Below are 67,406 nucleotides of genomic sequence, written 5' to 3' on the forward strand. Positions count from 1 at the left end.
GAGGAATGTAGTGTCTGCCTCTGTCTCTGTCCTTTCTGTGTCTATCCTTCTCTTGTGTCTTCTTCTCTTTCTGCTTCCGTTGGAGGAATGTAGTGTCTGCCTCTGTCTCTATCCTTCTCTTGGGTCTGCTTCTCGTTCTTCTTCCCCAGGAGGAATGTAGTATCTGCCTGTGTCTCTGTCTTTTTTGTCTCTCTCCTTCTCTCGTATCTGCTTCTCTTTCTGCTTCCCTAGGAGGAATGTAGTGTCTGCCTCTGTCTCTGCCTTTTCTGTCTGTATTCTTCTCTTGCGTCTGCTTCTCGTTCTTCTTCCCCAGGAGGAATGTAGTGTCTGCCCTCTGTCTCTGTCATTTCTGTCTCTATCCTTCTCTCACGTCTGCTTCTCTTTCTGCTTCCCCAGGACGAATGTAGTATCTGCCTCAGTCTCTGTCTTTTCTGTCTCTATCCTTTTCTCGCGTCTGCTTCTTGTTCTTCTTCCCCAGGAGGAATGTAGTATCTGCCTGTGTCTCTGTCTTTTTTGTCTCTGTCCTTCTCTCGTATCTGCTTCTCTTTCTGCTTCCCCAGGAGGAATGTAGTGTCTGCCTCTGTCTCTGTCGTATCTGTCTCTATCCTTCTCTCATGTCTGCTTCTCTTTCTGCTTCCCTAGGAGGAATGTAGTCTCTGCCTCAGTCTCTGTCTTTTCTGTCTCTGTAATTTTCTCGCCTTTGCTTCTCTTTCGGCTTAGCCAGGAGGAATGTAGTATCTGCCTCTGTCTCTGTCTTATCTGTCTCTGTGCTTCTCTCACATCTGCTTCTCTTTCTGCTTCCCCAGTAGGAATGTAGTGTCTGCCTTTTTCTCTGTCTTTTCTGTCTCTATCCTTCTTCTGCGTCTACTTCTCTTTCTGTTTCCCCAGGAGGAATGTAGTGTCTGCCCCTGTCTCTGTCTTTTTTATCTCTATCCTTCTCTTGTGTCTGCTACTCTTCCTGCTTCCTCAGGACGAATGTAGTGTCTGCCTCTGTCTCTGCCTTTTCTGTCTCTATCCGTCTCTCACGGCTGCTTCTCTTTCTGCTTCCCCAGGAGAAATGTAGTATCTGCCTCTTTCTCTGTATTTTCTGTCTCTTTCCTTCTCTCTCATCTTATTCTCTTTCTGCTTCCCCAAGAGGAATGTAGTGTCTGCCTCTGTCTTTTCTGTCTCCATCCTTCTCTCGCATTTGCTTCTCTTTCTGCTTCTCCAAGAGGAATGTAGTGTCTGTCTCTGTCTTTTCTGACTCCATCCTTCTCTGGCATCTGATTTTCTTTCTGCTTCCCCAGGAGGAATGTAGTGTCTGACTCTGTCTCTGTCTCTTCTGTCTCTATCCTTCTCTCACATCTGCTTCTCTTTCTGTTTCCCTAGGAGGAATGTAGTGTCTGACTCTGTCTCTGTCTTTTCTGTCTCTGTCCTTTTCTCCTGCTTTTGCTTCTGTTTCTGCTTAGCCAGGAGGAATGTAGTATCTGCCTCTGTCTCTGTCTTTTCTGTCTCTATCCTTTTCTCGCGTCTGCTTCTTGTTCTTCTTCCCCAGGAGGAATGTAGTATCTGCCTGTGTCTCTGTCTTTTTTGTCTCTGTCCTTCTCTCGTATCTGCTTCTCTTTCTGCTTCCCCAGGAGGAATGTAGTGTCTGCCTCTGTCTCGGTTTTATCTGTCTCTATCCTTCTCTCACGTCTGCTTTTATTTCTGCTTCCCTAGGAGGAATGTAGTCTCTGCCTCAGTCTCTGTCTTTTCTGTCTCTATCCTTCTCTCACATCTGCTTCTCTTTCTGCTTCCCTAGGAGGAATGTAGTGTCTGACTCTGTTTCTGTCTTTTCTGTCTGTATCCTTCTCTCACGCCTGCTTCTCTTTCTGCTTCCCCAGGAGGAATGTAGCATCTGTCTCTGTCTCTTCTGCCTCTATCCTTCTCTTGCATCTGCTTCTCATTCTGCTTCCCAGGAGGAACGTAGTGTCTGCCTCTGTACCTGTCTTTTCTATCTCTATTCTTCTCTCGCATCTGCTGCTCTTTCTGCTTCCCCAGGAGGAATGTAGTATCTGCCTCTTTCTCTGTCTTTTCTGTCTCTATCCTTCTCTCGCATCTTTTTATCGTTCTGCTTCCCTAGGAGGAATGTAGTGTCTGCCTCTGCCTTTTCTATCTCTATCCTTCTTCTGCGTCTGCTTCTCGTTCTTCTTCTCCAGGAGGAATGTAGTATCTGCCTGTGTCTCTGTCTTTTTTGTCTCTGTCCTTCTCTCGTATCTGCTTCTCTTTCTGCTTCCCTAGGAGGAATGTAGTGTCTGCCTCTGTCTCTGTCCTTTCTGTGTCTATCCTTCTCTTGTGTCTTCTTCTCTTTCTGCTTCCGTTGGAGGAATGTAGTGTCTGCCTCTGTCTCTATCCTTCTCTTGGGTCTGCTTCTCGTTCTTCTTCCCCAGGAGGAATGTAGTATCTGCCTGTGTCTCTGTCTTTTTTGTCTCTCTCCTTCTCTCGTATCTGCTTCTCTTTCTGCTTCCCTAGGAGGAATGTAGTGTCTGCCTCTGTCTCTGCCTTTTCTGTCTCTATTCTTCTCTTGCGTCTGCTTCTCGTTCTTCTTCCCCAGGAGGAATGTAGTGTCTGCCCTCTGTCTCTGTCATTTCTGTCTCTATCCTTCTCTCACGTCTGCTTCTCTTTCTGCTTCCCCAGGAGGAATGTAGTATCTGCCTCAGTCTCTGTCTTTTCTGTCTCTGTCCTTTTCTCCTGCCTTTGCTTCTGTTTCTGCTTAGCCAGGAGGAATGTAGTATCTGCCTCTGTCTCTGTCTTTTCTGTCTCTATCCTTTTCTCGCGTCTGCTTCTTGTTCTTCTTCCCCAGGAGGAATGTAGTATCTGCCTGTGTCTCTGTCTTTTTTGTCTCTGTCCTTCTCTCGTATCTGCTTCTCTTTCTGCTTCCCCAGGAGGAATGTAGTGTCTGCCTCTGTCTCTGTTTTATCTGTCTCTATCCTTCTCTCACGTCTGCTTTTCTTTCTGCTTCCCTAGGAGGAATGTAGTCTCTGCCTCAGTCTCTGTCTTTTCTGTCTCTGTAATTTTCTCGCCTCTGCTTCTCTTTCGGCTTAGCCAGGAGGAATGTAGTATCTGCCTCTGTCTCTGTCTTATCTGTCTCTGTGCTTCTCTCACATCTGCTTCTCTTTCTGCTTCCCCAGTAGGAATGTAGTGTCTGCCTTTTTCTCTGTCTTTTCTGTCTCTATCCTTCTTCTGCGTCTACTTCTCTTTCTGTTTCCCCAGGAGGAATGTAGTGTCTGCCCCTGTCTCTGTCTTTTTTTATCTCTATCCTTCTCTTGTGTCTGCTACTCTTCCTGCTTCCTCAGGACGAATGTAGTCTCTGCCTCAGTCTCTGTCTTTTCTGTCTCTGTAATTTTCTCGCCTCTGCTTCTCTTTCGGCTTAGCCAGGAGGAATGTAGTATCTGCCTCTGTCTCTGCCTTTTCTGTCTCTATCCGTCTCTCACGGCTGCTTCTCTTTCTGTTTTTCCAGGAGAAATGTAGTATCTGCCTCTTTCTCTGAATTTTCTGTCTCTTTCCTTCTCTCTCATCTTATTCTCTTTCTGCTTCCCCAAGAGGAATGTAGTGTCTGCCTCTGTCTTTTCTGTCTACATCCTTCTCTCGCATTTGCTTCTCTTTCTGCTTCTCCAGGAGGAATGTAGTGTCTGTCTCTGTCTTTTCTGACTCCATCCTTCTCTGGCATCTGATTTTCTTTCTGCTTCCCCAGGAGGAATGTAGTGTCTGCCTCTGTCTCTGTCTCTTCTGTCTCTATCCTTCTCTCACATCTGCTTCTCTTTCTGCTTCCCTAGGAGGAATGTAGTGTCTGACTCTGTCTCTGTCTTTTCTGTCTGTATCCTTCTCTCGTGCCTGCTTCTCTTTCTGCTTCCCAGGAGGAATGTAGCATCTGTCTCTGTCTCTGTCTCTTCTGCCTCTATCCTTCTCTTGCATCTGCTTCTCATTCTGTTTCCCAGGAGGAACGTAGTGTCTGCCTCTGTACCTGTCTTTTCTATCTCTATTCTTCTCTCGCATCTGCTGCTCTTTCTGCTTCCCCAGGAGGAATGTAGTATCTGCCCCTTTCTCTGATTTTTCTGTCTCTATCCTTCTCTCGCATCTTTTTATCGTTCTGCTTCCCTAGGAGGAATGTAGTGTCTGCCTCTGCCTTTTCTATCTATATCCTTCTTCTGCGTCTGCTTCTCGTTCTTCTTCTCCAGGAGGAATGTAGTATCTGCCTGTGTCTCTGTCTTTTTTGTCTCTGTCCTTCTCTCGTATCTGCTTCTCTTAATGCTTCCCTAGGAGGAATGTAGTGTCTGCCTCTGTCTCTGTCCTTTCTGTGTCTATCCTTCTCTTGTGTCTTCTTCTCTTTCTGCTTCCGTTGGAGGAATGTAGTGTCTGCCTCTGTCTCTATCCTTCTCTTGGGTCTGCTTCTCGTTCTTCTTCCCCAGGAGGAATGTAGTATCTGCCTGTGTCTCTGTCTTTTTTGTCTCTCTCCTTCTCTCGTATCTGCTTCTCTTTCTGCTTCCCTAGGAGGAATGTAGTGTCTGCCTCTGTCTCTGCATTTTCTGTCTGTATTCTTCTCTTGCGTCTGCTTCTCGTTCTTCTTCCCCAGGAGGAATGTAGTGTCTGCCCTCTGTCTCTGTCATTTCTGTCTCTATCCTTCTCTCACGTCTGCTTCTCTTTCTGCTTCCCCAGGAGGAATGTAGTATCTGCCTCAGTCTCTGTCTTTTCTGTCTCTGTCCTTTTCTCCTGCCTTTGCTTCTGTTTCTGCTTAGCCAGGAGGAATGTAGTATCTGCCTCTGTCTCTGTCTTTTCTGTCTCTATCCTTTTCTCGCGTCTGCTTCTTGTTCTTCTTCCCCAGGAGGAATGTAGTATCTGCCTGTGTCTCTGTCTTTTTTGTCTCTATCCTTCTCTCGTATCTGCTTCTCTTTCTGCTTCCCCAGGAGGAATGTAGTGTCTGCCTCTGTCTCTGTCTTATCTGTCTCTATCCTTCTCTCATGTCTGCTTCTCTTTCTGCTTCCCTAGGAGGAATGAAGTCTCTGCCTCAGTCTCTGTCTTTTCTGTCTCTGTAATTTTCTCGCCTTTGCTTCTCTTTCGGCTTAGCCAGGAGGAATGTAGTATCTGCCTCTGTCTCTGTCTTATCTGTCTCTGTGCTTCTCTCACATCTGCTTCTCTTTCTGCTTCCCCAGTAGGAATGTAGTGTCTGCCTTTTTCTCTGTCTTTTCTGTCTCTATCCTTCTTCTGCGTCTACTTCTCTTTCTGTTTCCCCAGGAGGAATGTAGTGTCTGCCCCTGTCTCTGTCTTTTTTATCTCTATCCTTCTCTTGTGTCTGCTACTCTTCCTGCTTCCTCAGGACGAATGTAGTGTCTGCCTCTGTCTCTGCCTTTTCTGTCTCTATCCGTCTCTCACGGCTGCTTCTCTTTCTGCTTCCCCAGGAGAAATGTAGTATCTGCCTCTTTCTCTGTATTTTCTGTCTCTTTCCTTCTCTCTCATCTTATTCTCTTTCTGCTTCCCCAAGAGGAATGTAGTGTCTGCCTCTGTCTTTTCTGTCTCCATCCTTCTCTGGCATTTGCTTCTCTTTCTGCTTCTCCAAGAGGAATGTAGTGTCTGTCTCTGTCTTTTCTGACTCCATCCTTCTATGGCATCTGATTTTCTTTCTGCTTCCCCAGGAGGAATGTAGTGTCTGCCTCTGTCTCTGTCTCTTCTGTCTCTATCCTTCTCTCACATCTGCTTCTCTTTCTGCTTCCCTAGGAGGAATGTAGTGTCTGACTCTGTCTCTGTCTTTTCTGTCTGTATCCTTCTCTCGCGCTTGCTTCTCTTTCTGCTTCCCCAGGAGGAATGTAGCATCTGTCTCTGTCTCTGTCTCTTCTGCCTCTATCCTTCTCTTGCATCTGCTTCTCATTCTGCTTCCCAGGAGGAACGTAGTGTCTGCCTCTGTACCTGTCTTTTCTATCTCTATTCTTCTCTCGCATCTGCAGCTCTTTCTGCTTCCCCAGGAGGAATGTAGTATCTGCCTCTTTCTCTGTCTTTTCTGTCTCTATCCTTCTCTCGCATCTTTTTATCGTTCTGCTTCCCTAGGAGGAATGTAGTGTCTGCCTCTGCCTTTTCTATCTCTATCCTTCTTCTGCGTCTGCTTTTCGTTCTTATTCTCCAGGAGGAATGTAGTATCTGCCTGTGTCTCTGTCTTTTTTGTCTCTGTCCTTCTCTCGTATCTGCTTCTCTTTCTGCTTCCCTAGGAGGAATGTAGTGTCTGCCTCTGTCTCTGTCCTTTCTGTGTCTATCCTTCTCTTGTGTCTTCTTCTCTTTCTGCTTCCGTTGGAGGAATGTAGTGTCTGCCTCTGTCTCTATCCTTCTCTTGGGTCTGCTTCTCGTTCTTCTTCCCCAGGAGGAATGTAGTATCTGCCTGTGTCTCTGTCTTTTTTGTCTCTCTCCTTCTCTCGTATCTGCTTCTCTTTCTGCTTCCCTAGGAGGAATGTAGTGTCTGCCTCTGTCTCTGCCTTTTCTGTCTGTATTCTTCTCTTGCGTCTGCTTCTCGTTCTTCTTCCCCAGGAGGAATGTAGTGTCTGCCCTCTGTCTCTGTCATTTCTGTCTCTATCCTTCTCTCACGTCTGCTTCTCTTTCTGCTTCCCCAGGACGAATGTAGTATCTGCCTCAGTCTCTGTCTTTTCTGTCTCTATGCTTTTCTCGCGTCTGCTTCTTGTTCTTCTTCCCCAGGAGGAATGTAGTATCTGCCTGTGTCTCTGTCTTTTTTGTCTCTGTCCTTCTCTCGTATCTGCTTCTCTTTCTGCTTCCCCAGGAGGAATGTAGTGTCTGCCTCTGTCTCTGTCGTATCTGTCTCTATCCTTCTCTCATGTCTGCTTCTCTTTCTGCTTCCCTAGGAGGAATGTAGTCTCTGCCTCAGTCTCTGTCTTTTCTGTCTCTGTAATTTTCTCGCCTTTGCTTCTCTTTCGGCTTAGCCAGGAGGAATGTAGTATCTGCCTCTGTCTCTGTCTTATCTGTCTCTGTGCTTCTCTCACATCTGCTTCTCTTTCTGCTTCCCCAGTAGGAATGTAGTGTCTGCCTTTTTCTCTGTCTTTTCTGTCTCTATCCTTCTTCTGCGTCTACTTCTCTTTCTGTTTCCCCAGGAGGAATGTAGTGTCTGCCCCTGTCTCTGTCTTTTTTATCTCTATCCTTCTCTTGTGTCTGCTACTCTTCCTGCTTCCTCAGGACGAATGTAGTGTCTGCCTCTGTCTCTGCCTTTTCTGTCTCTATCCGTCTCTCACGGCTGCTTCTCTTTCTGCTTCCCCAGGAGAAATGTAGTATCTGCCTCTTTCTCTGTATTTTCTGTCTCTTTCCTTCTCTCTCATCTTATTCTCTTTCTGCTTCCCCAAGAGGAATGTAGTGTCTGCCTCTGTCTTTTCTGTCTCCATCCTTCTCTCGCATTTGCTTCTCTTTCTGCTTCTCCAAGAGGAATGTAGTGTCTGTCTCTGTCTTTTCTGACTCCATCCTTCTCTGGCATCTGATTTTCTTTCTGCTTCCCCAGGAGGAATGTAGTGTCTGACTCTGTCTCTGTCTCTTCTGTCTCTATCCTTCTCTCACATCTGCTTCTCTTTCTGTTTCCCTAGGAGGAATGTAGTGTCTGACTCTGTCTCTGTCTTTTCTGTCTCTGTCCTTTTCTCCTGCTTTTGCTTCTGTTTCTGCTTAGCCAGGAGGAATGTAGTATCTGCCTCTGTCTCTGTCTTTTCTGTCTCTATCCTTTTCTCGCGTCTGCTTCTTGTTCTTCTTCCCCAGGAGGAATGTAGTATCTGCCTGTGTCTCTGTCTTTTTTGTCTCTGTCCTTCTCTCGTATCTGCTTCTCTTTCTGCTTCCCCAGGAGGAATGTAGTGTCTGCCTCTGTCTCGGTTTTATCTGTCTCTATCCTTCTCTCACGTCTGCTTTTATTTCTGCTTCCCTAGGAGGAATGTAGTCTCTGCCTCAGTCTCTGTCTTTTCTGTCTCTATCCTTCTCTCACATCTGCTTCTCTTTCTGCTTCCCTAGGAGGAATGTAGTGTCTGACTCTGTTTCTGTCTTTTCTGTCTGTATCCTTCTCTCACGCCTGCTTCTCTTTCTGCTTCCCCAGGAGGAATGTAGCATCTGTCTCTGTCTCTTCTGCCTCTATCCTTCTCTTGCATCTGCTTCTCATTCTGCTTCCCAGGAGGAACGTAGTGTCTGCCTCTGTACCTGTCTTTTCTATCTCTATTCTTCTCTCGCATCTGCTGCTCTTTCTGCTTCCCCAGGAGGAATGTAGTATCTGCCTCTTTCTCTGTCTTTTCTGTCTCTATCCTTCTCTCGCATCTTTTTATCGTTCTGCTTCCCTAGGAGGAATGTAGTGTCTGCCTCTGCCTTTTCTATCTCTATCCTTCTTCTGCGTCTGCTTCTCGTTCTTCTTCTCCAGGAGGAATGTAGTATCTGCCTGTGTCTCTGTCTTTTTTGTCTCTGTCCTTCTCTCGTATCTGCTTCTCTTTCTGCTTCCCTAGGAGGAATGTAGTGTCTGCCTCTGTCTCTGTCCTTTCTGTGTCTATCCTTCTCTTGTGTCTTCTTCTCTTTCTGCTTCCGTTGGAGGAATGTAGTGTCTGCCTCTGTCTCTATCCTTCTCTTGGGTCTGCTTCTCGTTCTTCTTCCCCAGGAGGAATGTAGTATCTGCCTGTGTCTCTGTCTTTTTTGTCTCTCTCGTTCTCTCGTATCTGCTTCTCTTTCTGCTTCCCTAGGAGGAATGTAGTGTCTGCCTCTGTCTCTGCCTTTTCTGTCTCTATTCTTCTCTTGCGTCTGCTTCTCGTTCTTCTTCCCCAGGAGGAATGTAGTGTCTGCCCTCTGTCTCTGTCATTTCTGTCTCTATCCATCTCTCATGTCTGCTTCTCTTTCTGCTTCCCCAGGAGGAATGTAGTATCTGCCTCAGTCTCTGTCTTTTCTGTCTCTGTCCTTCTATCGCCTCGGCTTTTCTTTCTACTTAGCCAGGAGGAATGTAGTATCTGCCCCTGTCTCTGTCTTTTCTCTCTCTATCCTTTTCTTGCGTCTTATTCTCTTTCTGCTTCCCTAGGAGGAATGTAGTGTCTGCCTTTGTCTCTGTCTTTTCTATCTCTATCCTTCTCTTGCATCTGCTTCTCATTCTTCTTCCCCAGGAGGAATGTAATATCTGCCTGTGTCTCTGTCTTTTTTGTCTCTGTCCTTCTCTCGTATCTGCTTCTCTTTCTTCTTCCCCAGGAGGAATGTAGGATCTGCCTCTGTCTCTGTCTTTTCTGTCTCTATCCTTCTCTTGCGTCTGCTTCTCCTTCTGCTTCCCCAGGAGGAATGTAGTGTCTGCCTCTGTGTCTGTCATTTCTGTCTCTGTGCTTCTCTGCATCTGCTTCCCTTTCTGCTTCCCCAGGAGGAATGTAGCATCTGCCTCTGTCTCTGTCTTTTCTGTCTCTATCCTTCTCTCACGTCTGCTTCTCTTTCTGCTTCCCCTGGAGGAATGAAGTGTCTGCCCTCTGCCTCTGTCTTTTCTGTCTGTATCCTTCTCTCATGTCTGCTTCTCTTTCTGCTTCCCCAGGAGGAATGTAGTATCTGCCTCAATCTCTGTCTTTTCTGTCTCTGTCCTTTTCTCCTGCCTTTGCTTCTGTTTCTGCTTAGCCAGGAGGTATGTAGTATCTGCCTCTGTCTCTGTCTTTTCTGTTTCTATCCTTTTCTCACGTCTGCTTCTTGTTCTTCTTCCCCAGGAGGAATGTAGTATCTGCCTGTGTCTCTGCCTTTTTTGTCTCTGTCCTTCTGTCGTATCTGCTTCTCTTTCTGCTTCCCCAGGCGGAATGTAGTGTCTGCCTGTCTCTGTCTTATCTGTCTCTATCCTTCTCTCACGTCTGCCTCTCTTTCTTCTTCCCCAGGAGGAATGTAGTCTCTGCCTCAGTCTCTGTCTTTTCTGTCTCTGTAATTTTCTCGCCTCTGCTTCTCTTTCTGCTTAGCCAGGAGGAATGTAGTATCTGCCTCTGTCTCTGTCTTATCTGTCTCTGTGCTTCTCTCACATCTGCTTCTCTTTCTGCTTCCCCAGTAGGAATGTAGTGTCTGCCTTTTTCTCTGTCTTTTCTGTCTCTATCCTTCTTCTGTGTCTACTTCTCTTTCTGTTTCCCCAGGAGGAATATAGTGTCTGCCCCTGTCTCTGTCTATTTTATCTCTATCCTTCTCTTGTGTCTGCTACTCTTCCTGCTTCCTCAGGACGAATGTAGTGTCTGCCTCTGTCTCTGCCTTTTCTGTCTCTATCCGTCTCTCACGGCTGCTTCTCTTTCTGCTTCCCCAGGAGAAATGTAGTATCTGCCTCTTTCTCTGTCTTTTCTGTCTCTGTCCTTTTCTCCTGCCTTTGCTTCTGTTTCTGCTTAGCCAGGAGGAATGTAGTATCTGCCTCTGTCTCTGTCTTTTCTGTCTCTATCCTTTTCTCGCGTCTGCTTCTTGTTCTTCTTCCCCAGGAGGAATGTAGTATCTGCCTGTGTCTCTGTCTTTTTTGTCTCTGTCCTTCTCTCGTATCTGCTTCTCTTTCTGCTTCCCCAGGAGGAATGTAGTGTCTGCCTCTGTCTCGGTTTTATCTGTCTCTATCCTTCTCTCACGTCTGCTTTTATTTCTGCTTCCCTAGGAGGAATGTAGTCTCTGCCTCAGTCTCTGTCTTTTCTGTCTCTATCCTTCTCTCACATCTGCTTCTCTTTCTGCTTCCCTAGGAGGAATGTAGTGTCTGACTCTGTTTCTGTCTTTTCTGTCTGTATCCTTCTCTCGCGCCTGCTTCTCTTTCTGCTTCCCCAGGAGGAATGTAGCATCTGTCTCTGTCTCTGTCTCTTCTGCCTCTATCCTTCTCTTGCATCTGCTTCTCATTCTGCTTCCCAGGAGGAACGTAGTGTCTGCCTCTGTACCTGTCTTTTCTATCTCTATTCTTCTCTCGCATCTGCTGCTCTTTCTGCTTCCCCAGGAGGAATGTAGTATCTGCCTCTTTCTCTGTCTTTTCTGTCTCTATCCTTCTCTCGCATCTTTTTATCGTTCTGCTTCCCTAGGAGGAATGTAGTGTCTGCCTCTGCCTTTTCTATCTCTATCCTTCTTCTGCGTCTGCTTCTCGTTCTTCTTCTCCAGGAGGAATGTAGTATCTGCCTGTGTCTCTGTCTTTTTTGTCTCTGTCCTTCTCTCGTATCTGCTTCTCTTTCTGCTTCCCTAGGAGGAATGTAGTGTCTCCCTCTGTCTCTGTCTCTTCTGTCTCTATCCTTCTCTCACATCTGCTTCTCTTTCTGCTTCCCTAGGAGGAATGTAGTGTCTGACTCTGTCTCTGTCTTTTCTGTCTGTATCCTTCTCTCGCGCTTGCTTCTCTTTCTGCTTCCCCAGGAGGAATGTAGCATCTGTCTCTGTCTCTGTCTCTTCTGCCTCTATCCTTCTCTTGCATCTGCTTCTCATTCTGCTTCCCAGGAGGAACGTAGTGTCTGCCTCTGTACCTGTCTTTTCTATCTCTATTCTTCTCTCGCATCTGCTGCTCTTTCTGCTTCCCCAGGAGGAATGTAGTATCTGCCTCTTTCTCTGTCTTTTCTGTCTCTATCCTTCTCTCGCATCTTTTTATCGTTCTGCTTCCCTAGGAGGAATGTAGTGTCTGCCTCTGCCTTTTCTATCTCTATCCTTCTTCTGCGTCTGCTTTTCGTTCTTATTCTCCAGGAGGAATGTAGTATCTGCCTGTGTCTCTGTCTTTTTTGTCTCTGTCCTTCTCTCGTATCTGCTTCTCTTTCTGCTTCCCTAGGAGGAATGTAGTGTCTGCCTCTGTCTCTGTCCTTTCTGTGTCTATCCTTCTCTTGTGTCTTCTTCTCTTTCTGCTTCCGTTGGAGGAATGTAGTGTCTGCCTCTGTCTCTATCCTTCTCTTGGGTCTGCTTCTCGTTCTTCTTCCCCAGGAGGAATGTAGTATCTGCCTGTGTCTCTGTCTTTTTTGTCTCTCTCCTTCTCTCGTATCTGCTTCTCTTTCTGCTTCCCTAGGAGGAATGTAGTGTCTGCCTCTGTCTCTGCCTTTTCTGTCTGTATTCTTCTCTTGCGTCTGCTTCTCGTTCTTCTTCCCCAGGAGGAATGTAGTGTCTGCCCTCTGTCTCTGTCATTTCTGTCTCTATCCTTCTCTCACGTCTGCTTCTCTTTCTGCTTCCCCAGGACGAATGTAGTATCTGCCTCAGTCTCTGTCTTTTCTGTCTCTATCCTTTTCTCGCGTCTGCTTCTTGTTCTTCTTCCCCAGGAGGAATGTAGTATCTGCCTGTGTCTCTGTCTTTTTTGTCTCTGTCCTTCTCTCGTATCTGCTTCTCTTTCTGCTTCCCCAGGAGGAATGTAGTGTCTGCCTCTGTCTCTGTCGTATCTGTCTCTATCCTTCTCTCATGTCTGCTTCTCTTTCTGCTTCCCTAGGAGGAATGTAGTCTCTGCCTCAGTCTCTGTCTTTTCTGTCTCTGTAATTTTCTCGCCTTTGCTTCTCTTTCGGCTTAGCCAGGAGGAATGTAGTATCTGCCTCTGTCTCTGTCTTATCTGTCTCTGTGCTTCTCTCACATCTGCTTCTCTTTCTGCTTCCCCAGTAGGAATGTAGTGTCTGCCTTTTTCTCTGTCTTTTCTGTCTCTATCCTTCTTCTGCGTCTACTTCTCTTTCTGTTTCCCCAGGAGGAATGTAGTGTCTGCCCCTGTCTCTGTCTTTTTTATCTCTATCCTTCTCTTGTGTCTGCTACTCTTCCTGCTTCCTCAGGACGAATGTAGTGTCTGCCTCTGTCTCTGCCTTTTCTGTCTCTATCCGTCTCTCACGGCTGCTTCTCTTTCTGCTTCCCCAGGAGAAATGTAGTATCTGCCTCTTTCTCTGTATTTTCTGTCTCTTTCCTTCTCTCTCATCTTATTCTCTTTCTGCTTCCCCAAGAGGAATGTAGTGTCTGCCTCTGTCTTTTCTGTCTCCATCCTTCTCTCGCATTTGCTTCTCTTTCTGCTTCTCCAAGAGGAATGTAGTGTCTGTCTCTGTCTTTTCTGACTCCATCCTTCTCTGGCATCTGATTTTCTTTCTGCTTCCCCAGGAGGAATGTAGTGTCTGACTCTGTCTCTGTCTCTTCTGTCTCTATCCTTCTCTCACATCTGCTTCTCTTTCTGTTTCCCTAGGAGGAATGTAGTGTCTGACTCTGTCTCTGTCTTTTCTGTCTCTGTCCTTTTCTCCTGCTTTTGCTTCTGTTTCTGCTTAGCCAGGAGGAATGTAGTATCTGCCTCTGTCTCTGTCTTTTCTGTCTCTATCCTTTTCTCGCGTCTGCTTCTTGTTCTTCTTCCCCAGGAGGAATGTAGTATCTGCCTGTGTCTCTGTCTTTTTTGTCTCTGTCCTTCTCTCGTATCTGCTTCTCTTTCTGCTTCCCCAGGAGGAATGTAGTGTCTGCCTCTGTCTCGGTTTTATCTGTCTCTATCCTTCTCTCACGTCTGCTTTTATTTCTGCTTCCCTAGGAGGAATGTAGTCTCTGCCTCAGTCTCTGTCTTTTCTGTCTCTATCCTTCTCTCACATCTGCTTCTCTTTCTGCTTCCCTAGGAGGAATGTAGTGTCTGACTCTGTTTCTGTCTTTTCTGTCTGTATCCTTCTCTCGCGCCTGCTTCTCTTTCTGCTTCCCCAGGAGGAATGTAGCATCTGTCTCTGTCTCTGTCTCTTCTGCCTCTATCCTTCTCTTGCATCTGCTTCTCATTCTGCTTCCCAGGAGGAACGTAGTGTCTGCCTCTGTACCTGTCTTTTCTATCTCTATTCTTCTCTCGCATCTGCTGCTCTTTCTGCTTCCCCAGGAGGAATGTAGTATCTGCCTCTTTCTCTGTCTTTTCTGTCTCTATCCTTCTCTCGCATCTTTTTATCGTTCTGCTTCCCTAGGAGGAATGTAGTGTCTGCCTCTGCCTTTTCTATCTCTATCCTTCTTCTGCGTCTGCTTCTCGTTCTTCTTCTCCAGGAGGAATGTAGTATCTGCCTGTGTCTCTGTCTTTTTTGTCTCTGTCCTTCTCTCGTATCTGCTTCTCTTTCTGCTTCCCTAGGAGGAATGTAGTGTCTGCCTCTGTCTCTGTCCTTTCTGTGTCTATCCTTCTCTTGTGTCTTCTTCTCTTTCTGCTTCCGTTGGAGGAATGTAGTGTCTGCCTCTGTCTCTATCCTTCTCTTGGGTCTGCTTCTCGCTCTTCTTCCCCAGGAGGAATGTAGTATCTGCCTGTGTCTCTGTCTTTTTTGTCTCTCTCCTTCTCTCGTATCTGCTTCTCTTTCTACTTCCCTAGGAGGAATGTAGTGTCTGCCTCTGTCTCTGCCTTTTCTGTCTCTATTCTTCTCTTGTGTCTGCTTCTCGTTCTTCTTCCCCAGGAGGAATGTAGTGTCTGCCCTCTGTCTCTGTCATTTCTGTCTCTATCCATCTCTCATGTCTGCTTCTCTTTCTGCTTCCCCAGGAGGAATGTAGTATCTGCCTCAGTCTCTGTCTTTTCTGTCTCTGTCCTTCTATCGCCTCGGCTTTTCTTTCTACTTAGCCAGGAGGAATGTAGTATCTGCCCCTGTCTCTGTCTTTTCTCTCTCTATCCTTTTCTTGCGTCTTATTCTCTTTCTGCTTCCCTAGGAGGAATGTAGTGTCTGCCTTTGTCTCTGTCTTTTCTATCTCTATCCTTCTCTTGCATCTGCTTCTCATTCTTCTTCCCCAGGAGGAATGTAATATCTGCCTGTGTCTCTGTCTTTTTTGTCTCTGTCCTTCTCTCGTATCTGCTTCTCTTTCTTCTTCCCCAGGAGGAATGTAGGATCTGCCTCTGTCTCTGTCTTTTCTGTCTCTATCCTTCTCTTGCGTCTGCTTCTCCTTCTGCTTCCCCAGGAGGAATGTAGTGTCTGCCTCTGTGTCTGTCATTTCTGTCTCTGTGCTTCTCTGCATCTGCTTCCCTTTCTGCTTCCCCAGGAGGAATGTAGCATCTGCCTCTGTCTCTGTCTTTTCTGTCTCTATCCTTCTCTCACGTCTGCTTCTCTTTCTGCTTCCCCTGGAGGAATGAAGTGTCTGCCCTCTGCCTCTGTCTTTTCTGTCTGTATCCTTCTCTCATGTCTGCTTCTCTTTCTGCTTCCCCAGGAGGAATGTAGTATCTGCCTCAGTCTCTGTCTTTTCTGTCTCTGTCCTTTTCTCCTGCCTTTGCTTCTGTTTCTGCTTAGCCAGGAGGTATGTAGTATCTGCCTCTGTCTCTGTCTTTTCTGTTTCTATCCTTTTCTCACGTCTGCTTCTTGTTCTTCTTCCCCAGGAGGAATGTAGTATCTGCCTGTGTCTCTGTCTTTTTTGTCTCTGTCCTTCTGTCGTATCTGCTTCTCTTTCTGCTTCCCCAGGCGGAATGTAGTGTCTGCCTGTCTCTGTCTTATCTGTCTCTATCCTTCTCTCACGTCTGCTTCTCTTTCTTCTTCCCCAGGAGGAATGTAGTCTCTGCCTCAGTCTCTGTCTTTTCTGTCTCTGTAATTTTCTCGCCTCTGCTTCTCTTTCTGCTTAGCCAGGAGGAATGTAGTATCTGCCTCTGTCTCTGTCTTATCTGTCTCTGTGCTTCTCTCACATCTGCTTCTCTTTCTGCTTCCCCAGTAGGAATGTAGTGTCTGCCTTTTTCTCTGTCTTTTCTGTCTCTATCCGTCTCTCACGGCTGCTTCTCTTTCTGCTTCCCCAGGAGAAATGTAGTATCTGCCTCTTTCTCTGTCTTTTCTGTCTCTGTCCTTTTCTCCTGCCTTTGCTTCTGTTTCTGCTTAGCCAGGAGGAATGTAGTATCTGCCTCTGTCTCTGTCTTTTCTGTCTCTATCCTTTTCTCGCGTCTGCTTCTTGTTCTTCTTCCCCAGGAGGAATGTAGTATCTGCCTGTGTCTCTGTCTTTTTTGTCTCTGTCCTTCTCTCGTATCTGCTTCTCTTTCTGCTTCCCCAGGAGGAATGTAGTGTCTGCCTCTGTCTCTGTCTTATCTGTCTCTATCCTTCTCTCATGTCTGCTTCTCTTTCTGCTTCCCTAGGAGGAATGTAGTCTCTGCCTCAGTCTCTGTCTTTTCTGTCTCTGTAATTTTCTCGCCTTTGCTTCTCTTTCGGCTTAGCCAGGAGGAATGTAGTATCTGCCTCTGTCTCTGTCTTATCTGTCTCTGTGCTTCTCTCACATCTGCTTCTCTTTCTGCTTCCCCAGTAGGAATGTAGTGTCTGCCTTTTTCTCTGTCTTTTCTGTCTCTATCCGTCTTCTGCGTCTACTTCTCTTTCTGTTTCCCCAGGAGGAATGTAGTGTCTGCCCCTGTCTCTGTCTTTTTTTATCTCTATCCTTCTCTTGTGTCTGCTACTCTTCCTGCTTCCTCAGGACGAATGTAGTGTCTGCCTCTGTCTCTGCCTTTTCTGTCTCTATCCGTCTCTCACGGCTGCTTCTCTTTCTGCTTCCCCAGGAGAAATGTAGTATCTGCCTCTTTCTCTGTATTTTCTGTCTCTTTCCTTCTCTCTCATCTTATTCTCTTTCTGCTTCCCCAAGAGGAATGTAGTGTCTGCCTCTGTCTTTTCTGTCTCCATCCTTCTCTCGCATTTGCTTCTCTTTCTGCTTCTCCAAGAGGAATGTAGTGTCTGTCTCTGTCTTTTCTGATTCCATCCTTCTCTGGCATCTGATTTTCTTTCTGCTTCCCCAGGAGGAATGTAGTGTCTGCCTCTGTCTCTGTCTCTTCTGTCTCTATCCTTCTCTCACATCTGCTTCTCTTTCTGCTTCCCTAGGAGGAATGTAGTGTCTGACTCTGTCTCTGTCTTTTCTGTCTGTATCCTTCTCTCGCGCCTGCTTCTCTTTCTGCTTCCCCAGGAGGAATGTAGCATCTGTCTCTGTCTCTGTCTATTCTGCCTCTATCCTTCTCTTGCATCTGCTTCTCATTCTGCTTCCCAGGAGGAACGTAGTGTCTGCCTCTGTACCTGTCTTTTCTATCTCTTTTCTTCTCTCGCATCTGCTGCTCTTTCTGCTTCCCCAGGAGGAATGTAGTATCTGCCTCTTTCTCTGTCTTTTCTGTCTCTATCCTTCTCTCACATCTTTTTATCGTTCTGCTTCCCTAGGAGGAATGTAGTGTCTGCCTCTGCCTTTTCTATCTCTATCCTTCTTCTGCGTCTGCTTCTCGTTCTTCTTCTCCAGGAGGAATGTAGTATCTGCCTGTGTCTCTGTCTTTTTTGTCTCTGTCCTTCTCTCGTATCTGCTTCTCTTTCTGCTTCCCTAGGAGGAATGTAGTGTCTGCCTCTGTCTCTGTCCTTTCTGTGTCTATCCTTCTCTTGTGTCTTCTTCTCTTTCTGCTTCCGTTGGAGGAATGTAGTGTCTGCCTCTGTCTCTCTCCTTCTCTCGTATCTGCTTCTCTTTCTGCTTCCCTAGGAGGAATGTAGTGTCTGCCTCTGTCTCTGCCTTTTCTGTCTGTATTCTTCTCTTGCGTCTGCTTCTCTTTCTTCTTCCGCAGGAGGAATGTAGTGTCTGCCCTCTGTCTCTGTCATTTCTGTCTCTATCCTTCTCTCACGTCTGCTTCTCTTTCTGCTTCCCCAGGAGGAATGTAGTATCTGCCTCAGTCTCTGTCTTTTCTGTCTCTGTCCTTTTCTCCTGCCTTTGCTTCTGTTTCTGCTTAGCCAGGAGGAATGTAGTATCTGCCTCTGTCTCTGTCTTTTCTGTCTCTATCCTTTTCTCGCATCTGCTTCTTGTTCTTCTTCCCCAGGAGGAATGTAGTATCTGCCTGTGTCTCTGTCTTTTTTGTCTCTGTCCTTCTCTCGTATCTGCTTCTCTTTCTGCTTCCCCAGGAGGAATGTAGTGTCTGCCTCTGTCTCTGTCTTATCTGTCTCTATCCTTCTCTCATGTCTGCTTCTCTTTCTGCTTCCCTAGGAGGAATGTAGTCTCTGCCTCAGTCTCTGTCTTTTCTGTCTCTGTAATTTTCTCGGCTTTGCTTCTCTTTCGGCTTAGCCAGGAGGAATGTAGTATCTGCCTCTGTCTCTGTCTTATCTGTCTCTGTGCTTCTCTCACATCTGCTTCTCTTTCTGCTTCCCCAGTAGGAATGTAGTGTCTGCCTTTTTCTCTGTCTTTTCTGTCTCTATCCTTCTTCTGCGTCTACTTCTCTTTCTGTTTCCCCAGGATGAATGTAGTGTCTGCCCCTGTCTCTGTCTTTTTTATCTCTATCCTTCTCTTGTGTCTGCTACTCTTCCTGCTTCCTCAGGACGAATGTAGTGTCTGCCTCTGTCTCTGCCCTTTCTGTCTCTATCCGTCTCTCGCGGCTGCTTCTCTTTCTGCTTCCTCAGGAGAAATGTAGTATCTGCCTCTTTCTCTGTATTTTCTGTCTCTTTCATTCTCTCTCATCTTATTCTCTTTCTGCTTCCCCAAGAGGAATGTAGTGTCTGCCTCTGTCTTTTCTGTCTCCATCCTTCTCTCGCATTTGCTTCTCTTTCTGCTTCTCCAAGAGGAATGTAGTGTCTGTCTCTGTCTTTTCTGACTCCATCCTTCTCTGGCATCTGATTTTCTTTCTGCTTCCCCAGGAGGAATGTAGTGTCTGCCTCTGTCTCTTCTGTCTCTATCCTTCTCTCACATCTGCTTCTCTTTCTGCTTCCCTAGGAGGAATGTAGTGTCTGACTCTGTCTCTGTCTTTTCTGTCTGTATCCTTCTCTCGCGCCTGCTTCTCTTTCTGCTTCCCCAGGAGGAATGTAGCATCTGTCTCTGTCTCTGTCTCTTCTGCCTCTATCCTTCTCTTGCATCTGCTTCTCATTCTGCTTCCCAGGAGGAACGTAGTGTCTGCCCCTGTACCTGTCTTTTCTATCTCTATTCTTCTCTCGCATCTGCTGCTCTTTCTGCTTCCCCAGGAGGAATGTAGTATCTGCCTCTTTCTCTGTCTTTTCTGTCTCTATCCTTCTCTCGCATCTTTTTATCGTTCTGCTTCCCTAGGAGGAATGTAGTGTCTGCCTCTGCCTTTTCTATCTCTATCCTTCTTCTGCGTCTGCTTCTCGTTCTTCTTCTCCAGGAGGAATGTAGTATCTGCCTGTGTCTCTGTCTTTTTTGTCTCTGTCCTTCTCTCGTATCTGCTTCTCTTTCTGCTTCCCTAGGAGGAATGTAGTGTCTGCCTCTGTCTCTGTCCTTTCTGTGTCTATCCTTCTCTTGTGTCTTCTTCTCTTTCTGCTTCCGTTGGAGGAATGTAGTGTCTGCCTCTGTCTCTCTCCTTCTCTCGTATCTGCTTCTCTTTCTGCTTCCCTAGGAGGAATGTAGTGTCTGCCTCTGTCTCTGCCTTTTCTGTCTGTATTCTTCTCTTGCGTCTGCTTCTCTTTCTTCTTCCGCAGGAGGAATGTAGTGTCTGCCCTCTGTCTCTGTCATTTCTGTTTCTATCCTTCTCTCACGTCTGCTTCTCTTTCTGCTTCCCCAGGAGGAATGTAGTATCTGCCTCAGTCTCTGTCTTTTCTGTCTCTGTCCTTTTCTCCTGCCTTTGCTTCTGTTTCTGCTTAGCCAGGAGGAATGTAGTATCTGCCTCTGTCTCTGTCTTTTCTGTCTCTATCCTTTTCTCGCGTCTGCTTCTTGTTCTTCTTCCCCAGGAGGAATGTAGTATCTGCCTGTGTCTCTGTCTTTTTTGTCTCTGTCCTTCTCTCGTATCTGCTTCTCTTTCTGCTTCCCCAGGAGGAATGTAGTGTCTGCCTCTGTCTCTGTCTTATCTGTCTCTATCCTTCTCTCATGTCTGCTTCTCTTTCTGCTTCCCTAGGAGGAATGTAGTCTCTGCCTCAGTCTCTGTCTTTTCTGTCTCTGTAATTTTCTCGCCTTTGCTTCTCTTTCGGCTTAGCCAGGAGGAATGTAGTATCTGCCTCTGTCTCTGTCTTATCTGTCTCTGTGCTTCTCTCACATCTGCTTCTCTTTCTGCTTCCCCAGTAGGAATGTAGTGTCTGCCTTTTTCTCTGTCTTTTCTGTCTCTATCCTTCTTCTGCGTCTACTTCTCTTTCTGTTTCCCCAGGATGAATGTAGTGTCTGCCCCTGTCTCTGTCTTTTTTATCTCTATCCTTCTCTTGTGTCTGCTACTCTTCCTGCTTCCTCAGGACGAATGTAGTGTCTGCCTCTGTCTCTGCCTTTTCTGTCTCTATCCGTCTCTCACGGCTGCTTCTCTTTCTGCTTCCTCAGGAGAAATGTAGTATCTGCCTCTTTCTCTGTATTTTCTGTCTCTTTCCTTCTCTCTCATCTTATTCTCTTTCTGCTTCCCCAAGAGGAATGTAGTGTCTGCCTCTGTCTTTTCTGTCTCCATCCTTCTCTCGCATTTGCTTCTCTTTCTGCTTCTCCAAGAGGAATGTAGTGTCTGTCTCTGTCTTTTCTGACTCCATCCTTCTCTGGCATCTGATTTTCTTTCTGCTTCCCCAGGAGGAATGTAGTGTCTGCCTCTGTCTCTGTCTCTTCTGTCTCTATCCTTCTCTCACATCTGCTTCTCTTTCTGCTTCCCTAGGAGGAATGTAGTGTCTGACTCTGTCTCTGTCTTTTCTGTCTGTATCCTTCTCTCGCGCCTGCTTCTCTTTCTGCTTCCCCAGGAGGAATGTAGCATCTGTCTCTGTCTCTGTCTCTTCTGCCTCTATCCTTCTCTTGCATCTGCTTCTCATTCTGCTTCCCAGGAGGAACGTAGTGTCTGCCCCTGTACCTGTCTTTTCTATCTCTATTCTTCTCTCGCATCTGCTGCTCTTTCTGCTTCCCCAGGAGGAATGTAGTATCTGCCTCTTTCTCTGTCTTTTTTGTCTCTGTCCTCTCGTATCTGCTTCTCTTTCTGCTTCCCTAGGAGGAATGTAGTGTCTGCCTCTGTCTCTGTCCTTTCTGTGTCTATCCTTCTCTTGTGTCTTCTTCTCTTTCTGCTTCCGTTGGAGGAATGTAGTGTCTGCCTCTGTCTCTATCCTTCTCTTGGGTCTGCTTCTCGTTCTTCTTCCCCAGGAGGAATGTAGTATCTGCCTGTGTCTCTGTCTTTTTTGTCTCTCTCCTTCTCTCGTATCTGCTTCTCTTTCTGCTTCCCTAGGAGGAATGTAGTGTCTGCCTCTGTCTCTGCCTTTTCTGTCTCTTTTCTTCTCTTGCGTCTGCTTCTCGTTCTTCTTCCCCAGGAGGAATGTAGTGTCTGCCCTCTGTCTCTGTCATTTCTGTCTCTATCCATCTCTCATGTCTGCTTCTCTTTCTGCTTCCCCAGGAGGAATGTAGTATCTGCATCAGTCTCTGTCTTTTCTGTCTCTGTCCTTCTCTCGCCTCGGCTTTTCTTTCTACTTAGCCAGGAGGAATGTAGTATCTGCCCCTGTCTCTGTCTTTTCTCTCTCTATCCTTTTCTCGCGTCTTATTCTCTTTCTGCTTCCCTAGGAGGAATGTAGTGTCTGCCTTTGTCTCTGTCTTTTCTGTCTCTATCCTTCTCTTGCATCTGCTTCTCATTCTTCTTCCCCAGGAGGAATGTAATATCTGCCTGTGTCTTTGTCTTTTTTGTCTCTGTCCTTCTCTCGTATCTGCTTCTCTTTCTTCTTCCCCAGGAGGAATGTAGGATCTGCCTCTGTCTCTGTCTTTTCTGTCTCTATCCTTCTCTTGCGTCTGCTTCTCCTTCTGCTTCCCCAGGAGGAATGTAGTGTCTGCCTCTGTGTCTGTCATTTCTGTCTCTGTGCTTCTCTGCATCTGCTTCCCTTTCTGCTTCCCCAGGAGGAATGTAGCATCTGCCTCTGTCTCTGTCTTTTCTGTCTCTATCCTTCTCTCACGTCTGCTTCTCTTTCTGCTTCCCCTGGAGGAATGAAGTGTCTGCCCTCTGCCTCTGTCTTTTCTGTTTCTATCCTTTTCTCGCGTCTGCTTCTTGTTCTTCTTCCCCAGGAGGAATGTAGTATCTGCCTGTGTCTCTGTCTTTTTTGTCTCTGTCCTTCTGTCGTATCTGCTTCTCTTTCTGCTTCCCCAGGCGGAATGTAGTGTCTGCCTGTCTCTGTCTTATCTGTCTCTATCCTTCTCTCACGTCTGCTTCTCTTTCTTCTTCCCCAGGAGGAATGTAGTCTCTGCCTCAGTCTCTGTCTTTTCTGTCTCTGTGCTTCTCTCACATCTGCTTCTCTTTCTGCTTCCCCAGTAGGAATGTAGTGTCTGCCTTTTTCTCTGTCTTTTCTGTCTCTATCCTTCTTCTGCGTCTACTTCTCTTTCTGTTTTCCCAGGAGGAATATAGTGTCTGCCCGTGTCTCTGTCTATTTTATCTCTATCCTTCTCTTGTGTCTGCTACTCTTCCTGCTTCCTCAGGACGAATGTAGTGTCTGCCTCTGTCTCTGCCTTTTCTGTCTCTATCCGTCTCTCACGGCTGCTTCTCTTTCTGCTTCCCCAGGAGAAATGTAGTATCTGCCTCTTTCTCTGTATTTTCTGTCTCTTTCCTTCTCTCTCATCTTATTCTCTTTCTGCTTCCCCAAGAGGAATTTAGTGTCTGCCTCTGTCTTTTCTGTCTCCATCCTTCTCTCGCATTTGCTTCTCTTTCTGCTTCTCCAGGAGGAATGTTGTGTCTGTCTCTGTCTTTTCTGACTCCATCCTTCTCTGGCATCTGATTTTCTTTCTGCTTCCCCAGGAGGAATGTAGTGTCTGCCTCTGTCTCTTCTGTCTCTATCCTTCTCTCACATCTGCTTCTCTTTCTGCTTCCCTAGGAGGAATGTAGTGTCTGACTCTGTCTCTGTCTTTTCTGTCTGTATCCTTCTCTCGCGCCTGCTTCTCTTTCTGCTTCCCCAGGAGGAATGTAGCATCTGTCTCTGTCTCTTCTGCCTCTATCCTTCTCTTGCATCTGCTTCTCATTCTGCTTCCCAGGAGGAACGTAGTGTCTGCCTCTGTACCTGTCTTTTCTATCTCTATTCTTCTCTCGCATCTGCTGCTCTTTCGGCTTCCCCAGGAGGAATGTAGTATCTGCCTCTTTCTCTGTCTTTTCTGTCTCTATCCTTCTCTCGCATCTTTTTATCGTTCTGCTTCCCTAGGAGGAATGTAGTGTCTGCCTCTGCCTTTTCTATCTCTATCCTTCTTCTGCGTCTGCTTCTCGTTCTTCTTCTCCAGGAGGAATGTAGTATCTGCCTGTGTCTCTGTCTTTTTTGTCTCTGTCCTTCTCTCGTATCTGCTTCTCTTTCCGCTTCCCTAGGAGGAATGTAGTGTCTGCCTCTGTCTCTGTCCTTTCTGTGTCTATCCTTCTCTTGTGTCTTCTTCTCTTTTTGCTTCCGTTGGAGGAATGTAGTGTCTGCCTCTGTCTCTATCCTTCTCTTGGGTCTGCTTCTCGTTCTTCTTCCCCAGGAGGAATGTAGTATCTGCCTGTGTCTCTGTCTTTTTTGTCTCTCTCCTTCTCTCGTATCTGCTTCTCTTTCTGCTTCCCTAGGAGGAATGTAGTGTCTGCCTCTGTCTCTGCCTTTTCTGTCTCTATTCTTCTCTTGCGTCTGCTTCTCGTTCTTCTTCCCCAGGAGGAATGTAGTGTCTGCCCTCTGTCTCTGTCATTTCTGTCTCTATCCTTCTCTCACGTCTGCTTCTCTTTCTGCTTACCCAGGAGGAATGTAGTATCTGCCTCAGTCTCTGTCTTTTCTGTCTCTGTCCTTTTCTCCTGCCTTTGCTTCTGTTTCTGCTTAGCCAGGAGGAATGTAGTATCTGCCTCTGTCTCTGTCTTTTCTGTCTCTATCCTTTTCTCGCGTCTGCTTCTTGTTCTTCTTCCCCAGGAGGAATGTAGTATCTGCCTGTATCTCTGTCTTTTTTGTCTCTGTCCTTCTCTCGTATCTGCTTCTCTTTCTGCTTCCCCAGGAGGAATGTAGTGTCTGCCTCTGTCTCTGTTTTATCTGTCTCTATCCTTCTCCCACGTCTGCTTCTCTTTCTGCTTCCCTAGGAGGAATGTAGTCTCTGCCTCAGTCTCTGTCTTTTCTGTCTCTGTAATTTTCTCGCCTCTGCTTCTCTTTCTTCTTCCCCAGGAGGAATGTAGTGTCTGCCCTCTGTCTCTGTCATTTCTGTCTCTATCCTTCTCTCACGTCTGCTTCTCTTTCTGCTTCCCCAGGAGGAATGTAGTATCTGCCTCAGTCTCAGTCTTTTCTGTCTCTGTCCTTTTCTCCTGCCTTTGCTTCTGTTTCTGCTTAGCCAGGAGGAATGTAGTATCTGCCTCTGTCTCTGTCTTTTCTGTCTCTATCCTTTTCTCGCGTCTGCTTCTTGTTCTTCTTCCCCAGGAGGAATGTAGTATCTGCCTGTGTCTCTGTCTTTTTTGTCTCTGTCCTTCTCTCGTATCTGCTTCTCTTTCTGCTTCCCCAGGAGGAATGTAGTATCTGCCTCTGTCTCTGTTTTATCTGTCTCTATCCTTCTCTCACGTCTGCTTCTCTTTCTGCTTCCCTAGGAGAAATGTAGTCTCTGCCTCAGTCTCTGTCTTTTCTGTCTCTGTAATTTTCTCGCCTCTGCTTCTCTTTCGGCTTAGCCAGGAGGAATGTAGTATCTGCCTCTGTCTCTGTCTTATCTGTCTCTGTGCTTCTCTCACATCTGCTTCTCTTTCTGCTTCCCCAGAGGAATGTAGTGTCTGCCTTTATCTCAGTCTTTTTTATCTCTTTCCTTCTCTTGTGTCTGCTTCTCTTTCTGCTTCCCTAGGAGAAATGTAGTCTCTGCCTCAGTCTCTGTCTTTTCTGTCTCTGTAATTTTCTCGCCTCTGCTTCTCTTTCGGCTTAGCCAGGAGGAATGTAGTATCTGCCTCTGTCTCTGTTTTATCTGTCTCTATCCTTCTCTCACGTCTGCTTCTCTTTCTGCTTCCCTAGGAGAAATGTAGTCTCTGCCTCAGTCTCTGTCTTTTCTATCTCTGTAATTTTCTCGCCTCTGCTTCTCTTTCGGCTTAGCCAGGAGGAATGTAGTATCTGCCTCTGTCTCTGTCTTATCTGTCTCTGTGCTTCTCTCACATCTGCTTCTCTTTCTGTTTCCCCAGGAGGAATGTAGTGTCTGCCCCTGTCTCTGTCTTTTTTATCTCTATCCTTCTCTTGTGTCTGCTACTCTTCCTGCTTCCTCAGGACGAATGTAGTGTCTGCCTCTGTCTCTGCCTTTTCTGTCTCTATCCGTCTCTCACGGCTGCTTCTCTTTCTGCTTCCCCAGGAGAAATGTAGTATCTGCCTCTTTCTCTGTATTTTCTGTCTCTTTCCTTCTCTCTCATCTTATTCTCTTTCTGCTTCCCCAAGAGGAATGTAGTGTCTGTCTCTGTCTTTTCTGTCTCCATCCTTCTCTCGCATTTGCTTCTCTTTCTGCTTCTCCAGGAGGAATGTAGTGTCTGTCTCTGTCTTTTCTGACTCCATCCTTCTCTGGCATCTGATTTTCTTTCTGCTTCCCCAGGAGGAATGTAGTGTCTGCCTCTATCTCTGTCTCTTCTGTCTCTATCCTTCTCTCACATCTGCTTCTCTTTCTGCTTCCCTAGGAGGAATGTAGTGTCTGACTCTGTCTCTGTCTTTTCTGTGTGTATCATTCTCTCGCGCCTGCTTCTCTTTCTGCTTCCCCAGGAGGAATGTAGCATCTGTCTCTGTCTCTGTCTCTTCTGCCTCTATCCTTCTCTTGCATCTGCTTCTCATTCTGCTTCCCAGGAGGAACGTAGTGTCTACCTCTGTACCTGTCTTTTCTATCTCTATTCTTCTCTCGCATCTGCTGCTCTTTCTGCTTCCCAAGGAGGAATGTAGTATCTGCCTCTTTCTCTGTCTTTTCTGTCTCTATCCTTCTCTCGCATCTTTTTATCGTTCTGCTTCCCTAGGAGGAATGTAGTGTCTGCCTCTGCCTTTTCTATCTATATCCTTCTTATGCGTCTGCTTCTCGTTCTTCTTCTCCAGGAGGAATGTAGTATCTGCCTGTGTCTCTGTCTTTTTTGTCTTTGTCCTTCAGTCGTATCTGCTTCTCTTTCTGCTTCCCTAGGAGGAATGTAGTGTCTGCCTCTGTCTCTGTCCTTTCTGTGTCTATCCTTCTATTGTGTCTTCTTCTCTTTCTGCTTCCGTTGGAGGAATGTAGTGTCTGCCTCTGTCTCTATCCTTCTCTTGGGTCTGCTTCTCGTTCTTCTTCCCCAGGAGGAATGTAGTATCTGCCTCTGTCTCTGTCTTTTCTGTCTCTATCCTTTTCTCGAATCTGCTTCTCTTTCTTCTTCCCCAGGAGGAATGTAGTGTCTGCCCTCTGTCTCTGTCATTTCTGTCTCTATCCTTCTCTCACGTCTGCTTCTCTTTCTGCTTCCCCAGGAGGAATGTAGTATCTGCCTCAGTCTCTGTCTTTTCTGTCTCTGTCCTTTTCTCCTGCCTTTGCTTCTGTTTCTGCTTAGCCAGGAGGAATGTAGTATCTGCCTCTGTCTCTGTCTTTTCTGTCTCTATCCTTTTCTGGCGTCGTCTTCTCTTTCTGCTTCCCCAGTAGGAATGTAGTGTCTGCCTTTTTCTCTGTCTTTTCTGTCTCTATCCTTCTTCTGCGTCTACTTCTCTTTCTGTTTCCCCAGGAGGAATGTAGTGTCTGCCCCTGTCTCTGTCTTTTTTATCTCTATCCTTCTCTTGTGTCTGCTACTCGTCCTGCTTCCTCAGGACGAATGTAGTGTCTGCCTCTGTCTCTGCCTTTTCTGTCTCTATCCGTCTCTCACGGCTGCTTCTCTTTCTGCTTCCCCAGGAGAAATGTAGTATCTGCCTCTTTCTCTGTATTTTCTGTCTCTTTCCTTCTCTCTCATCTTATTCTCTTTCTGCTTCCCCAAGAGGAATGTAGTGTCTGCCTCTGTCTTTTCTGTCTCCATCCTTCTCTGGCATTTGATTTTCTTTCTGCTTCCCCAGGAGGAATGTAGTGTCTGCCTCTGTCTCTGTCTCTTCTGTCTCTATCCTTCTCTCACATCTGCTTCTCTTTCTGCTTCCCTAGGAGGAATGTAGTGTCTGACTCTGTCTCTGTCTTTTCTGTCTGTATCCTGCTCTCGCGCCTGCTTCTCTTTCTGCTTTCCCCAGGAGGAATGTAGCATCTGTCTCTGTCTCTGTCTCTTCTGCCTCTATCCTTCTCTTGCATCTGCTTCTCATTCTGCTTCCCAGGAGGAACGTAGTGTCTGCCTCTGTACCTGTCTTTTCTATCTCTATTCTTCTCTCGCATCTGCTGCTCTTTCTGCTTCCCCAGGAGGAATGTAGTATCTGCCTCTTTCTCGGTCTTTTCTGTCTCTATCCTTCTCTCGCATCTTTTTATCGTTCTGCTTCCCTAGGAGGAATGCAGTGTCTGCCTCTGCCTTTTCTATCTCTATCCTTCTTCTGCATCTGCTTCTCGTTCTTCTTCTCCAGGAGGAATGTAGTATCTGCCTGTGTCTCTGTCTTTTTTGTCTCTGTCCTTCTCTCGTATCTGCTTCTCTTTCTCCTTCCCTAGGAGGAATGTAGTGTCTGCCTCTGTCTCTGTCCTTTCTGTGTCTATCCTTCTCTTGTGTCTTCTTCTCTTTCTGCTTCCGTTGGAGGAATGTAGTGTCTTCCTCTGTCTCTATCCTTCTCTTGGGTCTGCTTCTCGTTCTTCTTCCCCAGGAGGAATGTAGTATCTGCCTGTGTCTCTGTCTTTTTTGTCTCTCTTCTTCTCTCGTATCTGCTTCTCTATCTGCTTCCCTAGGAGAAATGTAGTGTCTGCCTCTGTCTCTGTCATTTCTGTCTGTATCCTTCTCTCACGTCTGCTTCTCTTTCTGCTTCCCCTGGAGGAATGAAGTGTCTGCCCTCTGTCTCTGTCTTTTCTGTCTGTATCCTTCTCTCACGTCTGCTTCTCTTTCTGCTTCCCCAGGAGGAATGTAGTATCTGCCTCAGTCTCTGTCTTTTCTGTCTCTGTCCTTTTCTCCTGCTTTTGCTTCTTGTTCTTCTTCCCCAGGAGGAATATAGTATCTGCCTGTGTCTCTGTCTTTTTTGTCTCTGTCCTTCTGTCATATCTGCTTCTCTTTCTGCTTCCCCAGGAGGAATGTAGTGTCTGCCTGTCTCTGTCTTATCTGTCTCTATCCTTCTCTCACGTCTGCTTCTCTTTCTTCTTCCCCAGGAGGAATGTAGTGTCTGCCTCAGTCTCTGTCTTTTCTGTCTCTGTAATTTTCTCGCCTCTGCTTCTCTTTCTGCTTAGCCAGGAGGAATGTAGTATCTGCCTCTGTCTCTGTCTTATCTGTCTCTGTGCTTGTCTCACATCTGCTTCTCTTTCTGCTTCCCCAGTAGGAATGTAGTGTCTGCCTTTTTCTCTGTCTTTTCTGTCTCTATCCTTCTTCTGCGTCTACTTCTCTTTCTGTTTCCCCAGGAGGAATGTAGTGTCTGCCCCTGTCTCTGTCTGTTTTATCTCTATCCTTCTCTTGTGTCTGCTTCTCTTCCTGCTTCCTCAGGACAAATGTAGTATCTGCCTCTGTCTCTGTATTTTCTGTCTCTTTCCTTCTCTCTCATCTTATTCTCTTTCTGCTTCCCCAGGAGGAATGTAGTGTCTGCCTCTGTCTTTTCTGTCTCCATCCTTCTCTCGCATTTGCTTCTCTTTCTGCTTCTCCAGGAGGAATGTAGTGTCTGTCTCTGTCTTTTCTGACTCCATCCTTCTCTGGCATCTGATTTTCTTTCTGCTTCCCCAGGAGGAATGTAGTGTCTGCCTCTGTCTCTTCTGTCTCTATCCTTCTCTCACATCTGCTTCTCTTTCTGCTTCCCTAGGAGGAATGTAGTGTCTGACTCTGTCTCTGTCTTTTCTGTCTGTATCCTTCTCTCGCGCCTGCTTCTCTTTCTGCTTCCCCAGGAGGAATGTAGCATCTGTCTCTGTCTCTGTCTCTTCTGCCTCTATCCTTCTCTTGCATCTGCTTCTCATTCTGCTTCCCAGGAGGAACGTAGTGTCTGCCTCTGTACCTGTCTTTTCTATCTCTATTCTTCTCTCGCATCTGCTGCTCTTTCTGCTTCCCCAGGAGGAATGTAGTATCTGCCTCTTTCTCTGTCTTTTCTGTCTCTATCCTTCTCTCGCATCTTTTTATCGTTCTGCTTCCCTAGGAGGAATGTAGTGTCTGCCTCTGCCTTTTCTATCTCTATCCTTCTTCTGCGTCTGCTTCTCGTTCTTCTTCTCCAGGAGGAATGTAGTATCTGCCTGTGTCTCTGTCTTTTTTGTCTCTGTCCTTCTCTCGTATCTGCTTCTCTTTCTGCTTCCCTAGGAGGAATGTAGTGTCTGCCTCTGTCTCTGTCCTTTCTGTGTCTATCCTTCTCTTGTGTCTTCTTCTCTTTCTGCTTTTGTTGGATGAATGTAGTGTCTGCCTCTGTCTCTATCCTTCTCTTGGGTCTGCTTCTCGTTCTTCTTCCCCAGGAGGAATGTAGTATCTGCCTGTGTCTCTGTCTTTTTTGTCTCTCTCCTTCTCTCATATCTGCTTCTCTTTCTGCTTCCCTAGGAGGAATGTAGTGTCTGCCTCTGCCTTTTCTGTCTCTATTCTTCTCTTGTGTCTGCTTCTCGTTCTTCTTCCCCAGGAGGAATGTAGTGTCTACCCTCTGTCTCTATCCTTCTCTCACGTCTGCTTCTCTTTCTGCTTCCCCAGGAGGAATGTAGTATCTGCCTCAGTCTCTGTCTTTTCTGTCTCTGCCCTTTTCTGCTGCCTTTGCTTCTGTTTCTGCTTAGCCAGGAGGAATGTAGTATCTGCCTCTGTCTCTGTCTTTTCTGTCTCTATCCTTTTCTCGCGTCTGCTTCTTGTTCTTCTTCCCCAGGAGGAATGTAGTATCTGCCTGTGTCTCTGTATTTTTTGTCTCTGTCCTTCTCTCGTATCTGCTTCTCTTTCTGCTTCCCCAGGAGGAATGTAGTGTCTGCCTCTGTCTCTGTTTTATCTGTCTCTATCCTTCTCTCACGTCTGCTTCTCTTTCTGCTTCCCTAGGAGGAATGTAGTCTCTGCCTCAGTCTCTGTCTTTTCTGTCTCTGTAATTTTCTCGCCTCTGCTTCTCTTTTCGGCTTAGCCAGGAGGAATGTAGTATCTGCCTCTGTCTCTGTCTTATCTGTCTCTGTGCTTCTCTCACATCTGCTTCTCTTTCTGCTTCCCCAGTAGGAATGTAGTGTCTGCCTTTTTCTCTGTCTTTTCTGTCTCTATCCTTCTTCTGCGTGTACTTCTCTTTCTGTTTCCCCAGGAGGAATGTAGTGTCTGCCCCTGTCTCTGTCTTTTTTATCTCTATCCTTCTCTTGTGTCTGCTACTCTTCCTGCTTCCTCAGGACGAATGTAGTGTCTGCCTCTGTCTCTGCCTTTTCTGTCTCTATCCTTCTCTCACGGCTGCTTCTCTTTCTGCTTCAACCAGGAGAAATGTAGTATCTGCCTCTTTCTCTGTATTTTCTGTCTCTTTCCTTCTCTTTCATCTTATTCTCTTTCTGCTTCCCCAAGAGGAATGTAGTGTCTGCCTCTGCCTTTTCTATCTCTATCCTTCTTCTGCGTCTGCTTCTCATTCTTCTTCTCCAGGAGGAATGTAGTATCTGCCTGTGTCTCTGTCTTTTTTGTCTCTGTCCTTCTCTCGCGTCTGCTTCACTTTCTGCTTCCCCAGGAGGAATGTAGTATCTGCCTCTTTCTCTGTCTTTTCTGTCTCTATCCTTCTCTCGCATCTTTTTATCGTTCTCCTTCCCTAGGAGGAATGTAGTGTCTGCCTCTGCCTTTTCTATCTCTATCCTTCTTCTGCGTCTGCTTCTCATTCTTCTTCTCCAGGAGGAATGTAGTATCTGCCTGTGTCTCTGTCTTTTTTGTCTCTGTCCTTCTCTCGTATCTGCTTCTCTTTCTGCTTCCCTAGGAGGAATGTAGTGTCTGCCTCTGTCTCTGTCCTTTCTGTGTCTATCCTTCTCTTGTGTCTTCTTCTCTTTCTGCTTCCCTTGGAGGAATGTAGTGTCTGCCTCTGTCTCTGCCATTTGTGTCTCTATCCTTCTCTTGGGTCTGCTTCTCGTTCTTCTTCCCCAGGAGGAATGTAGTATCTGCTTCTGTCTCTGTCATTTCTGTCTCTATCCTTCTCTCATGTCTGCTTCTCTTTCTGCTTCCCCAGGAGAAATGTAGTCTCTGCCTCAGTCTCTGTCTTTTCTGTCTCTGTAATTTTCTCGCCTCTGCTTCTCTTTCGGCTTAGCCAGGAGGAATGTAGTATCTGCCTCTGTCTCTGTATTATCTGTCTCTGTGCTTCTCTCACATCTGCTTCTCTTTCTGCTTCCCCAGAGGAATGTAGTGTCTGCCTTTTTCTCTGTCTTTTTTATCTCTATCCTTCTCTTGTGTCTGCTTCTCTTTCTGCTTCCCTAGGAGAAATGTAGTCTCTGCCTCAGTCTCTGTCTTTTCTGTCTCTGTAATTTTCTCGCCTCTGCTTCTCTTTCGGCTTAGCCAGGAGGAATGTAGTATCTGCCTCTGTCTCTGTTTTATCTGTCTCTATCCTTCTCTCACGTCTGCTTCTCTTTCTGCTTCCCTAGGAGAAATGTAGTCTCTGCCTCAGTCTCTGTCTTTTCTGTCTCTGTAATTTTCTCGCCTCTGCTTCTCTTTCGGCTTAGCCAGGAGGAATGTAGTATCTGCCTCTGTCTCTGTCTTATCTGTCTCTGTGCTTCTCTCACATCTGCTTCTCTTTCTGTTTCCCCAGGAGGAATGTAGTGTCTGCCCCTGTCTCTGTCTTTTTTATCTCTATCCTTCTCTTGTGTCTGCTACTCTTCCTGCTTCCTCAGGACGAATGTAGTGTCTGCCTCTGTCTCTGCCTTTTCTGTCTCTATCCGTCTCTCACGGCTGCTTCTCTTTCTGCTTCCCCAGGAGAAATGTAGTATCTGCCTCTTTCTCTGTATTTTCTGTCTCTTTCCTTCTCTCTCATCTTATTCTCTTTTTGCTTCCCCAAGAGGAATGTAGTGTCTGCCTCTGTCTTTTCTGTCTCCATCCTTCTCTCGCATTTGCTTCTCTTTCTGCTTCTCCAGGAGGAATGTAGTGTCTGTCTCTGTCTTTTCTGACTCCATCCTTCTCTGGCATCTGATTTTCTTTCTGCTTCCCCAGGAGGAATGTAGTGTCTGCCTCTGTCTCTGTCTCTTCTGTCTCTATCCTTCTCTCACATCTGCTTCTCTTTCTGCTTCCCTAGGAGGAATGTAGTGTCTGACTCTGTCTCTGTCTTTTCTGTCTGTATCCTTCTCTCGCGCCTGCTTCTCTTTCTGCTTCCCCAGGAGGAATGTAGCATCTGTCTCTGTCTCTGTCTCTTCTGCCTCTATCCTTCTCTTGCATCTGCTTCTCATTCTGCTTCCCAGGAGGAACGTAGTGTCTACCTCTGTACCTGTCTTTTCTATCTCTATTCTTCTCTCGCATCTGCTGCTCTTTCTGCTTCCCAAGGAGGAATGTAGTATCTGCCTCTTTCTCTGTCTTTTCTGTCTCTATCCTTCTCTCGCATCTTTTTATCGTTCTGCTTCCCTAGGAGGAATGTAGTGTCTGCCTCTGCCTTTTCTATCTATATCCTTCTTATGCGTCTGCTTCTCGTTCTTCTTCTCCAGGAGGAATGTAGTATCTGCCTGTGTCTCTGTCTTTTTTGTCTCTGTCCTTCAGTCGTATCTGCTTCTCTTTCTGCTTCCCTAGGAGGAATGTAGTGTCTGCCTCTGTCTCTGTCCTTTCTGTGTCTATCCTTCTATTGTGTCTTCTTCTTTTTCTGCTTCCGTTGGAGGAATGTAGTGTCTGCCTCTGTCTCTATCCTTCTCTTGGGTCTGCTTCTCGTTCTTCTTCCCCAGGAGGAATGTAGTATCTGCCTCTGTCTTTGTCTTTTCTGTCTCTATCCTTTTCTCGCCTCTGCTTCTCTTTCTTCTTCCCCAGGAGGAATGTAGTGTCTGCCCTCTGTCTCTGTCATTTCTGTCTCTATCCTTCTCTCACGTCTGCATCTCTTTCTGCTTCCCCAGGAGGAATGTAGTATCTGCCTCAGTCTCTGTCTTTTCTGTCTCTGTCCTTTTCTCCTGCCTTTGCTTCTGTTTCTGCTTAGCCAGGAGGAATGTAGTATCTGCCTCTGTCTCTGTCTTTTCTGTCTCTATCCTTTTCTCGCGTCTGCTTCTCTTTCTGCTTCCCCAGTAGGAATGTAGTGTCTGCCTTTTTCTCTGTCTTTTCTGTCTCTATCCTTCTTCTGCGTCTACTTCTCTTTCTGTTTCCCCAGGAGGAATGTAGTGTCTGCCCCTGTCTCTGTCTTTTTTATCTCTATCCTTCTCTTGTGTCTGCTACTCGTCCTGCTTCCTCAGGACGAATGTAGTGTCTGCCTCTGTCTCTGCCTTTTCTGTCTCTATCCGTCTCTCATGGCTGCTTCTCTTTCTGCTTCCCCAGGAGAAATGTAGTATCTGCCTCTTTCTCTGTATTTTCTGTCTCTTTCCTTCTCTCTCATCTTATTCTCTTTCTGCTTCCCCAAGAGGAATGTAGTGTCTGCCTCTGTCTTTTCTGTCTCCATCCTTCTCTGGCATTTGATTTTCTTTCTGCTTCCCCAGGAGGAATGTAGTGTCTGCCTCTGTCTCTGTCTCTTCTGTCTCTATCCTTCTCTCACATCTGCTTCTCTTTCTGCTTCCCTAGGAGGAATGTAGTGTCTGACTCTGTCTCTGTCTTTTCTGTCTGTATCCTGCTCTCGCGCCTGCTTCTCTTTCTGCTTCCCCAGGAGGAATGTAGCATCTGTCTCTGTCTCTGTCTCTTCTGCCTCTATCCTTCTCTTGCATCTGCTTCTCATTCTGCTTCCCAGGAGGAACGTAGTGTCTACCTCTGTACCTGTCTTTTCTATCTCTATTCTTCTCTCGCATCTGCTGCTCTTTCTGCTTCCCAAGGAGGAATGTAGTATCTGCCTCTTTCTCTGTCTTTTCTGTCTCTATCCTTCTCTCGCATCTTTTTATCGTTCTGCTTCCCTAGGAGGAATGTAGTGTCTGCCTCTGCCTTTTCTATCTATATCCTTCTTATGCGTCTGCTTCTCGTTCTTCTTCTCCAGGAGGAATGTAGTATCTGCCTGTGTCTCTGTCTTTTTTGTCTTTGTCCTTCAGTCGTATCTGCTTCTCTTTCTGCTTCCCTAGGAGGAATGTAGTGTCTGCCTCTGTCTCTGTCCTTTCTGTGTCTATCCTTCTATTGTGTCTTCTTCTCTTTCTGCTTCCGTTGGAGGAATGTAGTGTCTGCCTCTGTCTTTTCTGTCTCCATCCTTCTCTCGCATTTGCTTCTCTTTCTGCTTCTCCAGGAGGAATGTAGTGTCTGTCTCTGTCTTTTCTGACTCCATCCTTCTCTGGCATCTGATTTTCTTTCTGCTTCCCCAGGAGGAATGTAGTGTCTGCCTCTATCTCTGTCTCTTCTGTCTCTATCCTTCTCTCACATCTGCTTCTCTTTCTGCTTCCCTAGGAGGAATGTAGTGTCTGACTCTGTCTCTGTCTTTTCTGTGTGTATCATTCTCTCGCGCCTGCTTCTCTTTCTGCTTCCCCAGGAGGAATGTAGCATCTGTCTCTGTCTCTGTCTCTTCTGCCTCTATCCTTCTCTTGCATCTGCTTCTCATTCTGCTTCCCAGGAGGAACGTAGTGTCTACCTCTGTACCTGTCTTTTCTATCTCTATTCTTCTCTCGCATCTGCTGCTCTTTCTGCTTCCCAAGGAGGAATGTAGTATCTGCCTCTTTCTCTGTCTTTTCTGTCTCTATCCTTCTCTCGCATCTTTTTATCGTTCTGCTTCCCTAGGAGGAATGTAGTGTCTGCCTCTGCCTTTTCTATCTATATCCTTCTTATGCGTCTGCTTCTCGTTCTTCTTCTCCAGGAGGAATGTAGTATCTGCCTGTGTCTCTGTCTTTTTTGTCTTTGTCCTTCAGTCGTATCTGCTTCTCTTTCTGCTTCCCTAGGAGGAATGTAGTGTCTGCCTCTGTCTCTGTCCTTTCTGTGTCTATCCTTCTATTGTGTCTTCTTCTCTTTCTGCTTCCGTTGGAGGAATGTAGTGTCTGCCTCTGTCTCTATCCTTCTCTTGGGTCTGCTTCTCGTTCTTCTTCCCCAGGAGGAATGTAGTATCTGCCTCTGTCTCTGTCTTTTCTGTCTCTATCCTTTTCTCGAATCTGCTTCTCTTTCTTCTTCCCCAGGAGGAATGTAGTGTCTGCCCTCTGTCTCTGTCATTTCTGTCTCTATCCTTCTCTCACGTCTGCTTCTCTTTCTGCTTCCCCAGGAGGAATGTAGTATCTGCCTCAGTCTCTGTCTTTTCTGTCTCTGTCCTTTTCTCCTGCCTTTGCTTATGTTTCTGCTTAGCCAGGAGGAATGTAGTATCTGCCTCTGTCTCTGTCTTTTCTGTCTCTATCCTTTTCTCGCGTCTGCTTCTCTTTCTGCTTCCCCAGTAGGAATGTAGTGTCTGCCTTTTTCTCTGTCTTTTCTGTCTCTATCCTTCTTCTGCGTCTACTTCTCTTTCTGTTTCCCCAGGAGGAATGTAGTGTCTGCCCCTGTCTCTGTCTTTTTTATCTCTATCCTTCTCTTGTGTCTGCTACTCGTCCTGCTTCCTCAGGACGAATGTAGTGTCTGCCTCTGTCTCTGCCTTTTCTGTCTCTATCCGTCTCTCACGGCTGCTTCTCTTTCTGCTTCCCCAGGAGAAATGTAGTATCTGCCTCTTTCTCTGTATTTTCTGTCTCTTTCCTTCTCTCTCATCTTATTCTCTTTCTGCTTCCCCAAGAGGAATGTAGTGTCTGCCTCTGTCTTTTCTGTCTCCATCCTTCTCTGGCATTTGATTTTCTTTCTGCTTCCCCAGGAGGAATGTAGTGTCTGCCTCTGTCTCTGTCTCTTCTGTCTCTATCCTTCTCTCACATCTGCTTCTCTTTCTGCTTCCCTAGGAGGAATGTAGTGTCTGACTCTGTCTCTGTCTTTTCTGTCTGTATCCTGCTCTCGCGCCTGCTTCTCTTTCTGCTTTCCCCAGGAGGAATGTAGCATCTGTCTCTGTCTCTGTCTCTTCTGCCTCTATCCTTCTCTTGCATCTGCTTCTCATTCTGCTTCCCAGGAGGAACGTAGTGTCTGCCTCTGTACCTGTCTTTTCTATCTCTATTCTTCTCTCGCATCTGCTGCTCTTTCTGCTTCCCCAGGAGGAATGTAGTATCTGCCTCTTTCTCGGTCTTTTCTGTCTCTATCCTTCTCTCGCATCTTTTTATCGTTCTGCTTCCCTAGGAGGAATGCAGTGTCTGCCTCTGCCTTTTCTATCTCTATCCTTCTTCTGCATCTGCTTCTCGTTCTTCTTCTCCAGGAGGAATGTAGTATCTGCCTGTGTCTCTGTCTTTTTTGTCTCTGTCCTTCTCTCGTATCTGCTTCTCTTTCTCCTTCCCTAGGAGGAATGTAGTGTCTGCCTCTGTCTCTGTCCTTTCTGTGTCTATCCTTCTCTTGTGTCTTCTTCTCTTTCTGCTTCCGTTGGAGGAATGTAGTGTCTTCCTCTGTCTCTATCCTTCTCTTGGGTCTGCTTCTCGTTCTTCTTCCCCAGGAGGAATGTAGTATCTGCCTGTGTCTCTGTCTTTTTTGTCTCTCTTCTTCTCTCGTATCTGCTTCTCTATCTGCTTCCCTAGGAGAAATGTAGTGTCTGCCTCTGTCTCTGTCATTTCTGTCTGTATCCTTCTCTCACGTCTGCTTCTCTTTCTGCTTCCCCTGGAGGAATGAAGTGTCTGCCCTCTGTCTCTGTCTTTTCTGTCTGTATCCTTCTCTCACGTCTGCTTCTCTTTCTGCTTCCCCAGGAGGAATGTAGTATCTGCCTCAGTCTCTGTCTTTTCTGTCTCTGTCCTTTTCTCCTGCTTTTGCTTCTTGTTCTTCTTCCCCAGGAGGAATATAGTATCTGCCTGTGTCTCTGTCTTTTTTGTCTCTGTCCTTCTGTCATATCTGCTTCTCTTTCTGCTTCCCCAGGAGGAATGTAGTGTCTGCCTGTCTCTGTCTTATCTGTCTCTATCCTTCTCTCACGTCTGCTTCTCTTTCTTCTTCCCCAGGAGGAATGTAGTGTCTGCCTCAGTCTCTGTCTTTTCTGTCTCTGTAATTTTCTCGCCTCTGCTTCTCTTTCTGCTTAGCCAGGAGGAATGTAGTATCTGCCTCTGTCTCTGTCTTATCTGTCTCTGTGCTTGTCTCACATCTGCTTCTCTTTCTGCTTCCCCAGTAGGAATGTAGTGTCTGCCTTTTTCTCTGTCTTTTCTGTCTCTATCCTTCTTCTGCGTCTACTTCTCTTTCTGTTTCCCCAGGAGGAATGTAGTGTCTGCCCCTGTCTCTGTCTGTTTTATCTCTATCCTTCTCTTGTGTCTGCTTCTCTTCCTGCTTCCTCAGGACAAATGTAGTATCTGCCTCTGTCTCTGTATTTTCTGTCTCTTTCCTTCTCTCTCATCTTATTCTCTTTCTGCTTCCCCAGGAGGAATGTAGTGTCTGCCTCTGTCTTTTCTGTCTCCATCCTTCTCTCGCATTTGCTTCTCTTTCTGCTTCTCCAGGAGGAATGTAGTGTCTGTCTCTGTCTTTTCTGACTCCATCCTTCTCTGGCATCTGATTTTCTTTCTGCTTCCCCAGGAGGAATGTAGTGTCTGCCTCTGTCTCTTCTGTCTCTATCCTTCTCTCACATCTGCTTCTCTTTCTGCTTCCCTAGGAGGAATGTAGTGTCTGACTCTGTCTCTGTCTTTTCTGTCTGTATCCTTCTCTCGCGCCTGCTTCTCTTTCTGCTTCCCCAGGAGGAATGTAGCATCTGTCTCTGTCTCTGTCTCTTCTGCCTCTATCCTTCTCTTGCATCTGCTTCTCATTCTGCTTCCCAGGAGGAACGTAGTGTCTGCCTCTGTACCTGTCTTTTCTATCTCTATTCTTCTCTCGCATCTGCTGCTCTTTCTGCTTCCCCAGGAGGAATGTAGTATCTGCCTCTTTCTCTGTCTTTTCTGTCTCTATCCTTCTCTCGCATCTTTTTATCGTTCTGCTTCCCTAGGAGGAATGTAGTGTCTGCCTCTGCCTTTTCTATCTCTATCCTTCTTCTGCGTCTGCTTCTCGTTCTTCTTCTCCAGGAGGAATGTAGTATCTGCCTGTGTCTCTGTCTTTTTTGTCTCTGTCCTTCTCTCGTATCTGCTTCTCTTTCTGCTTCCCTAGGAGGAATGTAGTGTCTGCCTCTGTCTCTGTCCTTTCTGTGTCTATCCTTCTCTTGTGTCTTCTTCTCTTTCTGCTTTTGTTGGATGAATGTAGTGTCTGCCTCTGTCTCTATCCTTCTCTTGGGTCTGCTTCTCGTTCTTCTTCCCCAGGAGGAATGTAGTATCTGCCTGTGTCTCTGTCTTTTTTGTCTCTCTCCTTCTCTCATATCTGCTTCTCTTTCTGCTTCCCTAGGAGGAATGTAGTGTCTGCCTCTGCCTTTTCTGTCTCTATTCTTCTCTTGTGTCTGCTTCTCGTTCTTCTTCCCCAGGAGGAATGTAGTGTCTACCCTCTGTCTCTATCCTTCTCTCACGTCTGCTTCTCTTTCTGCTTCCCCAGGAGGAATGTAGTATCTGCCTCAGTCTCTGTCTTTTCTGTCTCTGCCCTTTTCTGCTGCCTTTGCTTCTGTTTCTGCTTAGCCAGGAGGAATGTAGTATCTGCCTCTGTCTCTGTCTTTTCTGTCTCTATCCTTTTCTCGCGTCTGCTTCTTGTTCTTCTTCCCCAGGAGGAATGTAGTATCTGCCTGTGTCTCTGTATTTTTTGTCTCTGTCCTTCTCTCGTATCTGCTTCTCTTTCTGCTTCCCCAGGAGGAATGTAGTGTCTGCCTCTGTCTCTGTTTTATCTGTCTCTATCCTTCTCTCACGTCTGCTTCTCTTTCTGCTTCCCTAGGAGGAATGTAGTCTCTGCCTCAGTCTCTGTCTTTTCTGTCTCTGTAATTTTCTCGCCTCTGCTTCTCTTTTCGGCTTAGCCAGGAGGAATGTAGTATCTGCCTCTGTCTCTGTCTTATCTGTCTCTGTGCTTCTCTCACATCTGCTTCTCTTTCTGCTTCCCCAGTAGGAATGTAGTGTCTGCCTTTTTCTCTGTCTTTTCTGTCTCTATCCTTCTTCTGCGTGTACTTCTCTTTCTGTTTCCGCAGGAGGAATGTAGTGTCTGCCCCTGTCTCTGTCTTTTTTATCTCTATCCTTCTCTTGTGTCTGCTACTCTTCCTGCTTCCTCAGGACGAATGTAGTGTCTGCCTCTGTCTCTGCCTTTTCTGTCTCTATCCTTCTCTCACGGCTGCTTCTCTTTCTGCTTCAACCAGGAGAAATGTAGTATCTGCCTCTTTCTCTGTATTTTCTGTCTCTTTCCTTCTCTTTCATCTTATTCTCTTTCTGCTTCCCCAAGAGGAATGTAGTGTCTGCCTCTGCCTTTTCTATCTCTATCCTTCTTCTGCGTCTGCTTCTCATTCTTCTTCTCCAGGAGGAATGTAGTATCTGCCTGTGTCTCTGTCTTTTTTGTCTCTGTCCTTCTCTCGCGTCTGCTTCACTTTCTGCTTCCCCAGGAGGAATGTAGTATCTGCCTCTTTCTCTGTCTTTTCTGTCTCTATCCTTCTCTCGCATCTTTTTATCGTTCTCCTTCCCTAGGAGGAATGTAGTGTCTGCCTCTGCCTTTTCTATCTCTATCCTTCTTCTGCGTCTGCTTCTCATTCTTCTTCTCCAGGAGGAATGTAGTATCTGCCTGTGTCTCTGTCTTTTTTGTCTCTGTCCTTCTCTCGTATCTGCTTCTCTTTCTGCTTCCCTAGGAGGAATGTAGTGTCTGCCTCTGTCTCTGTCCTTTCTGTGTCTATCCTTCTCTTGTGTCTTCTTCTCTTTCTGCTTCCCTTGGAGGAATGTAGTGTCTGCCTCTGTCTCTGCCATTTGTGTCTCTATCCTTCTCTTGGGTCTGCTTCTCGTTCTTCTTCCCCAGGAGGAATGTAGTATCTGCTTCTGTCTCTGTCATTTCTGTCTTTATCCTTCTCTCATGTCTGCTTCTCTTTCTGCTTCCCCAGGAGAAATGTAGTCTCTGCCTCAGTCTCTGTCTTTTCTGTCTCTGTAATTTTCTCGCCTCTGCTTCTCTTTCGGCTTAGCCAGGAGGAATGTAGTATCTGCCTCTGTCTCTGTATTATCTGTCTCTGTGCTTCTCTCACATCTGCTTCTCTTTCTGCTTCCCCAGAGGAATGTAGTGTCTGCCTTTTTCTCTGTCTTTTTTATCTCTATCCTTCTCTTGTGTCTGCTTCTCTTTCTGCTTCCCTAGGAGAAATGTAGTCTCTGCCTCAGTCTCTGTCTTTTCTGTCTCTGTAATTTTCTCGCCTCTGCTTCTCTTTCGGCTTAGCCAGGAGGAATGTAGTATCTGCCTCTGTCTCTGTTTTATCTGTCTCTATCCTTCTCTCACGTCTGCTTCTCTTTCTGCTTCCCTAGGAGAAATGTAGTCTCTGCCTCAGTCTCTGTCTTTTCTGTCTCTGTAATTTTCTCGCCTCTGCTTCTCTTTCAGCTTAGCCAGGAGGAATGTAGTATCTGCCTCTGTCTCTGTCTTATCTGTCTCTGTGCTTCTCTCACATCTGCTTCTCTTTCTGTTTCCCCAGGAGGAATGTAGTGTCTGCCCCTGTCTCTGTCTTTTTTATCTCTATCCTTCTCTTGTGTCTGCTACTCTTCCTGCTTCCTCAGGACGAATGTAGTGTCTGCCTCTGTCTCTGCCTTTTCTGTCTCTATCCGTCTCTCACGGCTGCTTCTCTTTCTGCTTCCCCAGGAGAAATGTAGTATCTGCCTCTTTCTCTGTATTTTCTGTCTCTTTCCTTCTCTCTCATCTTATTCTCTTTTTGCTTCCCCAAGAGGAATGTAGTGTCTGCCTCTGTCTTTTCTGTCTCCATCCTTCTCTCGCATTTGCTTCTCTTTCTGCTTCTCCAGGAGGAATGTAGTGTCTGTCTCTGTCTTTTCTGACTCCATCCTTCTCTGGCATCTGATTTTCTTTCTGCTTCCCCAGGAGGAATGTAGTGTCTGCCTCTGTCTCTGTCTCTTCTGTCTCTATCCTTCTCTCACATCTGCTTCTCTTTCTGCTTCCCTAGGAGGAATGTAGTGTCTGACTCTGTCTCTGTCTTTTCTGTCTGTATCCTTCTCTCGCGCCTGCTTCTCTTTCTGCTTCCCCAGGAGGAATGTAGCATCTGTCTCTGTCTCTGTCTCTTCTGCCTCTATCCTTCTCTTGCATCTGCTTCTCATTCTGCTTCCCAGGAGGAACGTAGTGTCTACCTCTGTACCTGTCTTTTCTATCTCTATTCTTCTCTCGCATCTGCTGCTCTTTCTGCTTCCCAAGGAGGAATGTAGTATCTGCCTCTTTCTCTGTCTTTTCTGTCTCTATCCTTCTCTCGCATCTTTTTATCGTTCTGCTTCCCTAGGAGGAATGTAGTGTCTGCCTCTGCCTTTTCTATCTATATCCTTCTTATGCGTCTGCTTCTCGTTCTTCTTCTCCAGGAGGAATGTAGTATCTGCCTGTGTCTCTGTCTTTTTTGTCTCTGTCCTTCAGTCGTATCTGCTTCTCTTTCTGCTTCCCTAGGAGGAATGTAGTGTCTGCCTCTGTCTCTGTCCTTTCTGTGTCTATCCTTCTATTGTGTCTTCTTCTTTTTCTGCTTCCGTTGGAGGAATGTAGTGTCTGCCTCTGTCTCTATCCTTCTCTTGGGTCTGCTTCTCGTTCTTCTTCCCCAGGAGGAATGTAGTATCTGCCTCTGTCTTTGTCTTTTCTGTCTCTATCCTTTTCTCGCCTCTGCTTCTCTTTCTTCTTCCCCAGGAGGAATGTAGTGTCTGCCCTCTGTCTCTGTCATTTCTGTCTCTATCCTTCTCTCACGTCTGCATCTCTTTCTGCTTCCCCAGGAGGAATGTAGTATCTGCCTCAGTCTCTGTCTTTTCTGTCTCTGTCCTTTTCTCCTGCCTTTGCTTCTGTTTCTGCTTAGCCAGGAGGAATGTAGTATCTGCCTCTGTCTCTGTCTTTTCTGTCTCTATCCTTTTCTCGCGTCTGCTTCTCTTTCTGCTTCCCCAGTAGGAATGTAGTGTCTGCCTTTTTCTCTGTCTTTTCTGTCTCTATCCTTCTTCTGCGTCTACTTCTCTTTCTGTTTCCCCAGGAGGAATGTAGTGTCTGCCCCTGTCTCTGTCTTTTTTATCTCTATCCTTCTCTTGTGTCTGCTACTCGTCCTGCTTCCTCAGGACGAATGTAGTGTCTGCCTCTGTCTCTGCCTTTTCTGTCTCTATCCGTCTCTCATGGCTGCTTCTCTTTCTGCTTCCCCAGGAGAAATGTAGTATCTGCCTCTTTCTCTGTATTTTCTGTCTCTTTCCTTCTCTCTCATCTTATTCTCTTTCTGCTTCCCCAAGAGGAATGTAGTGTCTGCCTCTGTCTTTTCTGTCTCCATCCTTCTCTGGCATTTGATTTTCTTTCTGCTTCCCCAGGAGGAATGTAGTGTCTGCCTCTGTCTCTGTCTCTTCTGTCTCTATCCTTCTCTCACATCTGCTTCTCTTTCTGCTTCCCTAGGAGGAATGTAGTGTCTGACTCTGTCTCTGTCTTTTCTGTCTGTATCCTGCTCTCGCGCCTGCTTCTCTTTCTGCTTCCCCAGGAGGAATGTAGCATCTGTCTCTGTCTCTGTCTCTTCTGCCTCTATCCTTCTCTTGCATCTGCTTCTCATTCTGCTTCCCAGGAGGAACGTAGTGTCTGCCTCTGTACCTGTCTTTTCTATCTCTATTCTTCACTCGCATCTGCTGCTCTTTCTGCTTCCCCAGGAGGAATGTAGTATCTGCCTCTTTCTCGGTCTTTTCTGTCTCTATCCTTCTCTCGCATCTTTTTATCGTTCTGCTTCCCTAGGAGGAATGTAGTGTCTGCCTCTGCCTTTTCTATCTCTATCCTTCTTCTGCATCTGCTTCTCGTTCTTCTTCTCCAGGAGGAATGTAGTATCTGCCTGTGTCTCTGTCTTTTTTGTCTCTGTCCTTCTCTCGTATCTGCTTCTCTTTCTGCTTCCCTAGGAGGAATGTAGTGTCTGCCTCTGTCTCTGTCCTTTCTGTGTCTATCCTTCTCTTGTGTCTTCTTCTCTTTCTGCTTCCGTTGGAGGAATGTAGTGTCTGCCTCTGTCTCTATCCTTCTCTTGGGTCTGCTTCTCGTTCTTCTTCCCCAGGAGGAATGTAGTATCTGCCTGTGTCTCTGTCTTTTTTGTCTCTCTCCTTCTCTCGTATCTGCTTCTCTATCTGCTTCCCTAGGAGAAATGTAGTGTCTGCCTCTGTCTCTGCCTTTTCTGTCTCTATTCTTCTCTTGCGTCTGCTTCTCGTTCTTCTTCCCAAGGAGGAATGTAGTGTCTGCCCTCTGTCTCTGTCTTTTCTGTCTGTATCCTTCTCTCACGTCTGCTTCTCTTTCTGCTTCCCCAGGAGGAATGTAGTATCTGCCTCAGTCTCTGTCTTTTCTGTCTCTATCCTTCTCTCGCATCTTTTTATCGTTCTGCTTCCCTAGGAGGAATGTAGTGTCTGCCTCTGCCTTTTCTATCTCTATCCTTCTTCTGCGTCTGCTTCTCGTTCTTCTTCTCCAGGAGGAATGTAGTGTCTGCCCTCTGTCTCTGTCATTTCTGTCTGTATCCTTCTCTCACGTCTGCTTCTCTTTCTGCTTCCCCTGGAGGAATGAAGTGTCTGCCCTCTGTCTCTGTCTTTTCTGTCTGTATCCTTCTCTCACGTCTGCTTCTCTTTCTGCTTCCCCAGGAGGAATGTAGTGTCTGCCCCTGTCTCTGTCTTTTCTATTTTTATCCTTCTCTTGTGTCTGCTACTCTTCCTGCTTCCTCAGGACAAATGTAGTGTCTGCCTCTGTCTCTGTATTTTCTGTCTCTTTCCTTCTCTCTCATCTTATTCTCTTTCTGCTTCCCCAGGAGGAATGTAGTGTCTGCCTCTGTCTTTTCTGTCTCCATCCTTCTCTCGCATTTGCTTCTCTTTCTGCTTCTCCAGGAGGAATGTAGTGTCTGTCTCTGTCTTTTCTGACTCCATCCTTCTCTGGCATCTGATTTTCTTTCTGCTTCCCCAGGAGGAATGTAGTGTCTGCCTCTGTCTCTGTCTCTTCTGTCTCTATCCTTCTCTCACATCTGCTTCTCTTTCTGCTTCCCTAGGAGGAATGTAGTGTCTGACTCTGTCTCTGTCTTTTCTGTCTGTATCCTTCTCTCGCGCCTGCTTCTCTTTCTGCTTCCCCAGGAGGAATGTAGCATCTGTCTCTGTCTCTGTCTCTTCTGCCTCTATCCTTCTCTTGCATCTGCTTCTCATTCTGCTTCCCAGGAGGAACGTAGTGTCTGCCTCTGTACCTGTCTTTTCTATCTCTATTCTTCTCTCGCATCTGCTGCTCTTTCTGCTTCCCCAGGAGGAATGTAGTATCTGCCTCTTTCTCTGTCTTTTCTGTCTCTATCCTTCTCTCGCATCTTTTTATCGTTCTGCTTCCCTAGGAGGAATGTAGTGTCTGCCTCTGCCTTTTCTATCTCTATCCTTCTTCTGCGTCTGCTTCTCGTTCTTCTTCTCCAGGAGGAATGTAGTATCTGCCTGTGTCTCTGTCTTTTTTGTCTCTGTCCTTCTCTCGTATCTGCTTCTCTTTCTGCTTCCCTAGGAGGAATGTAGTGTCTGCCTCTGTCTCTGCCTTTTCTGTCTCTATTCTTCTCTTGCGTCTGCTTCTCGTTCTTCTTCCCCAGGAGGAATGTAGTGTCTGCCCTCTGTCTCTGTCATTTCTGTCTGTATCCTTCTCTCACGTCTGCTTCTCTTTCTGCTTCCCCTGGAGGAATGAAGTGTCTGCCCTCTGTCTCTGTCTTTTCTGTCTGTATCCTTCTCTCACGTCTGCTTCTCTTTCTGCTTCCCCAGGAGGAATGTAGTATCTGCCTCAGTCTCTGTCTTTTCTGTCTCTGTCCTTTTCTCCTGCCTTTGCTTCTTGTTCTTCTTCCCCAGGAGGAATGTAGTATCTGCCTGTGTCTCTGTCTTTTTTGTCTCTGTCCTTCTGTCATATCTGCTTCTCTTTCTGCTTCCCCAGGAGGAATGTAGTGTCTGCCTGTCTCTGTCTTATCTGTCTCTATCCTTCTCTCACGTCTGCTTCTCTTTCTTCTTCCCCAGGAGGAATGTAGTGTCTGCCTCAGTCTCTGTCTTTTCTGTCTCTGTAATTTTCTCGCCTCTGCTTCTCTTTCTGCTTAGCCAGGAGGAATGTAGTATCTGCCTCTGTCTCTGTCTTATCTGTCTCTGCGCTTCTCTCACATCTGCTTCTCTTTCTGCTTCCCCAGTAGGAATGTAGTGTCTGCCTTTTTCTCTGTCTTTTCTGTCTCTATCCTTCTTCTGCATCTACTTCTCTTTCTGTTTCCCCAGGAGGAATGTAGTGTCTGCCCCTGTCTCTGTCTTTTCTATCTTTATCCTTCTCTTGTGTCTGCTACTCTTCCTGCTTCCTCAGGACAAATGTAGTGTCTGCCTCTGTCTCTGTATTTTCTGTCTCTTTCCTTCTCTCTCATCTTATTCTCTTTCTGCTTCCCCAGGAGGAATGTAGTGTCTGCCTTTGTCTTTTCTGTCTCCATCCTTCTCTCGCATTTGCTTCTCTTTCTGCTTCTCCAGGAGGAATGTAGTGTCTGTCTCTGTCTTTTCTGACTCCATCCTTCTCTGGCATCTGCTTCTCTTTCTTCTTCCCCAGGAGGAATGTAGTGTCTGCCCTCTGTCTCTGTCATTTCTGTCTCTATCCTTCTCTCACGTCTGCTTCTCTTTCTGCTTCCCCAGGAGGAATGTAGTATCTGCCTCAGTCTCTGTCTTTTCTGTCTCTGTCCTTTTCTTCTGCCTTTGCTTCTGTTTCTGCTTAGCCAGGAGGAATGTAGTATCTGCCTCTGTCTCTGTCTTTTCTGTCTCTATCCTTTTCTCGCGTCTGCTTCTCTTTCTGCTTCCCCAGTAGGAATGTAGTGTCTGCCTTTTTCTCTGTCTTTTTTGTCTCTATCCTTCTTCTGCGTCTACTTCTCTTTCTGTTTCCCCAGGAGGAATGTAGTGTCTGCCCCTGTCTCTGTCTTTTTTATCTCTATCCTTCTCTTGTGTCTGCTACTCGTCCTGCTTCCTCAGGACGAATGTAGTGTCTGCCTCTGTCTCTGCCTTTTCTGTCTCTATCCGTCTCTCACGGCTGCTTCTCTTTCTGCTTCCCCAGGAGAAATGTAGTATCTGCCTCTTTCTCTGTATTTTCTGTCTCTTTCCTTCTCTCTCATCTTATTCTCTTTCTGCTTCCCCAAGAGGAATGTAGTGTCTGCCTCTGTCTTTTCTGTCTCCATCCTTCTCTGGCATTTGATTTTCTTTCTGCTTCCCCAGGAGGAATGTAGTGTCTGCCTCTGTCTCTGTCTCTTCTGTCTCTATCCTTCTCTCACATCTGCTTCTCTTTCTGCTTCCCTAGGAGGAATGTAGTGTCTGACTCTGTCTCTGTCTTTTCTGTCTGTATCCTGCTCTCGCGCCTGCTTCTCTTTCTGCTTCCCCAGGAGGAATGTAGCATCTGTCTCTGTCTCTGTCTCTTCTGCCTCTATCCTTCTCTTGCATCTGCTTCTCATTCTGCTTCCCAGGAGGAACGTAGTGTCTGCCTCTGTACCTGTCTTTTCTATCTCTATTCTTCACTCGCATCTGCTGCTCTTTCTGCTTCCCCAGGAGGAATGTAGTATCTGCCTCTTTCTCTGTCTTTTCTGTCTCTATCCTTCTCTCGCATCTTTTTATCGTTCTGCTTCCCTAGGAGGAATGTAGTGTCTGCCTCTGCCTTTTCTATCTCTATCCTTCTTCTGCATCTGCTTCTCGTTCTTCTTCTCCAGGAGGAATGTAGTATCTGCCTGTGTCTCTGTCTTTTTTGTCTCTGTCCTTCTCTCGTATCTGCTTCTCTTTCTGCTTCCCTAGGAGGAATGTAGTGTCTGCCTCTGTCTCTGCCTTTTCTGTCTCTATTCTTCTCTTGCGTCTGCTTCTCGTTCTTCTTCCCCAGGAGGAATGTAGTGTCTGCCCTCTGTCTCCGTCATTTCTGTCTGTATCCTTCTCTCACGTCTGCTTCTCTTTCTGCTTCCCCTGGAGGAATGAAGTGTCTGCCCTCTGTCTCTGTCTTTTCTGTCTGTATCCTTCTCTCACGTCTGCTTCTCTTTCTGCTTCCCCAGGAGGAATGTAGTGTCTGCCCCTGTCTCTGTCTTTTCTATCTTTATCCTTCTCTTGTGTCTGCTACTCTTCCTGCTTCCTCAGGACAAATGTAGTGTCTGCCTCTGTCTCTGTATTTTCTGTCTCTTTCCTTCTCTCTCATCTTATTCTCTTTCTGCTTCCCCAGGAGGAATGTAGTGTCTGCCTCTGTCTTTTCTGTCTCCATCCTTCTCTGGCATTTGATTTTCTTTCTGCTTCCCCTGGAGGAATGAAGTGTCTGCCCTCTGCCTCTGTCTTTTCTGTCTGTATCCTTCTCTCACGTCTGCTTCTCTTTCTGCTTCCCCAGGAGGAATGTAGTATCTGCCTCAGTCTCTGTCTTTTCTGTCTCTGTCCTTTTCTCCTGCCTTTGCTTCTGTTTCTGCTTAGCCAGGAGGTATGTAGTATCTGCCTCTGTCTCTGTCTTTTCTGTTTCTATCCTTTTCTCGCGTCTGCTTCTTGTTCTTCTTCCCCAGGAGGAATGTAGTATCTGCCTGTGTCTCTGTCTTTTTTGTCTCTGTCCTTCTGTCGTATCTGCTTCTCTTTCTGCTTCCCCAGGCGGAATGTAGTGTCTGCCTGTCTCTGTCTTATCTGTCTCTGTCCTTCTCTCACGTCTGCTTCTCTTTCTTCTTCCCCAGGAGGAATGTAGTCTCTGCCTCAGTCTCTGTCTTTTCTGTCTCTGTAATTTTCTCGCCTCTGCTTCTCTTTCTGCTTAGCCAGGAGGAATGTAGTATCTGCCTCTGTCTCTGTCTTATCTGTCTCTGTGCTTCTCTCACATCTGCTTCTCTTTCTGCTTCCCTAGGAGGAATGTAGTGTCTGACTCTGTCTCTGTCTTTTCTGTCTGTATCCTTCTCTCGCGCCTGCTTCTCTTTCTGCTTCCCCAGGAGGAATGTAGCATCTGTCTCTGTCTCTGTCTCTTCTGCCTCTATCCTTCTCTTGCATCTGCTTCTCATTTTGCTTCCCAGGAGGAACGTAGTGTCTGCCTCTGTACCTGTCTTTTCTATCTCTATTCTTCTCTCGCATATGCTGCTCTTTCTGCTTCCCCAGGAGGAATGTAGTATCTGCCTCTTTCTCTGTCTTTTCTGTCTCTATCCTTCTCTCGCATCTTTTTATCATTCTGCTTCCCTAGGAGGAATGTAGTGTCTGCCTCTGCCTTTCCTATCTCTATCCTTCTTCTGCGTCTGCTTCTCGTTCTTCTTCTACAGGAGGAATGTAGTATCTGCCTGTGTAGCTGTCTTTTTTGTCTCTGTCCTTCTCTCGTATCTGCTTCACTTTCTGCTTCCCTAGGAGGAATGTAGTGTCTGCCTCTGTCTCTGTCCTTTCTGTGTCTATCTTTCTCTTGTGTCTTCTTCTCTTTCTGCTTCCGTTGGAGGAATGTAGTGTCTGCCTCTGTCTCTATCCTTCTCTTGGGTCTGCTTCTCGTTCTTCTTCCCCAGGAGGAATGTAGTATCTGCCTGTTTCTCTGTCTTTTTTGTCTCTCTCCTTCTCTCGTATCCGCTTCTCTTTCTGCTTCCCTAGGAGGAATGTAGTGTCTGCCTCTGTCTCTGCCTTTTCTGTCTCTATTCTTCTCTTGCGTCTGCTTCTCGTTCTTCTTCCCCAGGAGGAATGTAGTGTCTCCCCTCTGTCTCTGTCATTTCTGTCTCTATCCTTCTCTCATGTCTGCTTCTCTTTCTGCTTCCCCAGGAGGAATGTAGTATCTGCCTCAGTCTCTGTCTTTTCTGTCTCTGTCCTTGTCTCGCCTCGGATTTTCTTTCTACTTAGCCAGGAGGAATGTAGTATCTGCCCCTGTCTCTGTCTTTTCTCTCTCTATCCTTTTCTCGCGTCTTCTTCTCTTTCTGCTTCCCTAGGAGGAATGTAGTGTCTGCCTTTGTCTCTGTCTTTTTTGTCTCTGTCCTTCTCTCGTATCTGCTTCTCTTTCTTCTTCCCCAGGAGGAATGTAGGATCTGCCTCTGTCTCTGTCTTTTCTGTCTCTATCCTTCTCTTGCGTCTGCTTCTCCTTCTGCTTCCCCAGGAGGAATGTAGTGTCTGCCTCTGTGTCTGTCATTTCTGTCTCTGTGCTTCTCTGCATCTGCTTCCCTTTCTGCTTCCCCAGGAGGATTGTAGCATCTGCCTCTGTCTCTGTCTTTTCTGTCTCTATCCTTCTCTCACGTCTGCTTCTCTTTCTGCTTCCCCTGGAGGAATGAAGTGTCTGCCCTCTGTCTCTGTCTTTTCTGTCTGTATCCTTCTCTCATGTCTGCTTCTCTTTCTGCTTCCCCAGGAGGAATGTAGTATCTGCCTCAGTCTCTGTCTTTTCTGTCTCTGTCCTTTTCTCCTGCCTTTGCTTCTGTTTCTGCTTAGCCAGGAGGTCTGTAGTATCTGCCTCTGTCTCTGTCTTTTCTGTTTCTATCCTTTTCTCGCGTCTGCTTCTTGTTCTTCTTCCCCAGGAGGAATGTAGTATCTGCCTGTGTCTCTGTCTTTTTTGTCTCTGTCCTTCTGTCATATCTGCTTCTCTTTCTGCTTCCCCAGGAGGAATGTAGTGTCTGCCTGTCTCTGTTTTATCTGTCTCTATCCTTCTCTCACGTCTGCTTCTCTTTCTTCTTCCCCAGGAGAAATGTAGTCTCTGCCTCAGTCTCTGTCTTTTCTGTCTCTGTAATTTTCTCGCCTCTGCTTCTCTTTCTGCTTAGCCAGGAGGAATGTAGTATCTGCCTCTGTCTCTGTCTTATCTGTCTCTGTGCTTCTCTCACATCTGCTTCTCTTTCTGCTTCCCCAGTAGGAATGTAGTGTCTGTCTTTTTCTCTGTCTTTTCTGTCTCTATCCTTATTCTGCGTCTACTTCTCTTTCTGTTTCCCCAGGAGGAATGTAGTGTCTGCCCCTGTCTCTGTCTTTTTTATCTCTATCCTTCTCTTGTGTCTGCTACTCTTCCTGCTTCCTCAGGACGAATGTAGTGTCTGCCTCTGTCTCTGCCTTTTCTGTCTCTATCCGTCTCTCACGGCTGCTTCTCTTTCTGCTTCCCCAGGAGAAATGTAGTATCTGCCTCTTTCTCTGTATTTTCTGTCTCTTTCCTTCTCTCTCATCCTATTCTCTTTCTGCTTCCCCAAGAGGAATGTAGTGTCTGCCTCTGTCTTTTCTGTCTCCATCCTTCTCTCGCATTTGCTTCTCGTTCTGCTTCTCCAGGAGGAATGTAGTGTCTGTCTCTGTCTTTTCTGACTCCATCCTTCTCTGGCATCTGATTTTCTTTCTGCTTCCCCAGGAGGAATGTAGTGTCTGCCTCTGTCTCTGTCTCTTCTGTCTCTATCCTTCTCTCACATCTGCTTCTCTTTCTGCTTCCCTAGGAGGAATGTAGTGTCTGACTCTGTCTCTGTCTTTTCTGTCTGTATCCTTCTCTCGCGCCTGCTTCTCTTTCTGCTTCCCCAGGAGGAATGTAGCATCTGTCTCTGTCTCTGTCTCTTCTGCCTCTATCCTTCTCTTGCATCTGCTTCTCATTCTGCTTCCCAGGAGGAACGTAGTGTCTGCCTCTGTACCTGTCTTTTCTATCTCTATTCTTCTCTCGCATCTGCTGCTCTTTCTGCTTCCCCAGGAGGAATGTAGTATCTGCCTCTTTCTCTGTCTTTTCTGTCTCTATCCTTCTCTCGCATCTTTTTATCGTTCTGCTTCCCTAGGAGGAATGTAGTGTCTGCCTCTGTCTTTTCTATCTCTATCCTTCTTCTGCGTCTGCTTCTCGTTCTTCTTCTCCAGGAGGAATGTAGTATCTGCCTGTGTCTCTGTCTTTTTTGTCTCTGTCCTTCTCTCGTATCTGCTTCTCTTTCTGCTTCCCTAGGAGGAATGTAGTGTCTGCCTCTGTCTCTGTCCTATCTGTGTCTATCCTTCTCTTGTGTCTTCTTCTCTTTCTGCTTCCGTTGGAGGAATGTAGTGTCTGCCTCTGTCTCTATCCTTCTCTTTGGTCTGCTTCTCGTTCTTCTTCCCCAGGAGGAATGTAGTATCTGCCTGTGTCTCTGTCTTTTTTGTCTCTCTCCTTCTCTCGTATCTGCTTCTCTTTCTGCTTCCCTAGGAGGAATGTAGTGTCTGCCTCTGTCTCTGCCTTTTCTGTCTCTATTCTTCTCTTGCGTCTGCTTCTCGTTCTTCTTCCCCAGGAGGAATGTAGTGTCTGCCCTCTGTCTCTGTCATTTCTGTCTCTATCCTTCTCTCACGCCTGCTTCTCTTTCTGCTTCCCCAGGAGGAATGTAGTATCTGCCTCAGTCTCTGTCTTTTCTGTCTCTGTCCTTTTCTCCTGCCTTTGCTTCTGTTTCTGCTTAGCCAGGAGGAATGTAGTATCTGCCTCTGTCTCTGTCTTTTCTGTCTCTATCCTTTTCTCGCGTCTGCTTCTTGTTCTTCTTCCCCAGGAGGAATGTAGTATCTGCCTGTGTCTCTGTCTTTTTTGTCTCTGTCCTTCTCTCGTATCTGCTTCTCTTTCTGCTTCCCCAGGAGGAATGTAGTGTCTGCCTCTGTCTCTGTTTTATCTGTCTCTATCCTTCTCTCACGTCTGCTTTTCTTTCTGCTTCCCTAGGAGGAATGTAGTCTCTGCCTCAGTCTCTGTCTTTTCTGTCTCTGTAATTTTCTCGCCTCTGCTTCTCTTTCGGCTTAGCCAGGAGGAATGTAGTATCTGCCTCTGTCTCAGTCTTATCTGTCTCTGTGCTTCTCTCACATCTGCTTCTCTTTCTGCTTCCCCAGAGGAATGTAGTGTCTGCCTTTTTCTCTGTCTTTTCTGTCTCTATCCTTCTTCTGCGTCTACTTCTCTTTCTGTTTCCCCAGGAGGAATGTAGTGTCTGCCCCTGTCTCTGTCTTTTTTATCTCTATCCTTCTCTTGTGTCTGCTACTCTTCCTGCTTCCTCAGGACGAATGTAGTGTCTGCCTCTGTCTCTGCCTTTTCTGTCTCTATCCGTCTCTCACGGCTGCTTCTCTTTCTGTTTCCCCAGGAGAAATGTAGTATCTGCCTCTTTCTCTGTATTTTCTGTCTCTTTCCTTCTCTCTCATCTTATTCTCTTTCTGCTTCCCCAAGAGGAATGTAGTGTCTGCCTCTGTCTTTTCTGTCTACATCCTTCTCTCGCATTTGCTTCTCTTTCTGCTTCTCCAGGAGGAATGTAGTGTCTGTCTCTGTCTTTTCTGACTCCATCCTTCTCTGGCATCTGATTTTCTTTCTGCTTCCCCAGGAGGAATGTAGTGTCTGCCCCTGTCTCTGTCTCTTCTGTCTCTATCCTTCTCTCGCGCCTGCTTCTCTTTCTGCTTCCCAGGAGGAATGTAGCATCTGTCTCTGTCTCTGTCTCTTCTGCCTCTATCCTTCTCTTGCATCTGCTTCTCATTCTGCTTCCCAGGAGGAACATAGTGTCTGCCTCTGTACCTGTCTTTTCTATCTCTATTCTTCTCTCGCATCTGCTGCTCTTTCTGCTTCCCCAGGAGGAATGTAGTATCTGCCTCTTTCTCTATCTTTTTTGTCTCTGTCCTTCTCTCGTATCTACTTCTCTTTCTGCTTCCCTAGGAGGAATGTAGTGTCTGCCTCTGTCTCTGTCCTTTCTGTGTCTATCCTTCTCTTGTGTCTTCTTCTCTTTCTGCTTCTGTTGGAGGAATGTAGTGTCTGCCTCTGTCTCTATCCTTCTCTTGGGTCTGCTTCTCGTTCTTCTTCCCCAGGAGGAATGTAGTATCTGCCTGTGTCTCTGTCTTTTTTGTCTCTCTCCTTCTCTCGTATCTGCTTCTCTTTCTGCTTCCCTAGGAGGAATGTAGTGTCTGCCTCTGTCTCTGCCTTTTCTGTCTGTATTCTTCTCTTGCGTCTGCTTCTCGTTCTTCTTCCACAGGAGGAATGTAGTGTCTGCCCTCTGTCTCTGTCATTTCTGTCTCTATCCTTCTCTCACGTCTGCTTCTCTTTCTGCTTCCCCAGGAGGAATGTAGTATCTGCCTCTTTCTCTGTATTTTCTGTCTCTTTCCTTCTCTCTCATCTTATTCTCTTTCTGCTTCCCGAAGAGGAATGTAGTGTCTGCCTCTGTCTTTTCTGTCTCCATCCTTCTCTCGCATTTGCTTCTCTTTCTGCTTCTCCAAGAGGAATGTAGTGTCTGTCTCTGTCTTTTCTGACTCCATCCTTCTCTGGCATCTGATTTTCTTTCTGCTTCCCCAGGAGGAATGTAGTGTCTGCCTCTGTCTCTGTCTCTTCTGTCTCTATCCTTCTCTCACATCTGCTTCTCTTTCTGCTTCCCTAGGAGGAATGTAGTGTCTGACTCTGTCTCTGTCTTTTCTGTCTGTATCCTTCTCTCGCGCCTGCTTCTCTTTCTGCTTCCCCAGGAGGAATGTAGCATCTGTCTCTGTCTCTGTCTCTTCTGCCTCTATCCTTCTCTTGCATCTGCTTCTCATTCTGCTTCCCAGAAGGAACGTAGTGTCTGCCTCTGTACCTGTCTTTTCTATCTCTATTCTTCTCTCGCATCTGCTGCTCTTTCTGCTTCCCCAGGAGGAATGTAGTATCTGCCTCTTTCTCTATCTTTTTTGTCTCTGTCCTTCTCTCGTATCTGCTTCTCTTTCTGCTTCCCTAGGAGGAATGTAGTGTCTGCCTCTGTCTCTGTCCTTTCTGTGTCTATCCTTCTCTTGTGTCTTCTTCTCTTTCTTTTTCTGTTTATAGGAATGTAGTGTCTGCCTCTGTCTCTATCCTTCTCTTGGGTCTGCTTCTCGTTCTTCTTCCCCAGGAGGAATGTAGTATCTGCCTGTGTCTCTGTCTTTTTTGTCTCTCTCCTTCTCTCGTATCTGCTTCTCTTTCTGCTTCCCTAGGAGGAATGTAGTGTCTGCCTCTGTCTCTGCCTTTTCTGTCTGTATTCTTCTCTTGCGTCTGCTTCTCGTTCTTCTTCCACAGGAGGAATGTAGTGTCTGCCCTCTGTCTCTGTCATTTCTGTCTCTATCCTTCTCTCACGTCTGCTTCTCTTTCTGCTTCCCCAGGAGGAATGTAGTATCTGCCTCTTTCTCTGTATTTTCTGTCTCTTTCCTTCTCTCTCATCTTATTCTCTTTCTGCTTCCCGAAGAGGAATGTAGTGTCTGCCTCTGTCTTTTCTGTCTCCATCCTTCTCTCGCATTTGCTTCTCTTTCTGCTTCTCCAAGAGGAATGTAGTGTCTGTCTCTGTCTTTTCTGACTCCATCCTTCTCTGGCATCTGATTTTCTTTCTGCTTCCCCAGGAGGAATGTAGTGTCTGCCTCTGTCTCTGTCTCTTCTGTCTCTATCCTTCTCTCACATCTGCTTCTCTTTCTGCTTCCCTAGGAGGAATGTAGTGTCTGACTCTGTCTCTGTCTTTTCTGTCTGTATCCTTCTCTCGCGCCTGCTTCTCTTTCTGCTTCCCCAGGAGGAATGTAGCATCTGTCTCTGTCTCTGTCTCTTCTGCCTCTATCCTTCTCTTGCATCTGCTTCTCATTCTGCTTCCCAGAAGGAACGTAGTGTCTGCCTCTGTACCTGTCTTTTCTATCTCTATTCTTCTCTCGCATCTGCTGCTCTTTCTGCTTCCCCAGGAGGAATGTAGTATCTGCCTCTTTCTCTGTATTTTCTGTCTCTTTCCTTCTCTCTCATCTTATTCTCTTTCTGCTTCCCGAAGAGGAATGTAGTGTCTGCCTCTGTCTTTTCTGTCTCCATCCTTCTCTCGCATTTGCTTCTCTTTCTGCTTCTCCAAGAGGAATGTAGTGTCTGTCTCTGTCTTTTCTGACTCCATCCTTCTCTGGCATCTGATTTTCTTTCTGCTTCCCCAGGAGGAATGTAGTGTCTGCCTCTGTCTCTGTCTCTTCTGTCTCTATCCTTCTCTCACATCTGCTTCTCTTTCTGCTTCCCTAGGAGGAATGTAGTGTCTGACTCTGTCTCTGTCTTTTCTGTCTGTATCCTTCTCTCGCGCCTGCTTCTCTTTCTGCTTCCCCAGGAGGAATGTAGCATCTGTCTCTGTCTCTGTCTCTTCTGCCTCTATCCTTCTCTTGCATCTGCTTCTCATTCTGCTTCCCAGAAGGAACGTAGTGTCTGCCTCTGTACCTGTCTTTTCTATCTCTATCCTTCTCTCGCATCTTTTTATCGTTCTGCTTCCGTAGGAGGAATGTAGTGTCTGCCTCTGCCTTTTCTATCTCTATCCTTCTTCTGCGTCTGCTTCTCGTTCTTCTTCTCCAGGAGGAATGTAGTATCTGCCTGTGTCTCTGTCTTTTTTGTCTCTGTCCTTCTCTCGTATCTGCTTCTCTTTCTGCTTCCCTAGGAGGAATGTAGTGTCTGCCTCTGTCTCTGTCCTTTCTGTGTCTATCCTTCTCTTGTGTCTTCTTCTCTTTCTGCTTCCGTTGGAGGAATGTAGTGTCTGCCTCTGTCTCTATCCTTCTCTTGGGTCTGCTTCTCGTTCTTCTTCCCCAGGAGGAATGTAGTATCTGCCTGTGTCTCTGTCTTTTTTGTCTCTCTCCTTCTCTCGCATTTGCTTCTCTTTCTGCTTCTCCAAGAGGAATGTAGTGTCTGTCTCTGTCTTTTCTGACTCCATCCTTCTCTGGCATCTGATTTTCTTTCTGCTTCCCCAGGAGGAATGTAGTGTCTGCCTCTGTCTCTGTCTCTTCTGTCTCTATCCTTCTCTCACATCTGCTTCTCTTTCTGCTTCCCTAGGAGGAATGTAGTGTCTGACTCTGTCTCTGTCTTTTCTGTCTGTATCCTTCTCTCGCGCCTGCTTCTCTTTCTGCTTCCCCAGGAGGAATGTAGCATCTGTCTCTGTCTCTGTCTCTTCTGCCTCTATCCTTCTCTTGCATCTGCTTCTCATTCTGCTTCCCAGAAGGAACGTAGTGTCTGCCTCTGTACCTGTCTTTTCTATCTCTATTCTTCTCTCGCATCTGCTGCTCTTTCTGCTTCCCCAGGAGGAATGTAGTATCTGCCTCTTTCTCTATCTTTTTTGTCTCTGTCCTTCTCTCGTATCTGCTTCTCTTTCTGCTTCCCTAGGAGGAATGTAGTGTCTGCCTCTGTCTCTGTCCTTTCTGTGTCTATCCTTCTCTTGTGTCTTCTTCTCTTTCTTTTTCTGTTTATAGGAATGTAGTGTCTGCCTCTGTCTCTATCCTTCTCTTGGGTCTGCTTCTCGTTCTTCTTCCCCAGGAGGAATGTAGTATCTGCCTGTGTCTCTGTCTTTTTTGTCTCTCTCCTTCTCTCGTATCTGCTTCTCTTTCTGCTTCCCTAGGAGGAATGTAGTGTCTGCCTCTGTCTCTGCCTTTTCTGTCTGTATTCTTCTCTTGCGTCTGCTTCTCGTTCTTCTTCCACAGGAGGAATGTAGTGTCTGCCCTCTGTCTCTGTCATTTCTGTCTCTATCCTTCTCTCACGTCTGCTTCTCTTTCTGCTTCCCCAGGAGGAATGTAGTATCTGCCTCTTTCTCTGTATTTTCTGTCTCTTTCCTTCTCTCTCATCTTATTCTCTTTCTGCTTCCCGAAGAGGAATGTAGTGTCTGCCTCTGTCTTTTCTGTCTCCATCCTTCTCTCGCATTTGCTTCTCTTTCTGCTTCTCCAAGAGGAATGTAGTGTCTGTCTCTGTCTTTTCTGACTCCATCCTTCTCTGGCATCTGATTTTCTTTCTGCTTCCCCAGGAGGAATGTAGTGTCTGCCTCTGTCTCTGTCTCTTCTGTCTCTATCCTTCTCTCACATCTGCTTCTCTTTCTGCTTCCCTAGGAGGAATGTAGTGTCTGACTCTGTCTCTGTCTTTTCTGTCTGTATCCTTCTCTCGCGCCTGCTTCTCTTTCTGCTTCCCCAGGAGGAATGTAGCATCTGTCTCTGTCTCTGTCTCTTCTGCCTCTATCCTTCTCTTGCATCTGCTTCTCATTCTGCTTCCCAGAAGGAACGTAGTGTCTGCCTCTGTACCTGTCTTTTCTATCTCTATTCTTCTCTCGCATCTGCTGCTCTTTCTGCTTCCCCAGGAGGAATGTAGTATCTGCCTCTTTCTCTGTATTTTCTGTCTCTTTCCTTCTCTCTCATCTTATTCTCTTTCTGCTTCCCGAAGAGGAATGTAGTGTCTGCCTCTGTCTTTTCTGTCTCCATCCTTCTCTCGCATTTGCTTCTCTTTCTGCTTCTCCAAGAGGAATGTAGTGTCTGTCTCTGTCTTTTCTGACTCCATCCTTCTCTGGCATCTGATTTTCTTTCTGCTTCCCCAGGAGGAATGTAGTGTCTGCCTCTGTCTCTGTCTCTTCTGTCTCTATCCTTCTCTCACATCTGCTTCTCTTTCTGCTTCCCTAGGAGGAATGTAGTGTCTGACTCTGTCTCTGTCTTTTCTGTCTGTATCCTTCTCTCGCGCCTGCTTCTCTTTCTGCTTCCCCAGGAGGAATGTAGCATCTGTCTCTGTCTCTGTCTCTTCTGCCTCTATCCTTCTCTTGCATCTGCTTCTCATTCTGCTTCCCAGAAGGAACGTAGTGTCTGCCTCTGTACCTGTCTTTTCTATCTCTATCCTTCTCTCGCATCTTTTTATCGTTCTGCTTCCGTAGGAGGAATGTAGTGTCTGCCTCTGCCTTTTCTATCTCTATCCTTCTTCTGCGTCTGCTTCTCGTTCTTCTTCTCCAGGAGGAATGTAGTATCTGCCTGTGTCTCTGTCTTTTTTGTCTCTGTCCTTCTCTCGTATCTGCTTCTCTTTCTGCTTCCCTAGGAGGAATGTAGTGTCTGCCTCTGTCTCTGTCCTTTCTGTGTCTATCCTTCTCTTGTGTCTTCTTCTCTTTCTGCTTCCGTTGGAGGAATGTAGTGTCTGCCTCTGTCTCTATCCTTCTCTTGGGTCTGCTTCTCGTTCTTCTTCCCCAGGAGGAATGTAGTATCTGCCTGTGTCTCTGTCTTTTTTGTCTCTCTCCTTCTCTCGTATCTGCTTCTCTTTCTGCTTCCCTAGGAGGAATGTAGTGTCTGCCTCTGTCTCTGCCTTTTCTGTCTGTATTCTTCTCTTGCGTCTGCTTCTCATTCTTCTTCCCCAGGAGGAATGTAGTGTCTGCCCTCTGTCTCTGTCATTTCTGTCTCTATCCTTCTCTCACGTCTGCTTCTCTTTCTGCTTCCCCAGGAGGAATGTAGTATCTGCCTCAGTCTCTGTCTTTTCTGTCTCTGTCCTTTTCTCCTGCCTTTGCTTCTGTTTCTGCTTAGCCAGGAGGAATGTAGTACCTGCCTCTGTCTCTGTCTTTTCTGTCTCTATCCTTTTCTCGCGTCTGCTTCTTGTTCTTCTTCCCCAGGAGGAATGTAGTATCTGCCTGTGTCTCTGTCTTTTTTGTCTCTGTCCTTCTCTCGTATCTGCTTCTCTTTCTGCTTCCCCAGGAGGAATGTAGTGTCTGCCTCTGTCTCTGTCTTATCTGTCTCTATCCTTCTCTCATGTTTGCTTCTCTTTCTGCTTCCCTAGGAGGAATGTAGTCTCTGCCTCAGTCTCTGTCTTTTCTGTCTCTGTAATTTTCTCGCCTTTGCTTCTCTTTCGGCTTAGCCAGGAGGAAGGTAGTATCTGCCTCTGTCTCTGTCTTATCTGTCTCTGTGCTTCTCTCACATCTGCTTCTCTTCCTGCTTCCCCAGTAGGAATGTAGTGTCTGCCTTTTTCTCTGTCTTTTCTGTCTCTATCCTTCTTCTGCGTCTACTTCTCTTTCTGTTTCCCAGGAGGAATGTAGTGTCTGCCCCTGTCTCTGTCTTTTTTATCTCTATCCTTCTCTTGTGTCTGCTACTCTTCCTGCTTCCTCAGGACGAATGTAGTGTCTGCCTCTGTCTCTGCCTTTTCTGTCTCTATCCGTCTCTCACGGCTGCTTCTCTTTCTGCTTCCCCAGGAGAAATGTAGTATCTGCCTCTTTCTCTGTATTTTCTGTCTCTTTCCTTCTCTCTCATCTTATTCTCTTTCTGCTTCCCGAAGAGGAATGTAGTGTCTGCCTCTGTCTTTTCTGTCTCCATCCTTCTCTCGCATTTGCTTCTCTTTCTGCTTCTCCAAGAGGAATGTAGTGTCTGTCTCTGTCTTTTCTGACTCCATCCTTCTCTGGCATCTGATTTTCTTTCTGCTTCCCCAGGAGGAATGTAGTGTCTGCCTCTGTCTCTGTCTCTTCTGTCTCTATCCTTCTCTCACATCTGCTTCTCTTTCTGCTTCCCTAGGAGGAATGTAGTGTCTGACTCTGTCTCTGTCTTTTCTGTCTGTATCCTTCTCTCGCGCCTGCTTCTCTTTCTGCTTCCCCAGGAGGAATGTAGCATCTGTCTCTGTCTCTGTCTCTTCTGCCTCTATCCTTCTCTTGCATCTGCTTCTCATTCTGCTTCCCAGAAGGAACGTAGTGTCTGCCTCTGTACCTGTCTTTTCTATCTCTATTCTTCTCTCGCATCTGCTGCTCTTTCTGCTTCCCCAGGAGGAATGTAGTATCTGCCTCTTTCTCTGTATTTTCTGTCTCTTTCCTTCTCTCTCATCTTATTCTCTTTCTGCTTCCCGAAGAGGAATGTAGTGTCTGCCTCTGTCTTTTCTGTCTCCATCCTTCTCTCGCATTTGCTTCTCTTTCTGCTTCTCCAAGAGGAATGTAGTGTCTGTCTCTGTCTTTTCTGACTCCATCCTTCTCTGGCATCTGATTTTCTTTCTGCTTCCCCAGGAGGAATGTAGTGTCTGCCTCTGTCTCTGTCTCTTCTGTCTCTATCCTTCTCTCACATCTGCTTCTCTTTCTGCTTCCCTAGGAGGAATGTAGTGTCTGACTCTGTCTCTGTCTTTTCTGTCTGTATCCTTCTCTCGCGCCTGCTTCTCTTTCTGCTTCCCCAGGAGGAATGTAGCATCTGTCTCTGTCTCTGTCTCTTCTGCCTCTATCCTTCTCTTGCATCTGCTTCTCATTCTGCTTCCCAGAAGGAACGTAGTGTCTGCCTCTGTACCTGTCTTTTCTATCTCTATCCTTCTCTCGCATCTTTTTATCGTTCTGCTTCCGTAGGAGGAATGTAGTGTCTGCCTCTGCCTTTTCTATCTCTATCCTTCTTCTGCGTCTGCTTCTCGTTCTTCTTCTCCAGGAGGAATGTAGTATCTGCCTGTGTCTCTGTCTTTTTTGTCTCTGTCCTTCTCTCGTATCTGCTTCTCTTTCTGCTTCCCTAGGAGGAATGTAGTGTCTGCCTCTGTCTCTGTCCTTTCTGTGTCTATCCTTCTCTTGTGTCTTCTTCTCTTTCTGCTTCCGTTGGAGGAATGTAGTGTCTGCCTCTGTCTCTATCCTTCTCTTGGGTCTGCTTCTCGTTCTTCTTCCCCAGGAGGAATGTAGTATCTGCCTGTGTCTCTGTCTTTTTTGTCTCTCTCCTTCTCTCGTATCTGCTTCTCTTTCTGCTTCCCTAGGAGGAATGTAGTGTCTGCCTCTGTCTCTGCCTTTTCTGTCTGTATTCTTCTCTTGCGTCTGCTTCTCATTCTTCTTCCCCAGGAGGAATGTAGTGTCTGCCCTCTGTCTCTGTCATTTCTGTCTCTATCCTTCTCTCACGTCTGCTTCTCTTTCTGCTTCCCCAGGAGGAATGTAGTATCTGCCTCAGTCTCTGTCTTTTCTGTCTCTGTCCTTTTCTCCTGCCTTTGCTTCTGTTTCTGCTTAGCCAGGAGGAATGTAGTACCTGCCTCTGTCTCTGTCTTTTCTGTCTCTATCCTTTTCTCGCGTCTGCTTCTTGTTCTTCTTCCCCAGGAGGAATGTAGTATCTGCCTGTGTCTCTGTCTTTTTTGTCTCTGTCCTTCTCTCATATCTGCTTCTCTTTCTGCTTCCCCAGGAGGAATGTAGTGTCTGCCTCTGTCTCTGTCTTATCTGTCTCTATCCTTCTCTCATGTTTGCTTCTCTTTCTGCTTCCCTAGGAGGAATGTAGTCTCTGCCTCAGTCTCTGTCTTTTCTGTCTCTGTAATTTTCTCGCCTTTGCTTCTCTTTCGGCTTAGCCAGGAGGAAGGTAGTATCTGCCTCTGTCTCTGTCTTATCTGTCTCTGTGCTTCTCTCACATCTGCTTCTCTTCCTGCTTCCCCAGTAGGAATGTAGTGTCTGCCTTTTTCTCTGTCTTTTCTGTCTCTATCCTTCTTCTGCGTCTACTTCTCTTTCTGTTTCCCAGGAGGAATGTAGTGTCTGCCCCTGTCTCTGTCTTTTTTATCTCTATCCTTCTCTTGTGTCTGCTACTCTTCCTGCTTCCTCAGGACGAATGTAGTGTCTGCCTCTGTCTCTGCCTTTTCTGTCTCTATCCGTCTCTCACGGCTGCTTCTCTTTCTGCTTCCCCAGGAGAAATGTAGTATCTGCCTCTTTCTCTGTATTTTCTGTCTCTTTCCTTCTCTCTCATCTTATTCTCTTTCTGCTTCCCCAAGAGGAATGTAGTGTCTGCCTCTGTCTTTTCTGTCTCCATCCTTCTCTCGCATTTTCTTCTCTTTCTGCTTCTCCAAGAGGAATGTAGTGTCTGTCTCTGTCTTTTCTGACTCCATCCTTCTCTGGCATCTGATTTTCTTTCTGCTTCCCCAGGAGGAATGTAGTGTCTGCCTCTGTCTCTGTCTCTTCTGTCTCTATCCTTCTCTCACATCTGCTTCTCTTTCTGCTTCCCTAGGAGGAATGTAGTGTCTGACTCTGTCTCTGTCTTTTCTGTCTGTATCCTTCTCTCGCGCCTGCTTCTCTTTCTGCTTCCCCAGGAGGAATGTAGCATCTGTCTCTGTCTCTGTCTCTTCTGCCTCTATCCTTCTCTTGCATCTGCTTCTCATTCTGCTTCCCAGGAGGAACGTAGTGTCTGCCTCTGTACCTGTCTTTTCTATCTCTATTCTTCTCTCGCATCTGCTGCTCTTTCTGCTTCCCCAGGAGGAATGTAGTATCTGCCTCTTTCTCTGTCTTTTCTGTCTCTATCCTTCTCTCGCATCTTTTTATCATTCTGCTTCCCTAGGAGGAATGTAGTGTCTGCCTCTGCCTTTTCTATCTCTATCCTTCTTCTGCGTCTGCTTCTCGTTCTTCTTCTCCAGGAGGAATGTAGTATCTGCCTGTGTCTCTGTCTTTTTTGTCTCTCTCCTTCTCTCGTATCTGCTTCTCTTTCTGCTTCCCCAGGAGGAATGTAGTGTCTGCCTCTGTCTCTGTTTTATCTGTCTCTATCCTTCTCTCACGTCTGCTTTTCTTTCTGCTTCCCTAGGAGGAATGTAGTCTCTGCCTCAGTCTCTGTCTTTTCTGTCTCTGTAATTTTCTCGCCTCTGCTTCTCTTTCGGCTTAGCCAGGAGGAATGTAGTATCTGCCTCTGTCTCTGTCTTATCTGTCTCTGTGCTTCTCTCACATCTGCTTCTCTTTCTGCTTCCCCAGTAGGAATGTAGTGTCTGCCTTTTTCTCTGTCTTTTCTGTCTCTATCCTTCTTCTGCGTCTACTTCTCTTTCTGTTTCCCCAGGAGGAATGTAGTGTCTGCCCCTGTCTCTGTCTTTTTTTATCTCTATCCTTCTCTTGTGTCTGCTACTCTTCCTGCTTCCTCAGGACGAATGTAGTCTCTGCCTCAGTCTCTGTCTTTTCTGTCTCTGTAATTTTCTCGCCTCTGCTTCTCTTTCGGCTTAGCCAGGAGGAATGTAGTATCTGCCTCTGTCTCTGCCTTTTCTGTCTCTATCCGTCTCTCACGGCTGCTTCTCTTTCTGTTTTTCCAGGAGAAATGTAGTATCTGCCTCTTTCTCTGAATTTTCTGTCTCTTTCCTTCTCTCTCATCTTATTCTCTTTCTGCTTCCCCAAGAGGAATGTAGTGTCTGCCTCTGTCTTTTCTGTCTACATCCTTCTCTCGCATTTGCTTCTCTTTCTGCTTCTCCAGGAGGAATGTAGTGTCTGTCTCTGTCTTTTCTGACTCCATCCTTCTCTGGCATCTGATTTTCTTTCTGCTTCCCCAGGAGGAATGTAGTGTCTGCCTCTGTCTCTGTCTCTTCTGTCTCTATCCTTCTCTCACATCTGCTTCTCTTTCTGCTTCCCTAGGAGGAATGTAGTGTCTGACTCTGTCTCTGTCTTTTCTGTCTGTATCCTTCTCTCGTGCCTGCTTCTCTTTCTGCTTCCCAGGAGGAATGTAGCATCTGTCTCTGTCTCTGTCTCTTCTGCCTCTATCCTTCTCTTGCATCTGCTTCTCATTCTGTTTCCCAGGAGGAACGTAGTGTCTGCCTCTGTACCTGTCTTTTCTATCTCTATTCTTCTCTCGCATCTGCTGCTCTTTCTGCTTCCCCAGGAGGAATGTAGTATCTGCCTCTTTCTCTGATTTTTCTGTCTCTATCCTTCTCTCGCATCTTTTTATCGTTCTGCTTCCCTAGGAGGAATGTAGTGTCTGCCTCTGCCTTTTCTATCTATATCCTTCTTCTGCGTCTGCTTCTCGTTCTTCTTCTCCAGGAGGAATGTAGTATCTGCCTGTGTCTCTGTCTTTTTTGTCTCTGTCCTTCTCTCGTATCTGCTTCTCTTAATGCTTCCCTAGGAGGAATGTAGTGTCTGCCTCTGTCTCTGTCCTTTCTGTGTCTATCCTTCTCTTGTGTCTTCTTCTCTTTCTGCTTCCGTTGGAGGAATGTAGTGTCTGCCTCTGTCTCTATCCTTCTCTTGGGTCTGCTTCTCGTTCTTCTTCCCCAGGAGGAATGTAGTATCTGCCTGTGTCTCTGTCTTTTTTGTCTCTCTCCTTCTCTCGTATCTGCTTCTCTTTCTGCTTCCCTAGGAGGAATGTAGTGTCTGCCTCTGTCTCTGCATTTTCTGTCTGTATTCTTCTCTTGCGTCTGCTTCTCGTTCTTCTTCCCCAGGAGGAATGTAGTGTCTGCCCTCTGTCTCTGTCATTTCTGTCTCTATCCTTCTCTCACGTCTGCTTCTCTTTCTGCTTCCCCAGGAGGAATGTAGTATCTGCCTCTTTCTCTGTCTTTTCTGTCTCTATCCTTCTCTCGCATCTTTTTATCATTCTGCTTCCCTAGGAGGAATGTAGTGTCTGCCTCTGCCTTTTCTATCTCTATCCTTCTTCTGCGTCTGCTTCTCGTTCTTCTTCTCCAGGAGGAATGTAGTATCTGCCTGTGTCTCTGTCTTTTTTGTCTCTCTCCTTCTCTCGTATCTGCTTCTCTTTCTGCTTCCCCAGGAGGAATGTAGTGTCTGCCTCTGTCTCTGTTTTATCTGTCTCTATCCTTCTCTCACGTCTGCTTTTCTTTCTGCTTCCCTAGGAGGAATGTAGTCTCTGCCTCAGTCTCTGTCTTTTCTGTCTCTGTAATTTTCTCGCCTCTGCTTCTCTTTCGGCTTAGCCAGGAGGAATGTAGTATCTGCCTCTGTCTCTGTCTTATCTGTCTCTGTGCTTCTCTCACATCTGCTTCTCTTTCTGCTTCCCCAGTAGGAATGTAGTGTCTGCCTTTTTCTCTGTCTTTTCTGTCTCTATCCTTCTTCTGCGTCTACTTCTCTTTCTGTTTCCCCAGGAGGAATGTAGTGTCTGCCCCTGTCTCTGTCTTTTTTTATCTCTATCCTTCTCTTGTGTCTGCTACTCTTCCTGCTTCCTCAGGACGAATGTAGTCTCTGCCTCAGTCTCTGTCTTTTCTGTCTCTGTAATTTTCTCGCCTCTGCTTCTCTTTCGGCTTAGCCAGGAGGAATGTAGTATCTGCCTCTGTCTCTGCCTTTTCTGTCTCTATCCGTCTCTCACGGCTGCTTCTCTTTCTGTTTTTCCAGGAGAAATGTAGTATCTGCCTCTTTCTCTGAATTTTCTGTCTCTTTCCTTCTCTCTCATCTTATTCTCTTTCTGCTTCCCCAAGAGGAATGTAGTGTCTGCCTCTGTCTTTTCTGTCTGCATCCTTCTCTCGCATTTGCTTCTCTTTCTGCTTCTCCAGGAGGAATGTAGTGTCTGTCTCTGTCTTTTCTGACTCCATCCTTCTCTGGCATCTGATTTTCTTTCTGCTTCCCCAGGAGGAATGTAGTGTCTGCCTCTGTCTCTGTCTCTTCTGTCTCTATCCTTCTCTCACATCTGCTTCTCTTTCTGCTTCCCTAGGAGGAATGTAGTGTCTGACTCTGTCTCTGTCTTTTCTGTCTGTATCCTTCTCTCGTGCCTGCTTCTCTTTCTGCTTCCCAGGAGGAATGTAGCATCTGTCTCTGTCTCTGTCTCTTCTGCCTCTATCCTTCTCTTGCATCTGCTTCTCATTCTGTTTCCCAGGAGGAACGTAGTGTCTGCCTCTGTACCTGTCTTTTCTATCTCTATTCTTCTCTCGCATCTGCTGCTCTTTCTGCTTCCCCAGGAGGAATGTAGTATCTGCCTCTTTCTCTGATTTTTCTGTCTCTATCCTTCTCTCGCATCTTTTTATCGTTCTGCTTCCCTAGGAGGAATGTAGTGTCTGCCTCTGCCTTTTCTATCTATATCCTTCTTCTGCGTCTGCTTCTCGTTCTTCTTCTCCAGGAGGAATGTAGTATCTGCCTGTGTCTCTGTCTTTTTTGTCTCTGTCCTTCTCTCGTATCTGCTTCTCTTAATGCTTCCCTAGGAGGAATGTAGTGTCTGCCTCTGTCTCTGTCCTTTCTGTGTCTATCCTTCTCTTGTGTCTTCTTCTCTTTCTGCTTCCGTTGGAGGAATGTAGTGTCTGCCTCTGTCTCTATCCTTCTCTTGGGTCTGCTTCTCGTTCTTCTTCCCCAGGAGGAATGTAGTATCTGCCTGTGTCTCTGTCTTTTTTGTCTCTCTCCTTCTCTCGTATCTGCTTCTCTTTCTGCTTCCCTAGGAGGAATGTAGTGTCTGCCTCTGTCTCTGCATTTTCTGTCTGTATTCTTCTCTTGCGTCTGCTTCTCGTTCTTCTTCCCCAGGAGGAATGTAGTGTCTGCCCTCTGTCTCTGTCATTTCTGTCTCTATCCTTCTCTCACGTCTGCTTCTCTTTCTGCTTCCCCAGGAGGAATGTAGTATCTGCCTCAGTCTCTGTCTTTTCTGTCTCTGTCCTTTTCTCCTGCCTTTGCTTCTGTTTCTGCTTAGCCAGGAGGAATGTAGTATCTGCCTCTGTCTCTGTCTTTTCTGTCTCTATCCCTTTCTCGCGTCTGCTTCTTGTTCTTCTTCCCCAGGAGGAATGTAGTATCTGCCTGTGTCTCTGTCTTTTTTGTCTCTGTCCTTCTCTCGTATCTGCTTCTCTTTCTGCTTCCCCAGGAGGAATGTAGTGTCTGCCTCTGTCTCTGTCTTATCTGTCTCTATCCTTCTCTCATGTCTGCTTCTCTTTCTGCTTCCCTAGGAGGAATGAAGTCTCTGCCTCAGTCTCTGTCTTTTCTGTCTCTGTAATTTTCTCGCCTTTGCTTCTCTTTCGGCTTAGCCAGGAGGAATGTAGTATCTGCCTCTGTCTCTGTCTTATCTGTCTCTGTGCTTCTCTCACATCTGCTTCTCTTTCTGCTTCCCCAGTAGGAATGTAGTGTCTGCCTTTTTCTCTGTCTTTTCTGTCTCTATCCTTCTTCTGCGTCTACTTCTCTTTCTGTTTCCCCAGGAGGAATGTAGTGTCTGCCCCTGTCTCTGTCTTTTTTATCTCTATCCTTCTCTTGTGTCTGCTACTCTTCCTGCTTCCTCAGGACGAATGTAGTGTCTGCCTCTGTCTCTGCCTTTTCTGTCTCTATCCGTCTCTCACGGCTGCTTCTCTTTCTGCTTCCCCAGGAGAAATGTAGTATCTGCCTCTTTCTCTGTATTTTCTGTCTCTTTCCTTCTCTCTCATCTTATTCTCTTTCTGCTTCCCCAAGAGGAATGTAGTGTCTGCCTCTGTCTTTTCTGTCTCCATCCTTATCTGGCATTTGCTTCTCTTTCTGCTTCTCCAAGAGGAATGTAGTGTCTGTCTCTGTCTTTTCTGACTCCATCCTTCTATGGCATCTGATTTTCTTTCTGCTTCCCCAGGAGGAATGTAGTGTCTGCCTCTGTCTCTGTCTCTTCTGTCTCTATCCTTCTCTCACATCTGCTTCTCTTTCTGCTTCCCTAGGAGGAATGTAGTGTCTGACTCTGTCTCTGTCTTTTCTGTCTGTATCCTTCTCTCGCGCTTGCTTCTCTTTCTGCTTCCCCAGGAGGAATGTAGCATCTGTCTCTGTCTCTGTCTCTTCTGCCTCTATCCTTCTCTTGCATCTGCTTCTCATTCTGCTTCCCAGGAGGAACGTAGTGTCTGCCTCTGTACCTGTCTTTTCTATCTCTATTCTTCTCTCGCATCTGCTGCTCTTTCTGCTTCCCCAGGAGGAATGTAGTATCTGCCTCTTTCTCTGTCTTTTCTGTCTCTATCCTTCTCTCGCATCTTTTTATCGTTCTGCTTCCCTAGGAGGAATGTAGTGTCTGCCTCTGCCTTTTCTATCTCTATCCTTCTTCTGCGTCTGCTTTTCGTTCTTATTCTCCAGGAGGAATGTAGTATCTGCCTGTGTCTCTGTCTTTTTTGTCTCTGTCCTTCTCTCGTATCTGCTTCTCTTTCTGCTTCCCTAGGAGGAATGTAGTGTCTGCCTCTGTCTCTGTCCTTTCTGTGTCTATCCTTCTCTTGTGTCTTCTTCTCTTTCTGCTTCCGTTGGAGGAATGTAGTGTCTGCCTCTGTCTCTATCCTTCTCTTGGGTCTGCTTCTCGTTCTTCTTCCCCAGGAGGAATGTAGTATCTGCCTGTGTCTCTGTCTTTTTTGTCTCTCTCCTTCTCTCGTATCTGCTTCTCTTTCTGCTTCCCTAGGAGGAATGTAGTGTCTGCCTCTGTCTCTGCCTTTTCTGTCTGTATTCTTCTCTTGCGTCTGCTTCTCG

The sequence above is a fragment of the Ambystoma mexicanum genome, chromosome 4p (genome assembly GCF_040938575.1).
Source record: "Ambystoma mexicanum isolate Mex_15411 chromosome 4p, UKY_AmexF1_1, whole genome shotgun sequence".
In the NCBI taxonomy this organism is placed as follows: Eukaryota; Metazoa; Chordata; class Amphibia; order Caudata; family Ambystomatidae; genus Ambystoma; species Ambystoma mexicanum.